The sequence below is a fragment of the Haliotis rubra genome, unplaced genomic scaffold, assembly GCF_003918875.1.
Source record: "Haliotis rubra isolate DU_JTF1 unplaced genomic scaffold, ASM391887v1 Scf1588, whole genome shotgun sequence".
Taxonomy (NCBI): domain Eukaryota; kingdom Metazoa; phylum Mollusca; class Gastropoda; order Lepetellida; family Haliotidae; genus Haliotis; species Haliotis rubra.
Genome location: NW_025765545.1, coordinates 4,986 through 77,074, shown reverse-complemented (window position 1 = coordinate 77,074; position 72,089 = coordinate 4,986). Strand labels below are relative to the sequence as shown.

General features: G+C 43.4%; 1 protein-coding gene across 1 annotated transcript; it reads right to left on the bottom strand.

The window, feature by feature from the left end:
* Positions 1–30,722: 30,722 nt before the first annotated feature.
* On the bottom strand, positions 30,723–63,761 carry LOC124271206 (ankyrin repeat domain-containing protein 50-like). The gene is made up of 4 exons (XM_046706288.1): positions 63,621–63,761; positions 63,155–63,255; positions 54,839–55,100; positions 30,723–31,964 (listed from the first exon to the last, which is right to left on the bottom strand). The coding sequence occupies exons 1-4, from the start codon at positions 63,759–63,761 to the stop codon at positions 30,723–30,725; spliced, it is 1,746 nt and encodes a 581-aa protein (XP_046562244.1).
* Between the last annotated feature and the right edge of the window lie 8,328 nt (positions 63,762–72,089).

Sequence of the window (72,089 nt, the reverse complement as noted above, 5' to 3'; positions counted from 1 at the left end):
CCCATCACTAACACAACAGACCAGCCACATACCCCATCACCAACACAACAGGACAGCCACATACCCCATCACTAACACAACAGAGCAGCCACATACCCCATCACCAACACAACAGACCAGCCACATACCCCATCACCAACACAACAGGACAGCCACATACCCCATCACCAACACAACAGACCAGCCACATACCCCATCACCAACACAACAGGACAGCCACATACCCCATCACTAACACAACAGACCAGCCACATACCCCATCACTAACACAACAGACCAGCCACATACCCCATCACCAACACAACAGGACAGCCACATACCCCATCACTAACACAACAGGACAGCCACATACCCCATCTCTAACACAACAGGCCAGCAACACACCCCATCACCAACACAACAGACCAGCCACATGTACCTTCAACAGCACAACAGGACAGCCACATACCCCATCACTTCCACAACAGGCCAGCAACACACCCAATCACCAACACAACAGACCAGCCACATGTACCGTCAACAGCACAACAGGACAGCCACATACCCCATCACTAACACAACAGACCAGCAACATACCCCATCACCAACACAACAGACCAGCCACATACCCCATCACCAACACAACAGGACAGCCACATACCCCATCACCAACACAACAGACCAGCCACATACCCCATCACTAACACAACAGACCAGCCACATACCCCATCACCAACACAAAGGACCAGCTACATACCCCATCACCAACACAACAGACCAGCCACACACCCCATCACCAACACAACAGGCCAGCCACATACCCCATCACCAACACAACAGGACAGCCACATACCCCATCACCAACACAACAGGACAGCCACATTCCCCATTACCAACACAATAGGCCAACCACATGCACCATCACCAACACAAAAGGCCAAACACACACCCCATCACCAACACAGCAGGCCAGACACACACCCCATCACCAACACAACAGGCCAGCCACATACTCCATCACCAACACAACAGACCAGCCACATACCCCATCACCAACACAACAGACCAGCCACATACCCATCACCAACACAACAGACCAGCCACATGCCCCATCACCAACACAACAGACCAGCCACATACCCCATCACCAACACAACAGGCCAGCCACATACCCCATCACCAACACAACAGGACAGCCACATATCCCATCACTAACACAACAGGACAGCCACACACCCCATCACCAACACAACAGACCAGCCACATGCACCGTCAACAGCACAACAGGACAGCAACATACCGCATCACTAACACCAGAGGCCAGCAACATACCGCATCACTAACACAACAGACCAGCCACATACCCCATCACCAACACAACAGGCCAGCCACATATCCCATCACCAACACAACAGGCCAGCCACATACCCCATCACTAACACAACAGGACAGCCACATACCCCATCACCAACACAACAGGACAGCCACATACCCCATCACCAACACAACAGGACAACCAAATACCCCATCACTAACACAACAGGACAGCCACATACCCCATCACTAACACAACAGGCCAGCCACATACCCCATCACCAACACAACAGGACAGCCACATACCCCATCACTAACACAACAGACCAGCCACATACCCCATCACCAACACAACAGGAAAGCCACATACCCCATCACTAACACAACAGACCAGCCACATACCCCATCACGAACACAACAGGCCAGCCACATACCCCATCACTAACACAACAGGCCAGCCACATACCCCATCACTAACAAAACAGGCCAGCAACACATCCCATCACCAACACAAAAGGCCAGCCACACACCCCATCACCAACACAACAGGCCAGCCAAAAAAAAACCATCACCAACACAACAGGCCAGCCACATGTCCCATTACCAACACAATAGGCCAGCCACATGCACCATCACCAACACAACAGGCCAGCCACATACCCCATCACCAACACAACAGGCCAGCCACACACCCCATCACCAACACAACAGACCAGCCACATACCCCATCACGAACACAACAGACCAGCCACATACCCCATCACCAACACAACAGGACAGCTACATACCCCATCACTAACACAACAGGCCAGCCACATACCCCATCTCCACAAAACAGGCCAGCAACACATCCCATCACAACAGCAAAACAGATCACGGCACAACAGGACCAGCCACATACCCCATCACCAACACAACAGGACAGCCACATACCCCATCACCAACACAACAGGCCAGACACATACCCCATCACCAACACAACAGACCAGCCACATGTACCCCATCACCAACACAACAGGACAGCCACATACCCCATCACTAACACAACAGGCCAGCAACATACCGTATCACCAACACAACAGACCTGCAACATATCCCATCACCAACACAACAGAACAGCCACATACCCCATGATCAACACAACAGACCAGCCACACGTCCCATCACTAACACAACAGGCCAGCCACATACCCCATCACCAACACAACAGGACAGCCAAAAAACCCCATCACCAACACAACAGACCAGCCACATACCCCATACACCAACACAACAGGACAGCCACATGCATCATCACCATCCCAAAAGGCCAGCCACATACCCCATCACCAACACAACAGACCAGCAACATACCCATCACCAACACAACAGGACAGCCACACATCCCATTACCAACACAACAGAACAGCCACATGCATCATCACCAAACACAACAGACCAGCCACATACCCCATCACTAACACAACAGGACAGCCACATACCCCATCACCAACACAACAGACCAGCCACATACCCCATCACCAACACAACAGACCAGCCACATGCTCCATCACCAACACAACAGACCAGCCACATACCACATCACCAACACAACAGACCAGCCTCATACCCCATCACCAACACAACAGGACAGCCACATACCCCATCACCAACACAACAGACCAGCCACATACCCCATCACCAAACACAACAGACCAGCCTCATACTCCATCACCAACACAACAGACCAGCCTCATACCACATCACCAACACAACAGACCAGCCTCATACTCCTTCACCAACACAACGTTCTCGTCACGATATGGCTGAAATATTGCCGATGTGACGTTAAATAATAACTCACTCACTCACTCACCAACACAACAGACCAGCCTCATACCCCATCACCAACACAACAGACCAGCCACATACCCCATCACCAACACAACAGGACAGCTACATACCTCATCACCAACACAACAGACCAGCCACATACCCCATCACCAACACAACAGGCCAGCCACATACCCCATCACCAACACAACAGGCCAGCCACATACCATCACCAACACAACAGACCAGCCACATGTCCCATCACCAACACAATAGGCCAGCCACATACCCCATCACCAACACAACAGGCCAGCTACATACCCCATCACCAACACAACAGGCCAGACCACATACCCCATCACCAACACAACAGGAAGCCACATACCCCATCACTAACACAACAGACCAGCAGCCACATACCCCATCACCAACACAACAGACCAGCCACATACCCCATCACCAACACAACAGGACAGCCACATACCCCATCACTAACACAACAGGCCAGCCACATACCCCATCTCTAACACAACAGGCCGGCACACATACCCATCACCAACAACACAACAGGGCCAGCCACATACCGTCACCAACACAACAGGACAGCCACATACCCCATCACTTCAACACAACAGGCCAGCCACACACCCAATCACCAACACAACAGACCAGCCACATGTACCGTCAATAACACAACAGGACAGCCACATACCCCATCACTAACACAACAGGACAGCCACATACCCCATCACCAACACAACAGACCAGCCACATACCCATCACCAACACAACAGGACAGCCACATACCCCATCACCAACACAACAGACCAGCCACATACCCCATCACTAACACAACAGACCAGCCACATACCCCATCACCAACACAACAGGGCGCTACATACCCATCACCAACACAACAGACCAGCCACATACCCCATCACCAACACAACAGACCAGCCACATACCCCATCACCAACACAACAGGACAGCCACATACCTCATCACCAACACAACAGGACAGCCACATACCCCATCACCAACACAACAGGCCAGCCACATACCCCATCACCAACACAACAGGACAGCCACATACCCCATCACCAACACAACAGGCCAGACACATACCCCATCACCAACACAACAGGACAGCCACATGCCCCATCACCAACACAACAGACCAGCCACATACCCCATCACCAACACAACAGACCAGCCACATACCCCATCACCAACACAACAGGACAGCCACATACCCCATCACCAACACAACAGGACAGCCACATATCCCATCACTAACACAACAGGACAGCCACATACCCCATCACCAACACAACAGACCAGCCACATACCCCATCAACGGCACAACAGGGACAGCCATACCGCCATCACTAACACAACAGGCCAGCAACATACCCCATCACTAACACAACAGAGCAGCCGAATACCCCATCACCAACACAACAGGCCAGCCACATACCCCATCACCAGCACAACAGGCCAGCCACATACCCCATCACTAACACAACAGGCCAGCCACATACCCCATCACCAACACAACAGGACAGCCACATACCCCATCAACAACACAACAGGACAACCACATACCCCATCACTAACACAACAGGACAGCCACATACCCCATCACTAACACAACAGGCCAGCCACATACCCCATCACCAACACAACAGGACAAGCCACATACCCCATCACTAACACAACAGGAGAGCCACATACCCCATCACCAACACAACAGGAAAGCCACATACCCCATCACCAACACAACAGACCAGCCACATACCCCATCACCAACACAACAGGACCAGCCACATACCCCATCACCAACACAACAGGACAGCTACATACCCCATCACTAACACAACAGGCCAGCCACATACCCCATCTCTCACAAAACAGGCCAGCAACACATCCCATCACCAACACAACAGACCAGCCTCATGTACCATCACCAACACAACAGGACAGCCACATACCCCATCACCAACACAACAGGCCAGCCACATACCCCATCACCAACACAACAGACCAGCCACATGTACCCATCACCAACACAACAGGACAGCCACATACCCCATCACCAACACAACAGGCCAGCACACATACCCCATCACCAACACAACAGACCAGCAACATACCCCATCACCAACACAACAGACCAGCCACATACCCCATCACCAACACAACAGACCAGCCACATACCCCATCACCAACACAACAGGCCAGCCACATACCCCATCACCAACACAACAGGACAGCCACATACCCCATCACCAACACAACAGACCAGCCACATACCCCATCACCAACACAACAGGACAGCCACATACCCCATCACCAAACACAACAGGCCAGCCACATACCCCATCACCAACACAACAGACCAGCAACATACCCCATCACCAACACAACAGGACAGCCACATACCCCATCACCAACACAACAGACAGCCACATACCCCATCACCAACACAACAGACCAGCCACATACCCCATCACCAACACAACAGGACAGCCACATACCCCATCACCAACACAACAGACCAGCCACATACCCCATCACCAACACAACAGACCAGCCACATACCCCATCACCAACACAACAGACCAGCCACATACCCCATCACCAACACAACAGACCAGCCACATACCCCATCACCAACACAACAGGCCAGCCACATACCCCATCACCAACACAACAGGACCAGCCACATACCCATCACCAACACAAACAGACAGCCAGCCACATCACCATCACTAGGACAGCATACAGGAACACAACAGACCAGCCACATCCCCATCCACCACACAACAGGACAGCCACATACCCCATCATCACCAACACAACAGACCAGCCACATACCCCATCACCAACACAACAGGACAGCCACATACCCATCACCAACACAACAGACCAGCCACATACCCCATCACCAACACAACAGACCAGCCACATACCCCATCACCAACACAACAGGACAGCCACATACCCCATCACCAACAAAACAGACCAGCCACATACCCCATCACCAACACAACAGGCCAGCCACATACCCCATCACCAACACAACAGGCCAGCCACATACCCATCACCAACACAACAGGCCAGCCACATACCCCATCACCAACACAACAGGACCAGCCACATGCCCCATCACCAACACAACAGGCCAGCCACATACCCCATCACCAACACAACAGGGCCAGCCACATACACAACATCAGCCACATACCCCATCACCAACACAACAGGCCAGCCACATACCCCATCACCAACACAACAGGACCAGCCACATACCCCATCACCAACACAACAGACCAGCCACATACCCCATCACCAACACAACAGGACAGCCACATACCCCATCACTAACACAACAGAGACCAGCCACATACCCCATCACCAACACAACAGGCCAGCCACATACCCCATCACCAACACAACAGGCCAGCCACATGCCCATCACCAACACAACAGGACCAGCCACATACCCCATCACCAACACAACAGACCAGCCACATACCCATCACCAACACAACAGACCAGCCACATACCCCATCACCAACACAACAGGACAGCCACATACCCCATCACCAACACAACAGGACCAGCCACATACCCCATCACCAACACAACAGACCAGCCACATACCCCATCACCAACACAACAGGACAGCCACATACCCCATCACCAACACAACAGACCAGCCACATACCCCATCACCAACACAACAGACCAGCCACATACCCCATCACCAACACAACAGACCAGCACATACATGCCCATCACCAACACAACAGGACAGCCACATACCCCATCACCAACACAACAGGCCAGCCACATACCCATCACCAACACAACAGGACAGCCACATACCCCATCACCAACACAACAGGACAGCCACATACCCCATCACCAACACAAACAGACCAGCCACATACCCCATCACCAACACAACAGACCAGCCACATACCCCATCACCAACACAACAGGACAGCCACATACCCCATCACCAACACAACAGACCAGCCACATACCCCATCACCAACACAACAGGCCAGCCACATACCCCATCACCAACACAACAGGCCAGCCACATACCCCATCACCAACACAACAGGGCCCAGCCACATACCCCATCACCAACACAACAGGACCAGCCACATACCCCATCACCAACACAAACAGGACCAGCCACATACCCCATCACCAACACAACAGGACCAGCCACATACCCCATCACCAACACAACAGGACAGCCACATACCCCATCACCAACACAACAGGACAGCCACATACCCCATCACCAACACAACAGGACAGCCACATACCCCATCACCAACACAACAACAGCATACAGGATCACCACATAACAGACATCACCAACACAACAGGACAGCCACATACCCCATCACCAACACAACAGGACAGCCACATACCCCATCACCAACACAACAGGACAGCCACATACCCCATCACCAACACAACAGGACAGCCACATACCCCATCACCAACACAACAGGACAGCCACATACCCCATCACCAACACAACAGGACCAGCCACATACCCCATCACCAACACAACAGGACAGCCACATACCCCATCACCAACACAACAGACCAGCCACATACCCCATCACCAACACAACAGGCCAGCCACATACCCCATCACCAACACAACAGGACAGCCACATACCCCATCACTAACACAACAGACCAGCCACATACCCCATCACCAACAACACAACAGGCCAGCCACATACCCCATCACCAACACAACAGGACCAGCCACATGCCCAACATCACAACACAACAGGGACAGCCACATACCCCATCACCAACACAACAGACCAGCCACATACCCCATCACCAACACAACAGACCAGCCACATGCCCCATCACCAACACAACAGGACAGCCACATACCCCATCACCAACACAACAGGCCAGCCACATACCCCATCACCAACACAACAGACCAGCACATATCCATCATCACCAACACAACAGGACAGCCACATACCCCATCACCAACACAACAGACCAGCCACATACCACCATCACCCATCAACAACAAACAGGACAGCCACATACCCCATCACCAACACAACAGGACCAGCCACATACCCCATCACCAACACAACAGACCAGCCACATACCCCATCACCAACACAACAGGACCAGCCACATGCCCCATCACCAACACCAACAACAGGCCAGCCACATACCCCATCACCAACACAACAGGGACAGCCACATACCCCATCACCAACACAACAGGACAGCCACATACCCCATCACCAACACAACAGGACAGCCACATACCCCATCACCAACACAACAGACCAGCCACATACCCATCACCAACACAACAGGACAGCCACATACCCCATCACCAACACAACAGGACCAGCACACATGCAGACATCCCATCACCAACACAACAGACCAGCCACATACCCCATCACCAACAAACAGACCAGCCACATACCATCATCACCAACACAACAGACCAGCCACATACCCCATCACCAACACAACAGGACAGCCACATACCCCATCACCAACACAACAGACCAGCCACATACCCCATCACCAACACAACAGACCAGCCACATACCCCATCACCAACACAACAGACCAGCCACATACCCCATCACCAACACAACAGACCAGCCACATACCCCATCACCAACACAACAGGCCAGCAACATACCATCATACACCAACACCAATACAACACAACCCCATAACCACATACCCATCACCAACACAACAGGACAGCCACATACCCCATCACCAACACAACAGACCAGCCACATACCCCATCACCAACACAACAGGACCAGCCACATACCCCATCACCAACACAACAACTACAACCATCACCAACACAACAGACCACCATACCCATCACCAACACAACAGGCCAGCCACATACCCCATCACCAACACAACAGGCCAGCCACATACCCCATCACCAACACAACAGGACCAGCCCACATACCCCATCACCAACACAACAGGCCAGCCACATACCCCATCACCAACACAACAGGACCACATACCCATCACCAACACAACAGGCCAGCCACACCCCATCACCAACACAACAGGACAGCCACATACCCCATCACCAACACAACAGACCAGCCACATACCCATCACCAACACAACAGGACCAGCCACATACCCCATCACCAACACAACAGGACCAGCCACATACCCCATCACCAACACAACAGACCAGCCACATACCCCATCACCAACACAAACAGGACAGCCACATACCCCATCAACCAACACAACAGACCAGCCACATACCAGCCATCACCAACACAACAGGACAGCCACATACCCCATCACCAACACAACAGGCCAGCCACATACCCCATCACCAACACAACAGACCAGCCACATGCCCCATCACCAACACAACAGGACAGCCACATACCCCATCACTAACACAACAGGACCAGCCACATACCCCATCACCAACACAACAGACCAGCACATACCCCATCACCAACACAACAGGACAGCCACATACCCCATCACCAACACAACAGACCAGCCACATACCCCATCACTAACACAACAGGCCAGCCACATACCCCATCACCAACACAACAGGACAGCCACATACCCCATCACCAACACAACAGACCAGCCACATACCCCATCACCAACACAACAGGACAGCCACATACCCCATCACCAACACAACAGGACAGCCACATACCCCATCACCAACACAACAGACCAGCACCACATACCCCATCACCAACACAACAGGACAGCCACATACCCCATCACCAACACAACAGACCAGCCACATGCCCCATCACCATCACACAACAGACCAGCCACATACCCCATCACCAACACAACAGGACAGCCACACATCCCATCACCAACACAACAGACCAGCCACATACCCCATCACCAACACAACAGACCAGCCACATACCCCATCACCAACACAACAGGACCACCATACCCCATCACCCATCACAACACAACAGACCAGCCACATACCCCATCACCAACACAACAGGACAGCCACATACCCCATCACCAACACAACAGGACAGCCACATACACCATCACCAACTCAACAGACCAGCCACATACTCCATCACCAACACAACAGTCCAGCCACATACCCCATCACCAACACAACAGGACAGCCACATACCCCATCACCAACACAACAGGACAGCCACATACCCCATCACCAACACAACAGGACCACCACATACCCCATCACCAACACAACAGACCAGCCACATACCCCATCACCAACACAACAGGACCAGCCACATACCCCATCACCAACACAACAGGACAGCCACATACCCCATCACCAACACAACAGGACCAGCCACATACCCCATCACCAACACAAACAGGCCAGCCACATACACCCCATCACCAACACAACAGGACAGCCACATACCCCATCACCAACACAACAGGCCAGCCACATGCCCCATCACCAACACAACAGGGACAGCCACATGCCCCATCACCAACACAACAGGCCAGCCACACCCCCCATCACCAACACAACAGGCCAGCCACATACCCCATCACCAACACAACAGGACAGCCACATACCCCATCACCAACACAACAGACCAGCCACATACCCATCACCAACACAACAGGACAGCCACATACCCCATCACCAACACAACAGGACAGCCACATACCCATCACCAACACAACAGACCCACATACCCCATCACCAACACAACAGGACAGCCACATACCCCATCACCAACACAACAGGCCAGCCACATACCCCATCACCAACACAACAGGCCAGCCACATACCCCATCACCAACACAACAGGACAGCCACATACCCCATCACCATCACAACAGGCCAGCCACATACCCCACAACAGACCAGCCACATACCCCATCACCAACACAACAGACCAGCCACACATACCCCATCACCAACACAACAGGCCAGCCACATACCCCATCACCAACACAACAGGACAGCCACATACCCCATCACCAACACAACAGGCCAGCCAGCCACATACCCCATCACCAACACAACAGACCAGCCACATACCCCATCACCAACACAACAGGACAGCCACATACCCCATCACCAACACAACAGACCAGCCACATACCCCATCACCAACACAACAGGCCAGCCACATACCCCATCACCAACACAACAGGACAGCCACATACCCCATCACCAACACAACAGGACAGCCACATACCCCATCACCAACACAACAGGACAGCCACATACCCCATCACCAACACAACAGGACAGCCACATACCCCATCACCAACACAACAGGACAGCCACATACCCCATCACCAACACAACAGGACAGCCACATACCCCATCACCAACACAACAGGACAGCCACATACCCCATCACCAACACAACAGGACCAGCCACATGCCCCATCACCAACACAACAGACCAGCCACATACCCCATCACCAACACAACAGGCCACATACCCCATCACTAACACAACAGACCAGCCACATACCCCATCACACCAACACATCACCAACACAACAGGACACATACCCCATCACCAACACAACAGGACAGCCACATACCCCATCACCAACACAACAGGACAGCCACATACCCCATCACAACACAACAGGCCAGCCACATGCCCCATCACCAGCACAACAGGACAGCCACATACCCCATCACCAACACAACAGGCCAGCCACATACCCCATCACCAACACAACAGACCAGCCATACCCCATCACCAACACAACAGGACAGCCACATACCCCATCACCAACACAACAGGACAGCCACATACCCCATCACCAACACAACAGACCAGCCACATGCCGCATCACCAACACAACAGACCAGCAGCATACCCATCACCAACACAACAGGACAGCCACATACCCCATCACCAACACAACAGACCAGCCACATACCCCATCACCAACACAACAGGCCAGCCACATACCCCATCACCAACACAACAGGACAGCCACATACCCCATCACCAACACAACAGACCAGCCACATACCCCATCACACCAACACAACAGGACCAGCCACATGCCCCATCACCATCCCAAAAGGCCAGGCACATACCCCATCACCAACACAACAGACCAGCAACATACCCATCACCAACACAACAGGACAGCTACACATCCCATTACCAACACAACAGACCAGCCACATGCATCATCACCAAACACAACAGACCAGCCTCATACCCCATCACGAACACAACAGACCAGCCACATACCCCATCACCAACACAACAGGACAGCTACATACCCCATCACTAACACAACAGGACAGCCACATACCCCATCTCTAACAAAACAGGCCAGCAACACACCCCATCACAAGCAAAACAGACCGGCCTCATGTACCTTCAACAGCACAACAGGACAGCCACATACCCCATCTCTAACACAACAGGCCAGCAACACACCCCATCACCAACACAACAGACCAGCCACATGTACCTTCAACAGCACAACAGGACAGCCACATACCCCATCACTAACACCAGAGGCCTGCAACATACCGCATCACCAACACAACAGACCTGCAACATATCCCATCACCAACACAACAGGACAGCCACATACCCCATGATCAACACAACAGACCAGCCACATGCCCCATCACTAACACAACAGGCCAGCCACATACCCCATCACCAACACAACAGGACAGCCACATGTCCCATCACCAACACAACAGACCAGCCACATACCCCATACACCAACACAACAGGACAGCCACATGCATCATCACCATCCCAAAAGGCCAGGCACATACCCCATCACCAACACAACAGACCAGCAACATACCCATCACCAACACAACAGGACAGCTACACATCCCATTACCAACACAACAGACCAGCCACATGCATCATCACCAAACACAACAGACCAGCCTCATACCACATCACCAACACAACAGACCAACCACCAGCCACCCCCATCACCAACACAACAGGACAGCCACATACCCCATCGCCAACACAACAGGACAGCCACATACCCCATCACCAACACAACAGGACAGCTACATAACTCATCACCAACAAACACAGCCACACACCATCACCAACACAGCCATATACCCATCACCAACACAACAGGACAGCCACATACCCCATCACCAACACAGCAGGCCAGCCACACACCCCATCACCAACACAAAAGGCCAGCCTCATACTCCTTCACCAACACAACAGACCAGCCTCATACCACATCACCAACACAACAGACCAGCCACACACCCCATCACCAACACAACAGGACAGCCATAACCCCATCGCCAACAAACAGACCAGCCACATGCCCCATCACCAACACAACAGACCAGCAACATGCACCATCACCAACAAAACAGACCAGCCACACACCCCATCACCAAAACAAAAGGCCAGCCACACACCCCATAACCAACACAACAGGCCAGCCACACACCCCATCACCAACACAACAGGCCAGCCACATGCCCCATTACCAAGACAACAGGCCAGCCACACACATCACCAACACAAAAGGCCAGCCACACACCCCATCAGCAACACGACAGGCCAGACACACACCCTATCACCAACACAACAGGCCAGCCTCATACTCCATCAACAACACAACAGACCAGCCACATGCCCCATCACGAACACAACAGACCAGCCACATGCACCATCACCAACACAACAGACCTGGAATGTGTTACCAACTAGTGGCATCACCATCATCGTCATCATCAGCAATAGTCAGTTGTTGGCTCTCTATAGCCTATTTTTATATTGTGTTGTCCCCTAAAGTTACAATGTTTTAGATTTAGTTACTAGTTTTACATGTATATCTGTGATATTCTAGTCGTTTTACTGTCCTTCGTCGGCAGGTTTTTATAATATCAATATATATATTCAATTTTAATGTCAAATGTTCTCGTCACGATATGGCTGAAATATTGCCGATGTGAAGTTAAATATTACCTCACTCACTCACTCATCATCAATAGCTACGTCACTTTGTTCAAATGCAGTGGGGGCAGGGGGGAGCCTGCCTGATTATGTTGCATGTGTGTAGTATCTGTAAAACCAAATTAGATTATGCTATAGTTTTCGTACATTATCATCAATTTTATATGGCAAGTAATAATAAAAGTATGAAACTCAGTGCCGTGTAACGCCAATTCTGTGGAACCTGAATAATTCAGACAGCTTATTTACATCTAATATGCAGACTTGGTTAGTCCTGAGTGAATGTAGCTGATTGAATGTCATACAATTCCTTAATGTTGGCATACTGACATTTATGTATGAGTGAGTTTGTGAATGAGTTGGTTAAAATTTAATATCATCTCGGCAATAATTCAGCCATTTAGTGACGAGAAAGGTTTTGCATACACAATAATTACAACTTGTTAAATAATTAGTCATCGAAGGACTGTAAAATAACTGGACTATCACAGATGTTGTCTAAAACTAGCATGGAAATCTAAAACTTTTTATTTACGAAGACAATACATTATAAAAATTGGTCGCCAACAACTGATCACCATGCTAGGGACCATGGGGACTTACAGTGGTGTTGATACCTGCATGGACCCTAACTGGATTTACACGATCCCTTCAGCTGCTGGCAATAGTAGGAAAACTGAGCCATAATTAAAATTAAGAAGTATCCAAAAGCTTGGTAGACCTAAATTGGCTTTGAATGTTTGGCAACGTATGTACCCTTTCAGGGAGACACGAAATTACTTTGACCCCCTTTGAGGATACAGCCACTAACAATCGCAGTTGCTAATTTATACTACCAGTTATAAAATACCATTCATACTGCTTGACCGTCATTTCTTTATCACAAGGGATGCAAAACGGAGGATCCTCACCTTTCAATAAGTATTCGTGTGTACACCGCGTATGGTCAATGCGACATCGTCTCATAATCACCTCTTCAAATCTCGACTGACAACACATGTGGGAGTAACCAATATAGGGTTTTATTTGATGTAACCTACTTGGATGTCCCACTTCTTCTGCATCAGATCATGGATGTTTGATGTAATCAGAGCTTTGTAATGGAATAACTAACAATGGGAGACACCGCCCAAATTTTCTCGCTAGGTGGCGCGAGTGTACTAGAGGTTATAGCGGGAAACCGGAAGTCAGCTTTGAAAATGGTTCGTATCGGTGATTAGGTCCACAGTGGTGCGAATATGCCGAGATACTGCTCTGTTCCGGGTTGCAAAAGTAACATTGGGGGACTCAAAAACCCCTCAGATCCTGACCTGCGACAGAAATAGCGCGTTGCCCTAAGAAGAGTTGATATGTCCACAAAGAATCTATGGAAACCAGGGACTGCTGTCGTCTGTCGGACCCACTCACCGATGGTGATTGCGTGGATACATTATTAGGTACGTATAACTTGCGGTGTTTTGTTTGTTAAGAATGACACACTATTGGATTATGCATGATTTTCTAACTATAGTCTTGTATTTTACCAAAAACAAAGTTGATAAATATGCTTTTCTTCGAATATTTTTGTTATGTAAACATGTTAGTTCAGCTGAGAATAATTATGAAAGAGTTACAGAAATAGATTATAAAGGAATGATATTTGAATGTGATATCTTGAACATTATTGTCATCTGTAGATTATGATTCAAAAATGGGTGGATATCGCTATCTGAACGTAATTTCTGTAACTCAAAGTAGCATGTTTATAGAAGCATGTTTCACCTGTGTTTTCAGTGTTTCAAATTCAGAAAAATGGTATCAAGATTATGTTCTCAAAAGCAAATTACACACAAAAATACACAGAATCTTAGACAATGAATATTGAAAATGGAACTATGATTGTGTCTACAAACATTGTTGATTTATTCCATGTTCTCAAATAAATTTCATTATGATTATTGCATGGTTGTTTGTTTAATGTTTGTTCTTGTTGCTTTGTGTTTTATTGATCTTTTTAGGACCAATAACAACGATGACAAGCCTGAAGCTTTCGACTGAAGAATCCCTTAAGGAAACCTCGGAAACTAAGTTTTGTATGGTTTTATATTATTAGTAAACTCTAGAAGTAATGTTCAGATAAATTTGTGTTACATCTACATAAAATCACCAATTACATCAATTTTACTTTAGTATCAATGCCTTTTGATATAAGTGGTAAGATTATAGTTAATACTACCGGTAAGTACAAATTATAGCTTCCTACTGATTCTGTAGAGTTTAAAATCAATGCCATTTGTGTTTTTAAATCAGATAAAATTGTTACCTTTCATGTTTTGGTATCTTATGTTAAAATCAGGTGAACGAAGTCGTCTCCGAACAGGTGCGGTTCCTTCGATCTTCCCCCCATACATCGTGCATGTCAACGTTACCATCTCGACCAAAAGAGAGCACATCAACTCTAGGAAGAAGAAGCTGACCAAGCTATATTGGATGTACCCGGTAATTGGTAGCAGAGAGGATATTGATATGATCAGCACGGCTCACTTGGAAGAGCCTATAGAAATATGCCAAAGTAACTCTCAGTCTGCTCAGTGCACTTTGTTAGGATCTTCTTCAATAGAGGCATATATCAATAATCCCAAAGCTGTCTTGTATGATCACTTTATGTTTTCCTCTCACTCGCTTGGTCCAGCAGTTTTTGAACTGAATTATCAGTGTGAAATGTTGCATCCCAAAAGGCCAGTTATTTCTTACATTAATGAGATTAAGACAGGCTAAAGAAGATGTTGAATTAAGCTATATGTTTGGCATATCATCATCCACTGTTTCACAGATCGTGATAATATGGATCAATTTCTTATATTTCCAACTGAAAGAATTACAGATATGGCCAACAAGAGCAACAGTTTATGATCACATGCCAACAGACTTCGGTAAGAAATTCACAAACACTAGAGTCATTTTGGATGCAACAGAGATTCCTATCAAAAAGCCACCGCATGTAGATGCTCAGAGCATGACATGGTCCAGCTACAAACATCAGAACACATTAAAAACCATGATTGGCTGCACACCCAGAGGGGCAGTTTCATTTATTAGTGAATCATATGGGGGGTCAGAAAGTGACAGGCAGATAGTGGAGCAGTCTCCTTTGCTTAACCCATCACATGGTATGTTTGAGAAACAGGATAGCATTATGGGCAACAGGGGTTAATGAATTATGGTTCAAGATTTATTTGCAGCCCAAGATGTTCACGTGAACAATACTCCAACTTTATTAAAATTTATTTTATTATTTTTGGAAATCACAATTAGAACCAGAGGATGTTGTGAAGGACAGTAGAATTGCTTCAAAAAGTATCCATGTTGAACGAATAATTGGTCTAAGTAAGAGTTTCAAAATTTTGAAGAAACATCTTCAACCCAGTAAAGTGGTACTTGGAGCACGGATTGTTTATAAGCTTTGCTTTATATACTATTTCAAATTTTAAAATAAAAGCTGCATTGTTAATGAATTTGCATGAATCTCTTCTTCACAACATCTTACAGAATTTCATGTATTGATAAAATGTGATGTTCAGCATATATTGACATGTGTAGACCCAATGCAGATGTTATTTGTCATTGAATCTCCCAACTCAACGGGGCTCCTTTACTGTAATTTTGTTCTATGTAAATCACCACTGTGATATGATTCACACTCTGTTGAAAATTACTTCATTATTACAACAACTTTGTTTCAAAAGTAAACTTAATGATTTCAGTAAACCATTTGATATCATCAATCTGCAAACAAAACAGTTTTTTCCATAGTGAATATGGGTGCAAAATGAATCTATACTATGACTATAGATACAGGTTTCTGGATAAGTAATGCATTGGTATACTTCACTATTTGAACTGCGTTATAACCAGGAAAGTCATATCTATCGGCTATAACCTTCCCAAACATCAATTAATCAAATATCAGAAAGCAGTGAGTTTTCAACAATCATCTTGACTTATGTCAGTCAGGTATAAAGGCATTCTTAGTGAGAATTCCATAGGAATAACTATTGAGAAGCTGCACCAATGATATAAAGACTTGCTTCACTCTGTACACACACTAAGTATTATATCTTCATAAATACTAACTGTACACTGTCAAAGTAAATAAAGTATAACAGTTTATATGTATGCCATTGTCAGTGACACAATTTTCATATCGATAATCATTACAATATTTCAGATTATCGATCTATTCAGTCAACTCTAGTTTATTCATGGCAACAAGGTTACATGCTAATAGCTTGACTCACTGATAACAGTGATAAGGTATGCATGTTCCTTCCAAATAAAACTACATGATGTGTGTACATGGCAATAGTTTGTATTGAATGTGACATGCCAGACAAAATACTATTTGGTTGACATGAAAACCTCTCTGGAATAATATTTTTTCTTAAGTAAAGATAGAGTTACACACAGGTGTAAAGTTACTTACAGTGTGTAGAGAAATTGTTAGACATCTGATATATGCCTTTATACATCTCTATTAATGTAATAGCCTGCTCTTATTGACACAGAAAGACTTGATCTTTTTCACCGTAACAGTTATTAGATACTGTTCTGAGATAAATTGTTGTTGAACTGAGAATGGGTATATGTTGTTTATAGACAGTGGCAGTCTGTTACATACCCAAGCACAATACATTTGGGGTAGGCGACTGAACCACAATTATGTATTCATCAGCATAGAGATGACCTTTTCATTACATTTGTATTATCCATAACACGTACTACTTGTCAGTTCCCTCTAGCACTGTCATAATGTTAGTGTGATTGAATGAGTTTCTTTTTACACCGCTTTTAGCAATATTACAGCAATATCACGGCGGGGGACACCAGAAATGGGTCTCACACATTGCACCCATGTGGGAATCGTCTAAATCCGTATAATTTGGCTCCGATTTGGCCCCCGGCTGGTTTTCAGAGTTTTTCTCCAAACTTCATTCTGATCCCTACATATAGTAAACAGTACAGGATAGGCATCAACACTTACTCATGTGCAGATTCTAGATATTTCTTTCAGCTCTAAATATCTAGTAAGTGATATTCCAAGGTAAGTATTACCTGTTTATATGCTTCTTCCTGTGTCGATTCTTAAGAAGCTGATTTGACGTAAGAAGTCTAATGACTCAAAGAAAGTACAATATTGTCATCAAAAAGGGTCAGCAAATATTTCTAATACATTTTGTTATATCTTTTTCAGAATCTGAATTATTTTCAAGCAGTTCATTTCGGAAAGAAATGGATAATGGACTTAGAAATGTTAATCCACAAGTTTGATAGATACCAAAGTGCAATTCAACATACCAATAATGTTATTACCATTGGAGCACACACAAGCTCATGACTGACACAAACTGACTAATAGTACTAAGTGGCCATCTTATGAATTACAATGTATGGTCTTAGATATTTGGTATAGAACAGTTCAAGTTTTTAAACCAATGAGTATTGACACAAATCCTTATCAATACTGGTCATTTCTACAAATATGTCACAGAATGTGTAAACAACAAAATAGCAAAACTGACGCTTTGCTATGTACATTTGTCCCTCAACCTGACAGTAGTAGTGACTAGTTTGATTCAAACAAATATAATTAAGGTATGGAAAATTTTTACCAGGTTGATGTAATATTCCTTCCTGTATATGGGCATTTCACCTCCACCAGGCTGTCCTCATCAATAATGGCATCTGGTGTAGCGCCCAGAAAGGGTTCCGAAGAAAAAACAAACAGACCTGCTTTTTTTGGTTTTGATGTTGTACACTGACTCAAATGTAGAAATGTTTTTTTTCTCATATTGCTTTCCATGAATGACAGGCTTACATGATAATATTCTAGTTGACACAATTGATTTACATAACTTCTCTTTATTTCTTCTGTTGGTCAATTTGGTCACTCCACCAAACCTTGAGGCTGTGATGCGCCACTTTCTTTCCCTGTGCCACACTGGGCTCTTACTCTGGTCCCGTGTTGCTGCCTCAACATCTCTTGCAGATTCTTCAGTAAACTGGAAAACACGAAAATAGAGACATTAAAGAGCTGTTTAAAACTATGATGCTTGAAATATTTTCCTTTATTAAATATCGGTTTTCTGAGAAGTAGAGTAAATCAAAATTCGTTTTTCACAACGATGGAATCAATCTACTTAATCATGTTCATTAGCATGATTATTCCCTTCCAATGCATTTTACAATTGACTGATTAATACACAACATGAAACTATGACATGTTGCATATGGTTTTCCTTACAAACTTTGGTTTCAAGTGTGTACTGCTGAGATAACAAATATGAATGACTCTCCTGATGTTCAATATACATATAGGTAAATATCTACTTATTATTATCAAACCAGAATTTGAAGTATTGTGTACCTTTAGTGCACTGTCAACCATGTACTCCGTAAGTGGCTTTTTCAGATAGTCATGATCATCAGCCGCTGTCTGTAAATCACCCTTTGGGTGCAGATATTTGAAGGCATTATCATGCGATGCTGAGGCACATCAACCACCATCTTGCGTACACGGGCATTATATCCACTCATCTGGCTGTATTTCTGTGGTCTAGGATCTTCCAGCATGTGGTGGGACCATTTTCCTTTTGATGGTATTGATTGAGCTGTTACTGGTGATCCTGAATGAAAAATGATCATAAATTGCAATCATGATTGTATTCAAACTTACTTGCTCAATACATGAAAATACACAATGCCATTTTAGAAAGTGGTCAAATGTAACATATGTTAAGTTATATTTGGGATTACACCCGTATGGGACACAACCCAAAAAGTACTAGAATTTGCTCAGTACATTAAAATACAAACTTTTAAAATCTCAGAGCTGCTCTATCCAGTTCCATATCCAGCACAAGTGTTTCCTAAAATATTGTTTCTTTTCATATCAATTCATACATCAGCTAACAGAGACATTGGTGCGACATTTCCTTTGGCTCTAGTGTTTAACACAGACATACCTTTGTAAGTTTTTTGGATTTGTGGAACAACTGCAAGTTTTCTTTTGCGCTCTTCCCAACTTGCACACTGCCAGTAGAGATGAAATGCTCTAACATTAAGAGCACTGCCGCAATGTGTTTGCAGGTGGAATGCGGACCCTTCCCTGCTGGACCCTCACAGTGAGAATTGACTGGCTCCCCGGTCTTTTCCACCTTTAGTCTGTAGTTGTATGTGACCTAGGACAGAGTGAGTGAACATAATTTCACACTTCTCTTAGCTATAACATAATAAGGGACACCAGAATTTGACTTCACCCATTGTGCACAACAAGAGAACCAGGCCTTCAGCATAACTAACTAACACCTTAATCACTTAGCTACCCAGCCAACCATAGGTTTGTGGGCACGCATTATATTTTATATTTAAACAAATTAAATTCAATGTCGTCTTTCAATTTATCATTTCTTGTAATTTTAAAAGGTTTAAGAATTTGTTTTGAATTTCTGAATTTATATTATACCTTGTTTTTCATTGATGCACTGACAATGCCGCTGAAGTAGACATCAGTAGATGACATGTGAACACTGCATGCCAGCACCCTGTCCTCTTCAAACATCAGTGTACCTTTATGTATGGCCTTGACATCTTGTGTGGATTGCAGGTCTCCTGCCAGGCGGAAGATGGAGTAGCCTTCTATCGTTTCTTTAGAAATTGGAGGCAGCAATCCACGATGGGAAGGTGTCAGCTGTAAATATCCTGACACTGGCCATATTGTGTCTACTGGACATGAAATGGAGACACACGGCCCGACAAAATCATCGTTTCGGTCATATGATTCAAGTCTGAAATGAAATATTTCAATACATGGAATTTGTGCAACTAATATTTGAGAATTTGCATTAGCGCCTAATATCATATGTGAAAATAATTCACATTACCATAATCAGTTTGACTACAAGATATGTCATGATATTTATGCAATGAAACATATGAATGAAGTATATGCTGTCATAATGTGTTATATTCTTTACACTTTGACATTCCATGATTTCCTATAATTATGACAACGACAAAATTAAGTTAATTTAATCTGTAGAACATGACACTGAATGTCACATATAAGTAATACATGTATTATAAATATCTGGTATGCATTATCTTCCTGTAGGCTAAATTATCTTATTAACTTATTTTCAACCAAACCGATTGTTCCTATGATATGAGAAAAGAGAAATGCACTATAACTCGACTGTTTCGTTCGTTAAAGGAATAATTTTAAAAAGACAAGTGCCAAACGCCCAAACACATCAGGTGGTCGAAAACCGGACAGGAATCGCAGTTCGACGAAAGATTCCAGACGAGGAAAAGCAAATCAAATTTATCAAATATTTTTTTCTACTGAACATAGCTTATTTCTGCTGTGGAAGACGGCATCTACCGGTATGAACACGGACTTTTATCCCCCCATCCCGCGAAATTGCAGAAATGGTGTCATTGGCGTTTCGGAAAAAGTAAAATTGCTGATAAGCGAAAATATAAAGTAAAGTCGGGAGCCATCGAGAGTGCTTTGGTTATTGGTACCTAATATATCACAGGAGGTCATGGCTTCATAGACTACAACAACTGATTTAGTCACTGACAGTAGTTAGTACACAACACCGTGACAGAAACAGTGCGGTTTTGTCAGGTTGGAAAAAAGGGCTGGTGGCGAGCAGAAACTGCAGTGACTATAGAAGATTATGAATGAAAGTCTTCTTGATAAATAAAAAAATAGGTTACATTCCTCTCGATCAGTGCAAGTTTCCTTCCTGCTGTCGAAGCTTTTCTTTGGCGAAGCTCATATTTCAGCTTTGGTACAGACCTGAGACTTTACTGGCTTGCCATGTTTAGGTAAATTTGGTAGCGGCTCTATTTGAAATTCGCGGGAAATAATTCGCAGCGCATTCGACTTGCGGAACCATCACAGGGCATAACCTCTAGTACACGCACGCCCCTGGCGGATTAGTACGGCGGTACGCCCCATTGCAGTTGCCAATTTATACTACCATGTTTAAAATATCATTTGGCACCCGTGAAGAGCCACCTCCTCGTGGTGGATGCTGGGTAACGTTAAAGCGCTCTTCAACCCCCGTTGTGGACCCGGGGGTATATTTGGTCCAACAACCCGTTTGCCGTGGGTTGCGCCCTGTGTCGGTGGAGGACGGGAGTCTGGTGGTTGAGGGCACTGGGTGCCTGGAACCGTGTTCCTTTTGCCCAACACACCACTTCGCCCCTTACTTCAGCTAGACGGGTGGTAGAACTGGCCCGGTTCTATCAATCGGCTGGTCACGCCATGCCCTGTGCATAGAAAGTATTTTTGCACATTTGAATTATTGGGTATTGGTAATTTTGATTGTCTAGTATACAAATTATTGTTAAATTTATTGCCTAGAGTCCTATGCCAGAAGGCGGTGGCTCATGGGCCAATCTGGTGATTATGACCACTAAATTCTGTATGTCTCCAAGTTTTGTTTAGAGCCGCTAAACCAGCCTGACATTATATTTGGTAGACAGATATAGCTATTTATGTCGTATTTACTGGAGTATATCACCCTTGTATCCCTGGTGTTTGCATGCTGGATATCCGATGCTATTAGACATTGTCCGTGTTGACACTCTGTGGTGGGTGGGGAGCAGGGGTGCTGATTCACATTCCTTTCATCATGTCACAACAACAAGCTGGTTCATCTCGCCATGAAAAGAAACGGCGTATTGACGACATAGATCAATCAAGTGACCAAACAAATATAAGTGTTGATTCTTACATGCAATAAAACAAACCATCGGTTACACCTACTTGGGTTGTCAGTCCAGATTTGAAGATGTCATCATACGACGATGTCGTATTGGTCACACAAGATATACTCATGCATACCTTTTGAAAGGTGAGGATCCTCCGTTTTGTATCCCTTGTGATGAGAGGAACCACAGTCAAGCAGGACATGCTTGACTGTGTTGAATATTCCATCACAAGGGATAACTATTTCAAATCACGAACTATGAAGGATCTTTTTAATAATGTCAGTTCTTATTTAATTCTTTAATTTTTAAAAGAATTAAATTTGTTAAGTGATTTTTTGAGTTAAAATTTAACGTCACCTCGGCAATGTTTCAGCCATATTGTGACGAGAAATGTTGGGCATACACAATAAATACAAGTAGGTAAATAACCAGACATCGACGGACTGTAAAATAACTAGAGCATCACAGATATGGATATAAAATTAGCATGGAAAACTAAAACATTTTAATTTGAACCGGTGAGTGATAACTGGATGAAGATAAGTGGCCGGATCATCACTGAAAAAAAATATTATCGCAAATAAATTCCTCAAGGATTTTACAATTATTTTTCGTATGTTCACTTCCCCAAGTGTCCGTTCAGGTCACCCATGATAACACATAGCTTTGGAAGCTAATCATAGAGATCTTGAAGATCCAATTGTCGAATATTAAACGGAGGAGGACGATGCAAGCTGCACAGAGTCAATGCAATGTTAAGAGTTAAACGAACAGCAACAGTCTGAAGATGGGATAGGCCTATGTATGCCATCCTGACTCACCCAAATTGAAGCGACACCTCTTGTTCTATCTCCTGGAGGAGAGAAGGTGTGGTACTGTACTGTCATAAATCACAGTTATCAGTATTTTTAGACATGTCTCTTGGAGATATGATGCTGACAGGAAATCTTGAATTAGCGACTGAATTTCGTTGATGTCCTCTGCAGTTCCACTGAACTATATTTGAGCGAGTGAGTGAGTTACAATTTGAAGTCACATCGGAAGTATACGAGCAATAACAAATGTGACCTCTGCAAAACTGACATTGAATCAATAATACATCTCTTTTGCGAATGTACAAAAGTTAGCCATATCTGGAGAGAACTAGAAGATTGGATCGAGGAGAAAACAGGAATAAAACTAGATTTTACCAAACAACATATCCTATTTGGCTATCATGAAAAGCGAAATGATGTTGTAAATCTCATCATATAAAGAACTAAATTCAACATTTATAAAAGCAAACTTTCGAAACGACCACCACATTTCCAATATATCAAAAGAGATATAACCAATGCATATCACATAGAGATATATATCTCATCCTTAACTTCTGATGACACCAAACTATGAAATACCATCAGCTACTAAATTATCAGACCCATTTTGATTAGATATTATGTGTATTGAACTATGAACTATCCATTTGCTGTAAAACATGTACCGGTGAAAAGAAATAACATCATAATTTTTTTTTTCTTGAAACGTGGTATGTCTGTGGTTTAATTTATGGCTAAATTCGACTACAATCGCCAACGACTGAATATGATATAAATCCAGCTAGGGTCCATGCAGGTAGCAAAAGCACTACTGTAAGTCCCAATGGTCCCTAGTATGGTGATCTGGTGTTTTATATTGTATTGTCCTCTTTAATTACAATGTCTTAGTTTTACATGCTAGTTTTATATTCGTATCTATGATTCTCTAATAGTTAACTGTCCATCGTCGACAGGTTTGAATCTTCAAAATGTTTTAACTTTGTATTGTGTATCATGTTTTCGTCATGATATGGCATTGGCAATACATAGCCTGTTTTGTTTGTTTGCATTATATTGTCTTTGTAAATATAACAGTTTGAGATAAATTGCTAGTTGTAAACACCAACTGTGATACTCTTGTTGTATTACAGCCCTTTGGTGATTGGTTATTTAACTACTTGTATTCATTGTGTATTTCTCTTTAGCTCTCTCCTCCCTCCCTCCCTCAGTCCCTCCCTCCCTCCCTCATATCCAAAAGCTCCTCTCCGTGCAGGGTCTCCTCTCAATCCCTGGTTTTATATTGTATAGTTAAAGTTTGTCTCTCTTTTAACAGATTTTGAAATGTTTAACGTAAATGACATGACATTTTTTTCATCTAGGAGACAATATCAATTTCCAACATACAAGACATACAAGACAAAGTCTATCTAGGTCGCTCCCTATGAAAATGGAACGCGTGTCTGGAATTCTTGAGGAGTCAGTCTAGGATCCAAGGACTGTGGCACTGGCAACTTGTCCATGATCATTGGATCTGTCTGTAAAATGGATCTATGCCTGTCATACTTGGAACATAAATGGTTGTATTCCCTATTCAGCACATGTGAAACCCTAACTTTTTGTTATCACAATATACTTAAAGATGCTAAATACTTTTTATGCACACAGATTGAATCCGCCCAAGACGAATACATCGCTCCAAGCAAAAAGGCCGCCCTCGCATCGACACAGCCACAACACTGATGCCGGAACTGCGTGAATGTTTCGCTCAAGCCATCGATGAGTCACTGGAGGACTGAATAACAGAGACTGCTATGGTGCGATGGGATTTCATCCATGTACAAGACTGCCTCCGACACACTTTCGGGAAGAGAGCAAGGAAGAGTTAGGACTGGTTCGATGCAAAGATCGAGGAGATTGAGCCTTCCATCACCATCAAGCATGCCACGCACCTGGAGTACAAAATACAGCCCTCCGAGTCAACACTAGCTGCCTTTAGGGAAGCCTGCAACAGCACCAAGAGGATCGCCCGCAAGTGCGCCAATGACTACTGGCTGAAGCTATGCAGTGATATCCACTCCCTGCGGACTGCAAGCAGATGGAGAGATGGGCTGAGCATTACCAGTAGCTGTACTCGCGAGAAACTGCCGTCATCAACACCTTTGCCCACCACCAAGGAGCTCAGGAAGGCCATCGACTCTCTCTCCCCGTGGATAAGCACCAGGCAGCGATGGAATTCCACCAGAGATTGTAAAAGCCCGAGTCGTCCTCAACCGCTTCCAGCTGCTCGCCGACCAAGTGGACCCTGAGTCGCAATGTGGGTTTCAAGCAAAACGGTCGACAATTGACATGGTGTTCTCATTCAGGCAGCTACAGGAGAAATGCCGTGAACAGAGACGCCCCTTGTTCCTAATTTGACCAAGGCCTTTGACCTGGTCAGTCGAACAGGCATCTTCATCCTCCTATACAGGATTGGATGTCCCCCTAAGCTCCTGAAGATTATCACATCGTTCCATAACGACATGGCAGGCACAGTCCAGTACGACGGATCATGCTCGACCCATTCCCAATCATGAGCGGTGTGAAACAAGGGTGTGTCCTGGCCCCGACACTCTTTGGCGTGTTCTTCTCCCTACTCTTGCTTTACGCCTTCCGCAAGTCTGAAGATGGCATCTTCCTCCATACGAGGAGTGATGGAAACCTCTTCAACCTCACCCACCTCAGAGCAAAGACAAAGGCTCGCAGGGTTCTCATACGAGAGATGCTATTTGCAGATGATGCCACCCTCAGTGCACACTCCGAGGTGACCCTCCAGTGACTCATCACATGCTCCCCAGGGGCAGGCACAGAGTTCGGCCTCACCATCAGCCTCGAGAAGACCAACATCATGGGCCAAGCTGGCAGGATCGAGCCACAAACGCAAGCCCCAGACCGGCATACCAAGCATGCGCTACAGGGACGCCTGCAAGCGTGACTTGAAGGCTTGCACTAAGGTTACTGCACTAAGGTTACCTTAGTGACTTACGATCAACTAAGTGTTTTGTGAAAGACAAAAGATATAGTTGACAGGAGGTCGGTTGCCTGTTGTCTCTTACTGCATTCAACGAGTAGAGAACCTGTCCGCAAACGTTTACCGTTTCTTACATCTCCTGCAATGCCTTGTATGCCTTTTGAAACGGCAAAAGGGTTCACCTTTAAAAGAGTCTTGACAACGGTCTCAAGCACTATAAAACGTGGCCAGTATTCAATAGATGTGGACGGTCGTTGGTCATTAACATCAGGATCTGTGTCAAGAAGACGGGTTTTTTTCGTAATACGGGTTTCGTAGGCCATGGTTAGTGTGTAAATGTTCATCATCCGAGCTCCCGTCCTTCACCGACAAAGGAACGCAACCCACTGCAAACAGGTTGCCCAATTCGCCCTAAGGCCAGCAATGGGGTGCTGTGGACCAAATATACCCCCGGGTCCTCCGGGTTGAAGAGCTCTTAGCGTTACCCAGCACGGGTAAATGTCTAATGTCTAAAATAATTACCGATTTTGAATGAAATGAATCCACAAAGACGGTGATAATTTCTTCATCCCATCATTCCAATTTTAGGAAATCCAGTTACATGTACCATAAGTCTAGTTTGTTGCACAAGATCAGGTTTCATCCGTTTCTGTGAAAGGGAAAAGGTTTCATGCGTTAACATGGTCAATTATCAGAATCGTAATGATAGACAGAGAACAATATTATGTTAATATTATGACATACTGATATTTTATAATATTGTCCCATGTCAGAAAATTATTCGAAAACCATCCACCGCAAAATCTATTACAACTTCGGAAAGGTGAAAAAATGATTATACGCACCGGCAGCAATATTGTGGAAAAGTTGACGACTACAGTTAGATAACAGCTAACAGCAACCAATTGAAGGTGATTAAAAGTTAATAATTATGACACTATATATTTTGATTTTATGGGAATTTGAATCAATTTTAAAACTGTGTCCATGGTAGTTTTCCATCTCGTGCATGTTTTACCTCCATGTGTGCGATGCTGTACGTGCTTCCAGTTTCATCAAGGGTGGATAAAATTACAAATATTGTGATTATTTTTCATGATCTGTATTATTTAGGTATTGATTCGTTTTGTTTTAAATGCATATAAGTACGGATTCTGCTTATGAACACTATCTTTCAAACAACCTTCGTGTCTTGTCACCTAAAATAAACACGTGTTTGGCCATGCCCAATGTCAATGTCGGAAGGTTTATCAAACAAAATCAATATAAACCCGATAAATATCATAATGCCAGCGTTTGACTCAGATGACGGCTGAGCTGTAATGGCCGTGTTTGTTGTAGGGAGAGTAGACTATACCTGATACCTGCAGACGATAGTTTGGTGTAAATAGCAATGGTGAGGAGATAATGCTTTTTACACATTGATTCCAGCGACAATAGTTGGATCTATCAAAAGTATGACGCAATTGTGGGGATCATTCCTATTCTTTCAATCGGTGGTCTATCATTGAGATTGGTTTTGTTTATGACAAAATAAACCGAACGTTACTAACTTGTAGAAAACGGGGAACACAAATATTGATCAAATTATATAGAAAGAAAACGTTTAATTGTGAAGAACATATTAGACAGAGTACCACTCTGCATGATGTTCCTGGAGTCAACGATGGCCGTTATTTGTGGCTGTGTGCTGAGAAATTTAGAAAATACATTTACAGGTAAATAATTATGGCAAGTTTTATTTGAGGATGCCGTTATGCTGCTCTTCCGCCGAATGACCTGCTGAAAACGTTTGCCAAACCTACTGCGTCTTCATTTTCCTTTTTTTATATATGAGACCACAGAATCTGAACATTACGTGTGATTACACGTTATATGTGTGATTGCTAAGGTGGTGTGTACAGCATGTACTAAACACGCAGATAACACTGTACCATATATGGGAAGTAGCAGCTTGTGTACAACGTGTCTGAATCTTGATCTTATTAGGAATCTCCTCAGATTTACATTGTTCGCTGATTGTGTCAGGGTGTTATGTTCAGGAGGTGGCTGTGCATTAGCGGATTCGCCCTGCTCCTTTCACTGCTGCTAACACTAGTACTGTTGCTGTAATACTCTCGCATCATATATGTTCAATGGCAATAGCGTTTTAGCGGTACACCTTTTTCATAGCACTTAAGAGTTGCCTCCCTTGGCTGGCTTTATTTTCTTTTGACTTCCTGTCGTATGTTCAACAAAATCCTGCATGGTTCTGAGAGAATAATGAGGGAGACGAGCTTTGCTAGAATGCTCGCGAACTGTGTAAGAGCTATATAAGATCTTTTCACATGACTGGATTTATGCGCAACTGTTCTCACCGTAGATGTCAAGACTGGTTAAATTAATATTCTATATTTGTGACCCAACATTTTAGATTTGTGACTCAATTGCATTGTATTAGAAATCTGTATTGTCATTTTTTGTAGCTTGCTCATTGTTTGTTCAATATATTATTGACTATTTTGGACTTTTCTCAGGCATATTATTAACCGTAACACCACTACTACAACTACTACTACTACCAATACCACTACTACTACTACCACTACTACTACTACTACTACTCCAGCTGCTGCTACTACTACTACTACTACTACTACTACTACTACTACTACTACTACTACTACTACTACTACTACTACCACTACTACTACTACAACTTCTACTACAACTACTACCACTACTACCACTACTACTACTACTACTACTACTACTACCACTATTATTATTACTGCTGCCGCTGTGGAAACTGGTACATTGCTTCTGCTACTGCTACTGCCTTGACAGTTTCCTTTATTTCCATTATAGTCAGTCATTACATCCTGATGCAATCTATTATACATGTAAGCACCCCATGACACAAGAAGGTCCGAAGGGTAAAGTTCTTGTCGACTCGTTTTCCTGGCTCCTGACTCTCTCTCTCTCTCTCTCTTTGGTTCTCAGCATTGATGGTTCACAATTCACAGTGACATGACATATTGCACCACCTCCAAATGTCCTCCTTCACGGGCCAAGTTCAATAACATTTTTACCGTTGCTATCTCTGAGTGAGAGATCAGCTTCATTCTTTACCAATAGTTCCACCACTTCCTTATGCCCGTGTGCTGCTGCTATCATCACTGGTGTCCTCTTCTTGATTCCCCTGGTGTTTATGTCCACTGTGTTCAGTGAGAGGACATATTTCACTACTTCTATTTTTCCACCGCGACAGGCCAAGTTAAGGATATTTCCTCCCAATGGTGCACGGTGTGACAGATCAGCTCCATGTTTTACAAGTAATTCCACAATTTTTTTTTTACCCCTTTCTCCTGCTGTCATCACTGGTGTCCTCTTGTTGTATCCCCTGCGGTTTATGTCCACCGAGTTAAGTGAGAGGAGATATTTCACAACATCAAATTGTCCGCTTTTACAGGCAATGTGAAGGATATCATCTCGTCCTTTTACACTGAGTGACAGATCAGCTCCATGTGTTACCAGTAATTCCACCACTTCCTTATGTCCGTGTTCTGCTGCTGCCATCACTGGTGTCCTCTTCTTGTATCCCCTGCTGTTTATGTCCACCGAGTTAAGTGAGAGGAGATATTTCACAACATCAAATTGTCCGCGGTTACAGGCAATGTGAAGGATATCATCTCGTCCTTTTACACTGAGTGACAGATCAGCTCCATGTGTTACCAGTAATTCCACCACTTCCTTATGTCCGTGTTCTGCTGCTACCATCAGTGGCGTCTTCTTCCGAGGCCCATAACTGTTGACGTCAACCATTTTCTGTGAGAGGATGTACTTCACCGCCTCCATATCTCCCCTCCTACAGGCGCAGTGAAGGATGTTGTTACCTGTCTCATCCACGAATGACACTGTAGCGCCTTTGTCCACAAACATCTCCACCACGTCCTTGTGTCCGTTTGCTGCTGCCAGCATCACAGCTGTTCTCCCACACCGTACTCTACCATTGATGTCCACCATGTTCTGTGAGAGGACATACTTCACCACCTCTACATCTCCTCCAAGACAGGCCGAGTGAAGAATGTTGATGCCGAATCTATCGACGAGTGACACATTAGCTCCTGTACTCACAAGTAACTCCACCACTTCTCTATGCCCCCCCACTGGCTGCCCACATCGCTGGTGTTCTACCAATCCACTCTTGACAATTAATGTCCCTCCGTCCCTGTGACAGTATGATTTGCACCCTTGACAGGTCCCCGGTCTTTGAGGCGGTATGGAGATCACACAGTGGAGGGGCTGTAACACAAAGTAAAACTCTATACAAATCTTCGACGACAGTTTGGAAGGTACAATATTAAAGATGTAGGACATCGTATTATATCCGGGAACCGACGGCATGAGTGTTTCATTAGGATGGCTCAGCGTTTATGTGACAAATATGATGAATAAACCTAACTGAAAAAGTTTCACTTGACATCTGAAATTTCTACATAGCTTGAGAGCAGGTGGGTATATCAAGTTATTCAATGTTATCCTGACAGCTAAAATATCTGAATAGCTGGAGGGCAGTATCAGCAGTTGGGTATACCAAGTTATTCAATGTTATCCTACCTAAGAGCTGTAATTTCACTTGACAGCAGAAATATCTGGATAGCTGGAGGGCAGTATCAGCAGTTGTGTATATCAAGTTATTCAATGTTAGCCTACCTAAGAGCTGTAATTTCACTTGACGGCAGAAATATCTGATAGAGGGCTGCAGTATCAAGTTATTCAATGTTTCCTAACTGGTGGTAATTTCACGGCAGAAATATCTGGATAGCTGGAGGGCAGTATCAGCAGTTGGGTATACCAAGTTATTCAATGTTATCCTACCTAACTGCGGTAATTTCACTTGACAGCTGAAATATCTGGATAGCTGGAGGGCAGTATCAGCAGATGGGTATATCAAGTTATTCAATGTTATCCTGACAGCTGAAATATCTGAAAAGCTGGAGGACAGTATCAGCAGTTTGGTATATCAAGTTATTCAATGTTATCCTACCTAACTGCGGTAATTTCACTTGACAGCAGAAATATCTGGATAGCTGGAGGGCAGTATCAGCAGTTGGGTATACCAAGTTATTCAATGTTATCCTACCTAAGAGCTGCAATTTCACTTGACAGCAGAAATATCTGAAAAGCTTAAGGGCACTATCAGCAGTTGGGTATATCAAGTTATTCAATGTTATCCTACCAAACTGACGCATGGCCTGTTGGAACAACCCTGACATTCAATGGAAGTCTTGATCTGTCTGAATAGACTTAGGCAAACTAAACATACTGAAGACTTCATCAAATCCCTAATAATGAGCCATATCTTTCTGAAAAGGAACAGCCTCTGGAAACCTTGTCGAAGTACACATGACATTAATCATGTCCTGATTGCCAAGCTTAGTGTTTGACAATGCACCAACACATGATGCTCCTCCAGAGAGGCTCTTCAAAAGCTGGAAGCTCAAAAACTTGCTTTTGATATGAATGTGGAAGAAAAATCTGATGAAAACTTTCCCTTCGTTTGCAACAGGTACATCTGGTGTGAATGTGTATCGTCTTTTGAGGATGGCACATCACAATACCCTTTGAAAACAACTCATGACTACTTTAAGATATACGGTGGGATGCAAAACTAGACCGTCAGTTAAATGGTATGAGTTGGAGATCAGAACTAGTTCGGTAGTCACCGACCAAAGTCCACACGCATCTGCAAAATTAATGTTGGTTGCTGTGCTTCTCCGAGGAAACCAGATGAAACAATCGAATGTGACTGGTCAAGTTGTCAAGATTATCTTCCATCTTCATTCCTGCTTTTACTCCAATCGTTACAGCGGTGCATTGTACATTGTACATGAAACGATAGATCGAAGTACATGGCGGCCATGTAGTGACCCAGGCATAGAGAGAGTTAATTGGTCAGGGAATCGGATCGTGGAACGTCAGATGCATGCACTGGCCTTTGTTATACCCACAATAGTAAATGTGTGGAGTGTGACAAAAACAGTCAATCGTAATGTGGGGCTTTGAACAGGGTATGATTTTGTATTATTAATTTCACGTGTCTCTTTATTCAATTAAATCACTCGTGATTCTGTTCCCACTGCTTTGAAGGGTATATAGAACTATACATAATACCCTGACTAATTGTATGAAAACATTTACATTATTTATTGTGCCTGTATCACGCAGTTCAGACGTACCCGGCAAGGGAGGAAGCATTTCCTTGACTTGCTATTTCATGGTCAGAGTTCAAGGTGATTTCAAATGGACGAGTCCTTCAGAACTTCTCCGTGATCTTACTTTCAGTTGCTGACGATTCATAGCCCGATTTTATATTGTGTTTTTTTTTAAATGATTTAACTTTTTACACTGAACTCAAACTAGTTTTAAATTATTTGTTACTGCTGATGTGGCTTTATGTTTTAATTCACTCATTCAATTTAATTATTTTGTGATAATCTAGTCATTATACTGTCCTTCGCTGACAGGTTTTAAATAAGTGTAAATATATATATTCTTTGAACATAACTTTTTGTTGTCACCATATGGTTAAAACATTGCCGATGTGACGTTGAGTCTTCTCTTAACCAACGCCGTTTCAGATTATCCTTGCAGTTTATGACAAAATCATATTCTAACCAATCTAACCCTGCATTTAACTGTGTTTTAATCCTCAAGTCGCCTCTAATTCAACCTCTAGTATTAAGAATCAAACCGTTCGTTCCTGCTGGTGGCATTCAGCTAAATATTATATCCCCCTTCCCTTATTTCTTCTTCTCCTTGGCAATTTATACAATCAGAAACTCACTCACTACAATATAAAGAAGAATATAATCAATTAAAAAGTAAATATAATGCATATAAATCCTTATTTACCGATGGGGCCATTATTGTGGTGCAGTGGCTTGTGCCACTGTGATTGGACCCAGGACAATACGGATTTAGAGGCGACTTTTCGTTGAGGATTAAAACACAGTTAAATGCAGGGTTAGATTGGTTAGAAACAAAAATGTTTTAATAGTCTGAACGTCCGAAAGAGATTCTGAAAGATGATATATTGTGTTTTTTATGTTATTTGATTTTATGGATAGATTTATCTATACTCGCTGACATCTGAAGGGATGGTGTAAATGCAACTAGGGTCCATGCAGGTAGCAAAGGCGCTGTAAGTCCCGATGGTCCCAAGTATGGTGATCTACCTTCAGTTGTTGGCGATCTCTAGCCAATCTTTAGGATGTATTGTCCCAATTAAAAAAAAAAATTAGAGAGAGATGATTGTTCTATCCCTTGATACTTTTATATTCTAGTTGGTTTTACGGTCCTTTGTTGACAGTTTTTTTACAAATAATTTACAAGTATTTATTGTGAATTTAAACCTTGCTTTAGTTACGATATGGCTGGAATATTGCCAATGTGACAGCAAATCTTAACTCACTCACTCAAATGGACGAATGCATTGCTTCCAACGTGATAGCGTACGTGATCTTGGATTGGGACAATCATTTCAGGCTTCTTCAATGGGGTACTAGATAGTAAAACAAACGTTGATCCAACGTAAACACACTCTTTGGTGTGAGAGTTGACGAAACGCTGGTCCGGCAGCGATAAATACAGTTTACCCTCCGCCAAGACTACTTTGGACCAAGGTGTGACTGCTGGCTGTGATGCTGTATAATCTGCATCAGCCCAGACCATCCTGATGTCAGCAGTTCAAGATCCCAGAAGACGTCAGAGAGGAGATCACGTTTCCATCTAAAGTCCTCTGCTAATAGTACATAGAAAAAAAAACAACAACTGTGGTTTGAAAAAAATGAATATGTCAGATAATCAGCTGTTGCAGAGGTTCTTGGAGCTTGCCTCCTATGATTTGTTCCTTTTTTGACTTCAGTAGCAAGGTTGACAATATTGAGAATTAAACGCTTGGGTTACCAATATAGGGATGAGGCTGACATATGCTATCCGTGCGAGGGTGGCTACTCCAGGTTCTGACAGGGTCTTCTGTGGTGGTTCATAAACTCACTATTTGAGAACTGTGTTGCAGTCAGATTGGTGGCGTAGTCATGGTGACCATACTTTCCGACATTGACGATGTTCATGTTTTCTATATTCCTCTCAGACCGCATGCATTAACAGTTTACTGTTACCAATATTTTATACCAGCTTTGTTTTTGGTTTTAATCAGAATAGTAAATGTTACAGCTGCCTCTGCAGAATTTGGATTTGGATTTCTAAGGATATCATTCAACATGCGTTTTTGTGATTTCATGTAAAAGTGAATGGTGTTTCTTAATGCTATATTCCAGTTATTTCATATTCAGTGATGTTCAGCATGTTAAACCAGGCTTGTATGAGTGTGTTGTACCGTGGCCTAGTGGTTAACACACTTAACTTGAAATCCAAAGTGCTAGGGTTAAAATCTAGCATAATGACAAAAACTTCTGCAAATTTAATCAGTAAATATATAGCCTCACTTCATTTCTGATGATCACATGACCTAACTCTTGCACAAAATATTCATGCAAAGTCTGGTTACTGTGATATTCACATGGTCACTTGGCTGTCCGCAATCCTCTCTGTATAGCAACACAAATGTGAGTATTAATGATATGTTGTGCGCTTTACATGATATTTGAATAGTGTATGTTGTAAGATTATCATTTGTAATATTTTGATCATTACTATTGTGTAATTTTAATCGAAAGCTGGTACTGAAGCACGTTATTGAACTGCATTGTCTCACAACAATTTTCAAATGCTTTATTTGATACTCTTGAAATCCAATATTTTAGAATTCAGGAAAGATATATTAAAATGCTATAATTTTGAAATGCTTTGTTTGATAATCTTGAAATCTCATATTTGAGAATTCAGGAAAGATATATTGAAATGCTATAATTAATGCATCATCTAAAAAAATGTTGTGTTTATTTTAGTTTCTTAAACCTCATCGATGGATAGTGTCATGTCAATGTTAATATGGCAGTGACGTGGCAACGTTCATACACCAGTGACGAAAAATGTAACTTTAATAAATCCCTGTCAATGCGAGTTTTGGAGTTTAATTGATGCTCATGTGTACATATGTACATGACACAAACAGACACATATTTGGTACATCATGGAGGGCAAATAGTATTTATATTACAGAAATAATACTACTAATCCGTTTTTGTGTTGGCAACCGTGCTGCCAATTTCAACATGGCTTTGTATCCAACAAAACACGATGTCGTACTGGCTAGTACCGAGAACATTATATAATTCAATAATTGCAATTAAAAGTGGATAGTTGCAAGATTGATTTGTCTTTGCCCGAAGACAAGAAGTAGTAGATACAATAGCGGTCCGAGACCAAGTCCAACAAAAGCCTCTGCAAAGCTTTATTTCACAAATAAAGCTTTTGTCAGGCCCTTAGATCTCGCCCCCTATTGTCTACTACTTTTGAACCCCCAGTTAACTTCCCGACCCCACGTGGTACAATAGTGTCGCACGTGGCACTACTGTGCCGCTATGACGTTTTGACAGGAGGTAACATTGTACCATACGGTATGATCAATAATTCCTCTCTAACGAAACCTTTCCCTGGCCCATCTCTCAAGTAGTACAAGTTTGGCTCGTCGGCTTTGATGTCCACTTTATCTATGTTGTAAGTTTTGACTGACCATATAGGATCGGTGGCTCGTTTCCGAGTGTCCCCTTCGTGTTCCCCCAGCTGGTAGAAGTACCTCACGAGGGCCCTATCGGGTATCTGTTTCTCCTTCCCATGCAATGGTGCAGCCGACTCAGCCACTATTGATTTTAGTTTGATAGCGTCGGCTGGTTTCTTGCCGTTGAGCCGAGTGGTTTCGTGGCTGATGGCCGACACCACCTGAGGTAGCCACGCTACCCATTCAGTCGATCATTTCCCCGGGTTGGCCATCTCTCTCGCATACTGATGCCCGAATAAGCGCTCAGCCAAAGTCCTATTGAATCTCTCGACTATGGATTGGCTGCGATGAGACCCGGCCGTGCCACGCCTGACTTTGGTATTGTGTTTGTCCAGCAGGTGTGACACGGCACCCATGAACTCCCGCCCGGGGTCGACTTGCAGCTCTGTGGGCCACGTCAGCGGACTGCGTTTGTACATGCGTTCGAATCCGCGGGTTACCTGGGCCGAGTCTTTCGCGGTCAAGGGTTCGGCTTCCTTGTAGCGACTGGCCACGTCCACGGTGGTTAGGGCATACTTGTACCTCTTGTCGTGGGGTAGGAACAGGAGGTCGGCCTGGTGAACGCTATTGGGTATGTTAATACCGAACATCCTTCTAGGCACGTAGCGTGGTGCCGATAAATAGATCTGTCACAGGGCTTGTTTTTCAAGCCACGCTTTGGCCTCATTCAGGGGTACTCGCGCCATTTTAGCTAGCTTATGAATGGCGCTAGCTCCTTTCCAGTATCCATGCGGGCTGTAGTAAATAGCCTAAAACTTTCTTTGGTTCCGTGACAATGTTGTCACAGGGTATCGTGTATATATATACACCTATGTTCTTGGTTCAATTTTCTCATGCCCGTACACGTACGTGTTGATCCCATCAATAGCTATCCAACGTTTAGTGTCCATCGGCGAGAGGGACGTCTTGTTTATCGTCAGTCCGTATATCCTATGCCCATCACTTCTAAGCATGTTCATTTTATGCCTGAAGGTACGGGTCTTGAACAGGGCTTCCTTGAATCTGGCGTGTTTGATGTGTTGTTTCACCACGTACTTCTTAACACCCTTCGCCTTTCGGATCTCACCATTGTCGGCCTTCAGGATGGAGTACATCTTAGGTCTCAAGCCTATGTACTCAGCTATGGGCGTGCCAGCACACTCGTCCTTCATCTTACCTAGGACCTTTTTTATTTACCGTGCTGTGTATGGCATGGTCCTTGGGGTAGTCGCTGGTGTCATACAAATCGAGGCGTTTCTTCATATCCTCATACACGTCCTCGGTTCGAATCTCCATCAGCAGGGGAATCCGTGTCAGTGTACAGCACTTCACACCTGTCGCCGTACTGTTTTTTCAGTTCGTTGTAGTAAAAGTCGTACATCAGGTGTTTGGATAAATCGAGGATGCTCATCCCCACGTAAACAGGCCGGTTGAATTTGATGTGGCTTTTCTTTATGTGTAGGGCAACCAGATCGTCGGTGAATATCTTGCTCCGGTTGAATGCCGGACTGGCTATCAGTCTCCTGAGTTTGTCATCCTCTTTCGACTGAACCAGCTTCACGGTCACGTGTTTCTTCAGGTTCTCCATAGTCTTACCGAACACCGAGTTGTTCCTGAGCTTGTAGAGGTTTTTCTCAAAGTCACTGGTGGCCAGCTTTCGCAGGTCCATGTTCATTCTGATGTAGGGCTCCATCCAAGGAACACGAGAACCCTGTGTATTTTGGTCAGCCTCATACCCAACGCCAGGTACAGCTGTAGGTTGCGATAGTGAACGATGTACTTGGTCTTATTCATTAAGTTGGGCACGAGTTTTTCGACGTCTGCCACCCGCCCACCTAACAAGTTATGTTGGTACTCAGACATCCAGTCTGGGTTAACCCTCATACGTTCGGGGGGCCAGGGGGTAGCTGTTGTATGATGTGTGTAATGCCTTGGGGTATTCCAAATCCACCTCGAGGATATAGCCTTTGTTCGAATCCGGCGCGATGCTCATAACATCGATCTCGTGCGATGCCCATTCGAATCCCCCTGTGGGTAGATACTGGCTCATGGCCCAGCCGTACAGGTTGTTGGCGTCGAGGTAGAGAATGTGATTGGTTGGCTTGCTCGGGTCGTAGCCCTTCACGTATTGATTATTTGCTTTCGCATATCGTTTGGTAGCCATGGAAATCCCACCTCGCAAGCCTTTCTCAATGAATAGGTGCATGTCGTAATCGGTGAGCAATTCCAACTTAACTCCGGTCTTTTTCAACAATGCATCCCACGACAGACCTGGGCTGGTGTAGTACCATGCGGGGGTCAAGTTGGTACTGATTAAAACACGTCCGCCTAAACGTCTCAAACACGTCGGCTAGCAGGAGTACATCTGTCCTCAAGTACAGGTCGTGGTAGTCACCCAGATTCTTACAGCCCACTTTATTCCATACGTTAATCGTGTCCGAGTAATCGTCTTGGGATATTGTCCAGTCGGTCAGGTTGCTGTAAAATCGGTTGATAGGAGGCAGTAGGGTCTCAGCGAACTTGGCCCAGCCATCCATGTACTCGTAGGGGTACACACCCTTCCTCATCAGCAGGGGTCGAGTCTCGGCGTCGGTGTATCGGTCGGTGATGGGGAAGGTATTGTTGGCCTTCACCAGACTGTCGAGTGACGACAGGAGGAACTGAACCGAGTCGATTAACCTCAGGCCATTCAAGCTGAAGGAGATGTATCTCTCCATGTAGTTGGGGATGCATGTCAGGTTGCTGTCGACTTTCGCGATGGCCTGCATGATCAAGTGAGAGTCGTACCCTCTCAAGTTGTGGAAGACCATGGGGATGTTTATTGTCTTGGGGGTGATTCTAAGCTTGAGGTTACACATGCTGTGAGCGGCCCCTTTATACTTACCGGTGACGTGGCAGTGATCTCTAACCGAATCACCGTTCTCCGGTTTATCACACACGTGACAGAGAGTGCTGCAGCCGTGAGCTAGCCAGTCCGCTTGAGTCATACGCATGGAAGCGACTGTGTATAGTGCATTCCTAATACTTTCCTCTTCCTCCTGCGTTTTTTTGTGTGTTGGGGGTACCCGCAGCATCAACGGGTTTGACCAAGGCTTCAAAGTCGGAGTAGATGATATAAGGCACGGACATCTGATTCTTGTGGTTGTCGAATTTTAAGATATTGTCACCTTCCTTAGGCATGTCGACTCGTATGACCGTCTGCCCCACACCTTGGCAATCACCCCGGTGGGATTCTAATAAATCAGCTCGTGTGAAGCCGTGCAGGCATCGTACACAAAAGTGTTTTTTCCCGTCGTATTTCGACTGGTCGTGCAACAGCCTGCTGAGGTGTTTTATCCACGTGTAGTGATACTTATCACCTCGCTTGATCATGAATATAGTGATAACGCGGCGACCCTCCTGCCCCCCCCCCACTGGGCTGATCCTGTGCACGATCGTTTTGTTGCCTTCGTGCCCTAAGACATTATAAGCTATATTATTCTGTTTTTCTACTTTAGTGATCTGGGATATGGGGGGTGGGTTCATCTATACCATCCCAGTTAAGCCCATCGTCTTGGGGATAGTTAGAAAGCCTGTCCGAATGAGTGTCAGCTGGAAACAAGGGTGACCTGGTAGCTACCCTCAGGCAATCGTCTCCTCTATTCCTGACGTTGACCATGGCCTGTTTTGCTTTGTAGTAGGGAGGCAAGTCTAGGTACGACCCGCCTCTGAATGGCACGTAGTTAGCTATGTCTAGATAGACATTATAAATTTTATCCACGACCCACCCGGAACCCATGTGTGTGTAGCGTTCTAGGTATTCTCATATCTGCTGAAAACTGGTATCGATTGACTCTTCTAGTCTCGGTATGAGTCACGACTTCTTCTTTACCTCGGAAGTAAGGCTGAATGTATTTAATGACCCCATCCCCCCACATTCTGCTGTTTATCGAGTGACATTTTCACTGTGATTTGAAACTTTATACTTCCCAAATCGTTTAGTTCCTCATTGACTTTATCAGCGATTAGAGTCTTGATATCGGCGATGTCTATGTTCCTATCAACATGCATGCGCCAGCCTCTCAGATAGTTACCTACAGCGAGCTCAGTGCGCATGAACTGTAGGTCAATAGCTCTATTCTGCCGTAATTGTTCTACAAGCTGTGGCTTCCTCATACGGGAATAACCTATTAACCCCAACTGGCGGGCCTCCTGATTGAGTTGTTTCACAGTGTGGGGCTTTGCTAGGGGGTCGTTTAATAATGTGACTAACCCGGCTCTCCCCAGGTGGGAATAACCCATCAACCCTAGCTCTTTTGCTCGGAGTTTTAGTTGTTTTAACGTGGGAGGGGGTTGTATGCTAAGTAATCTCAACAACGCTGGTTTGCTCATTCGAGAGTAACCAATTACACCTCGCCGCCTTGCAATCTGCTTGGGCTCCCGAGTAGTAGACATTGTTATACCAAAGCGTATACATTCTCTAATTGGGCCACCGGCAAGGGAGCTAACTCATCCAACCCTCAAAAAATAATAAGGTGCCCATAAAATCCTTTAGTAAATATCTAGATAGACCTCATCGATTATACCCTCCCCGGAACATGCGAGGATGTTTTCCATTATTTCCAACGAGGTGTCAACAAACTCCTTTATATCCCCGAGTTGATACACATTTCCTTTCCCACCATCAAAGTAATTACAAGTCCCTGCTTTCACCATGATTGAAACTGCGAAGCCCTCCTCCTCCAGTGCCTTATAGAGTTCACCAACAATAATAGGTCTGAGGACACTGATATCTATACTTCTACCTATAGCCATCTGCCAGCTTCTCAGGCAACGACTTTCCCTTGGCTCAACTTCCACGAACATCATTATACCTAGGTGTACACAGTATCTAATTGGGTCACTACACCTCCATGCTAAGGAGGCGTCTACATTCGTTTATGTTGTCTTTTTTCTTCTCGTAGATAAGCTGGTGCCTGACTACATTTGCCCCGTGGTCTTTACATAAACAGTAGTGACATCTCACTCCAATACCCCACACTGAACACGTGTAGTTCACAAAACATTTTCTATGAAAACAGCAATACCCCTCCATCCTACATTTCCTCATCTTAGGTATACTTAAATGAGTACTAAGTCTAATTGTTTTGCAACCAAAGCAGTCGCTGCTAGACCCAGCGCGATAAAGACCAGTTCCCGGTCCTTTTGCCCCGGGGATGGTGTGTAGTACTGAGCGAGTGTGGGCTTATGGAGTGGTTCTAGCTGTTTACCTGTTAGTAGGTAGTATTCTCTCGCGGCGTCGTCGACATCATGAAATGTTTTAACGGCATGGTTCTCACGCCTGAGTTGTTCGTTAATGTAATCGATCCTCTGTACACGTTTCTTCGCGTACTCGGGCTTGCGCTGCTTGTAATCGTTCCACGGCCAGGTCGTGGCGCTTCCGTTCCGCGCCCGACCCCGTAGGTTCGAGAAGAGGAAATTACTCCCGGAAAATGCCAGGGCGTTTACAAACGCCCTGCCGACCATCATGGCGATCGTTGCCATCCTATATATAGTTACATTTACTTCAAAATATTTTCCGGTAGGATCCCTTGTTTTACTAGGATGTCCTTGGTGGCCATCGCCATACCTAGGTTCATTATGAGCATACCCATATCCTGCAGGTTGAAATCCAGCTTGATAGTCGGTTGTTTAAGCACCATTTTGGTCAACCGAGCGTACCCTACAGCTAGACTGGCGACCACAGTGGCGTGGTATGCATCGTTGACGAACGTTTTCCCCTCAGACATTATGTATATGATATCAAAATATATATTTATAACATGATATGTGGGTTGACCTCTAATTATGGGGGCTCCTCCCCGGGGCTCCCTGGGTGGTTGTTTATTATATAACCATGAGAGAGCCACGGCAGCAGTTGCGCCTCCAATCAACAGGAGTGGAGCCCGGCTCAAAGTGTAGTTACTCTTATGTTGGTTAGACCACCTTTTTTAACCGGCAGCTACTCTTTTAGGGTTCTTCTGCCTGGTGACTGTAGGAGTTACCTCGGGGGGGTTCACCTCCTGTTGGGGAGGGGTTTCCTCTGGAGGGTTCACCTCAAGTGTCATTTCTTGGGCAGCGTCCATCTTGTATACTATTATTATTATTTTCCCCCTCATTAAATTGGCAATGCTTTGCCGTGATAATCGCCGCCGTCACCGGGGCTAAAAACATACCATATTTGTGGTACCGGACGCAGCTGATAGAGCTCAAGGCGTGTTCAATAAAAGGGTCTTCCTCAAGGTTCTCCCATAGGTAAAGTCGGCGTTCCTGGGAAATGGGAAGGAAGTACTACGCAATACCAGTGTATATCTGGATCATAGCCGATCCTATAGTCTTTGTCATCTCGGCCCCGAGTCTAGCCTCGTATCTCGCGTACAGCTTATCGATTTCTTCGGCTGACATTTTGTGAATTTTATCGGGAGTGCAGTCCCCAAAGTAATGTTTGGCTTTACCACCGACTGCCAGCGCCACCAGTCTCCCAGTCTTGTCGTCACTCACCTGTGGCGACAGTTGATCCTGTGGCACCAACAGTTGTTCTAGCAATTCATCACACTCCATCTTATAATGTAATAAGCAAGTTTTAGTTTTACTAATATAATACCCGATGCAGGTGAAACACAGCGAAATGAAGGTTAAGTTACACACGACTAGCACTTCAAAAACAACCATCGTATAGAACTGTAACAATTAATTGCTAAGCTTTGCTAAGCATTGCTAAGCATTGCTAAGCTAAAACACCCTATAGGCCACGGGTTTGTCGGTCTTGAGCACGAGCTTAGCATGTTTAGTTTCAGTGAGCTGTTTCTTCACCGATTCCCTATCATGTTTATTCATCACATCGTCCTCTCTCATACACTCCTCGAACGAATCCCTGTCCTTGCAGTGGAATAAGGCCACCCATCGTGTCTGCTCCCTGAGGTCTTTCAACACCGAGTTGAACTTCTGCGTGAGCACCCAAACGCTGTGCTTTGCATGCCGGCCGGAGAAGGCCAGGTACGATAGCATGTCTCTCTTTTTTGTTATCTCACGATTAGCGCTGCAGTCGTCCAGGATAAACAGCGTCGACTCCCCCTTGAATTTGTTGTGAAAAGCCTTCAACCAGTCCTGCAGACGTGTTCCCGGGTCGACTCTGTGTACGTCCGGGTCCGTCATCACCCAAGGTCTTTCCGTGTACGTTCTATTCATGTGAAGAGTAGGGCACATGATAACGATATTGTCGAACACATCCCGGTAGTACCCCTCCAACATATCCAGCACGAAAACGGTCTTCCCACAGCCCGTCTGCCAGCACACTATGGCGCAGTGTGGGTCGCGGGGCAAATCAATAGATGGCTTGCTCGAATCTCCCATTGTCTATATTAAGTTTTGCGTATCATAATCACATACAGATATAATTTGAACTTGCCCGCGGGTTGAGCCTTCTTGGTAATCTGGATTGTTATCCCCTCGTCGCCATTGTCGATGCGGCGACCGCTGCCGTGCAGTTTATCATCATCCGTGGATCGCATGTCCAACCACAGCGCGTACTTGGTGGTCAGGTATTCACCGATCTGCACGGAGGATAGGTCCAGGTCTTTGGTTATGTATGGGTGTTGTTTGATAGCCGGTAGCTTTTTTATCTCATCCCACTGCTGGTATGCCCTCATACCATGACTGAACAGCTGGTTGGGCACGCCCTCGATGGTCACTTCCACCTTTTCAAGAACTTCTCACTGTCCCATCGGAACGTACGGCGTACGTACGACTTTGCTGTAGGCGTTAAACGTGAGCTCGTATTCAAGCCTATCACCCAGCGCGACCTGGTAAAACAGTGCGTGTCCCGTGAGCAACTCGAAGTCAAGCGGCACGCAGAACCTGTTACCGTACGCTTGGGCGATGGCCTTTTCACCGTCCGTGATCTGGTCTAGCTGGTCTGCCGTGAAGCCGTACCCCACGTGCAAACGAGTCGATTTGCTGATGCCTTGGTACACGTCATTGACGCGTTCTCCCTCACTTTTCCAGAGGTCCCCGTAGCAGTGAAACACGTCGCTGTCATCGATGCTCAGCACCTCGTTACCGCTGATCTTGATGGTGGCTCGACCTACGTTCCGACTAGCTCGCGTTTATCGTTGTCGGAGGTCAACGTGAGGTTGAACGTCAGTCGAACCGTGCCTGGTACGATAAGGTCATTCTCAGCCAGGTTTGGGAATCTAACCAGCAGCGTTTGGTTCTGGTCTTGCTGGGATTGTTGGTGATTGTTGGTGATGGTCACCGACTGGCGCACGGCTCTGACGCCTAGAGGCTCTCTTGATCTTCGGAAAGGATCTAGTTTCCTGCCATACATTGTTATATAGATAAAATATAAAAGTTTAATATAAATAATGGCTGAAGGCGGTCATGAGGACATCCCGATGGATGATATGCGGGATGATAGTGCCCAGACGTTCGGGGAGGATGACACCACATTCACGAACAACCCCTTAAGTGCTGAACTTGTACAGCCGGCTGTCGACGATTATTACTCTGCAGTTGAAAAGAGAGACAACATCAAGTCGCCCAGTCGCCCTGGTGGGAGTCAACTGATCCGTGCTGAACTAGACTTCATAGATTACGGTGGTGCATGGCCTAAGCTTCCCCCGAAGGTCATCCAAGATCTGCAGGCAGCCAGGGCCGAACTCAGTGGTGAAGGTGATATGCCCCAACGTGCTAAAGAAACATCAGACAGTCTCGAAAAAATATTGGCCACGTACCATGCCAACCCCTTGCCGGGTCTCGAATTTACCCTGAGGGAACTGCGAGGCCTAGACGAAGCCTTGAAACGTATACGCGGAGAACTCGTGAACAACATGGGGAAACTGAATGAAGTCGACAAGCACATCGCTCGCGAGAAAATAAAACTCACCGAAACGGGGGACGATGATATGTAACGTCGTATCGAGGAGAGAATAAAAAAGACGAGAGACGGACTCGTTTGGAATCCGCTTCCTCGAACTGGGAAGGCCTCCGGTCCCACATCAGTCGTGTACGGGAAACCATCAATCGACTCCTAAATGACGACACCACGTTGGCCAACAGGATCCGAATCCTCTTCCGAGAGCAAGGGATTACTATCACCAGCATTCTGACTGCATTGGGCTTCATCATATCAACCCTAGTCTTGTCTTTGACAGGGGGTACCCCCACACCCACCCCACCAACACCACCAAGTGGTTGGGGCGTCAGAGACTGGATAAAAAACACCTGAAATCCCTCGGGGAGGCCCTGGCTAAACTGGCTGGTAAGGCCGCCGAAGCCCTGCCTGGCATCCTGGGTAGCATCGTCTCGTGGCTGCTCAGCACGCTGGCTAAAACTGTCGAGTGGCTCGGTCAAAACTTGTGGGCAGCTATCGTTGCCGTGGCGGGTCTGGTGTACGTAGCGGCTAAGGAATTTCTAACCAAATGAGACCCAATCCGTCCGCGACCCCGCCAACTACCAGCGCTGTTTTACGGTCGATGTGCTGCTGATTGGACGCCTGCACGTGTGGGGTTTGGGGTTGTGGGGGTGTGGGTTGAACCCTGGGCTACGTGGGTGGTACGACTATACCCGTTTCACCCGTGGAAGGTGGTACGTGGGGGGGCGTTGATGCCTACATTGACCCGCAACGTCTGGTCGGCCGTGGCTATGACTATTTCGTTGTTGTAGCCCACCACTTTTTTTACTCTCAGTTGCATATCACTCGGAGCCATGTACAATTGCACGTCAAAGACGTAGTCGACTTTCGACCGGGTGTATTCCAACATGTCTTCGTAGTGTCAGATAGCACTCGGGAGATCAACTGGAGCATTGATAGCATTCTCGACGTTAGCAACGAACTGTTTCTGCGCGTCGTAAGCAGTCCCCTTACCAAGGATGTTGGAATGCGTTTGTGTCTGCGCACCCAACAGCGCCCACACGTACGTTCGAACCGAGTCGTTCAAGCGTTCGGTGCCGGCACAAGTAAACCCTTTCGACGTGTCCAGCATAAATACTTTCAAACTGTCTTCAACCTAAGGGGATTGCTCGACCTTTTTGATGGTGAAACCAACGTCGCCTGTAAAGTCCATACGATCACCTCGCCATTCGTTACTTGACAGAGCAAATTCTGGCCGAAGTAAACCTTGTTTCAGTAGATCATCGCTGGCTTCTTTCACCGGGTTTGATCCACTGTGTATGGGTTTAGGAACGAGGTTGGAGAATGCATGGAAGAAATTACCCGTACTAAACATATTGTGCTTCATAAAGTTTACCACTGTATCTTTTCGCGTAATGCTTTTACGGAGAGCCCAACACTGTACGGATTACCCAACCCGTGGTTCACTCTTCCTGGTTTACCCAATCCGTTTTAGGATCGATTCCGAATTCACCACAAATCGGTTCGTAAGCACGCCGATCGTGGGGATTGTTTGATGCATTCCACGCTTTGCCCTGTGGAAGTGGGGAGCTGATCTCTTTGAGGATACGTCTGACCTGGTAGTACACGTGAAACGTGAACACAGACCTACTCAGAGGTCTCCGCCGAGTGTCGGTCAATGTCACACCACACCCCCGTTGTAGCGCACCACATGGCGAAGTTGAGTTGATTCTGCCAGAACTGCATCGGGTTGTTGAACCAAGCGTGGACTGCCTTGACGTTAGTCACTGAAAGCTTATACCAGTCTAACACATCTATAAACTGGGCGCTGAAATACAGCCCAGCAGCGTCTACCACAATCTTCATGTGTGGGAAATCTATGTCCAGTTTAGGGTAAAACACTCCCGGGGAGTAAATCACTCCTTGGGAGGATGCTCCTCCTTGTTTGTCCATTTTTAAAGTATTATATAATTGGTATATATACTCTAACATGTACGTAACACTTCCAGAAATAACGAGCGGCGAGGCCGTTCAGCTGATGCATGCGATCGATAACACGTCGAGTCAACTCGAAGTCGCACTCTGCGATATCACCTACCTACCGCGATGGACTAACATCAACGTCAACAACAACCAGATAACTGACGGCTACTACAGCGTGTGCTCACTAAGTGATTAGGTCTTCAAGCCCTTGGGGTCCGAACTCAAACGGCACAGTGGTGTTAATCAAAAACGAAATACACCCCTTGAGGCTTGGCCGACCATTGGCGAGGACACTCGGGATGCCGCCGGACGAGATAAAACCAACAACTACCGTCACAGGCACGAAGTTACCCGAGCTTGTACCGTACTGAGAGCTGTGCATTCATCTCGGTCAGTTGAGCACAATGGACAACATTCAAGGAGGTCACCCTTCTACGATACCGGTGAAAACGGAGAAATACAACGACGGCAGAACAGAGTCGTTTTCACCGCAGCAGTATAAGAGGTTAACTCGGGGCAACATCCCTGAGCTGGTAATATCGGTGTTAGATATAAATCATAATCCTGTGAATATAGGATACCTCAGCATAACGCTGCACATAAAATGACTAGCGCACAAGGTCCCGGAATGAGGTTGAAAAAATGCATCAATGCGGGGATCTCCGACCTCGGGGACACACGCGGATTCGACGACACCGGAGTAGATGGTAAATTGTATGCCTTACAACTGAAAAACAACATTTACAAACGCGTTGAAGTCCCCTCCGGTAGAACCCTAGGTGATATAGTAGATACCTCAGGAGCGACCGTCAACACTCAACCTAGTCCGCACTGGTGATGATAAATGGATGGTATACCCATCGTTCGGGGCAAACTGTTCGACATAGAAGATATTGAGAGAACGACCATCGCCAGAAACAAGCCATATACACTTGTCTTCACCGACGATGACAAGTGGGTGTTGTTACCCGCTAAAGTCGACTGGATTCTCAATATTAGGCTCGGCTTCCCCTACGCGTTCACGGATAACAAAGACAACTACCTAAACAAAGTCGTGAACAATGGAACCCTGCTCGTGGCTTACGTCCCAGCTCAGAGACGTAGCGTAGTCATCAGCCCAGTCGCCAGTATGGCAGCCCACATGCTATCGAGTAAACCCGGGATGCAAAACGTGACATTGCAGTTGGTGTCTGAATTCGAGGGTGTGGTGAACATCCTGGCGAGCCTACCAGCGAACTCCACACTGGTCATCAAAGTCTACCTAGGGGAACCATCGCAGGACGAAGTCGAAATCGTGAAGGGGGTCAAACTCGGGTGGGTGAAACGGCACCAGTATCAGGTTTGCACTGTTTACGTGCGGGTGGGTGTCGACTCCCACACCAGTCTGCAGGGGGTCACTGTGACTGTGGAAGCCACGATATCACTTACCAAGATCTTCCTACCTGACAACATACACTTCATGGGGTTGAAGTGCACCCCTGAACTATTATCAGAAAAACAATTGGAAACTATCTCGTAATGGTATTATAGCAATGTCCAATCGTCATCGGCCCAACGCCACGCTTAACGATCTAGGGGACACGGAGGGATTCGATCATCCTGGCGAGGAAGACACCTTGTATGTCCTACACCTAAAAGATAACGTGTATAGGCGGGCGGCAATGGCCGATCATCTACCTAAACCCACACTCGGGGACCTAGGAGGCATAGAGGGATTCGATCAGTCTGGTGGGGGAAACGCCTCGTACGTCCTACGCTTTAAAAACGGTGTGTACATACGGCAGTCCCTGATAGACTTAAAAGAACCCAAATGATTGATCAACAAGACCCTCACCGCACCTTATATCTCCTTAGACAAAGATGGCTCTGTCTCCGAAATTAGGAACAACAGTATCTTGTTCACGTCTTTCATTTCATGTGGCCCCAGGCTCCACACTCATCATAGAAGTCGCTTGCAAGGGTAAGTTTGATGACTTAGACCTGAACCCATCCCCAAACCTGCGACTTTTACCTGGGGTGACAATACGTTGGGATGACCCGATAATACCAACCCCCCTACCTTGCCGTATCGTTATACGATTGGGGGACCTCCCACTGGGATTACTACCCCCCTTAATAAACTGCTCACATGTTAGTATATACCAGACGTTACCTATTGATCCTTCGCGTGTCTCAACATACGAGAATCCAAGCCTTGTAAGCCTTAAGTACGTTGATCGGCTATTAACTGAAGCTCAATTAAAAAATATCCCATAAGATATATTATATGCACACAGGATGGGTTTATACCCAGTCGTAGAGGAAGTCGCGAAGACCCTGCAAACCGTAGACGGGTTCCGCTTGAGACAGTTATGTGATGTAAAACGCCAACTAGAACAAGACCGCGACACCCGGAAAGCTTTATATAAGAACTACCATAGAGCTTTCAATATCGTGGACGGGGACTGATACTGCCCTTATGGCAACCAGCATGGGACTAGGGGCGGCAGGTGTTGGGTTGTTAGCGACCATCGTGGCCGCACCTATAGTGCTAGGCATTGAAATAACAGCTGGGGTTGGTGTTTAAGTTTGTATCCCACAGACTGCATCATAAAGCGTTGAAACACGACGAGATCAGGGTTCTGGCCGAAGCAAAGCTGAACACGGTAAGTGAGCGTATTTCCACAGCACTCACTGACAGTAAGATCTCAGAGGAGGAATTTCGTTCAATCCTCTCTGAACTCGACAAGTACCCTAAGATGAAACAAGAAATCCGGTCCAAGTCTCGTAAGTCTGCTATCAGCGAAGACGAGAAAAAAAAGTACATAGAACAGGTGGTACGAAAGGCCCAACAAGCCTTTATTACAAACACCAAAGAGATCATAGGTGATTCACATTGAACTGTTTCATCGAGGTCAACACGTCATAGCGACACTATTGTGCCACGTGTGGCAGGGAAGTTAACTGGAGGTTCAAAAGTAGTAGATATACTGGGGCGAGATCTAAGGGCCTGACAAAAGCTTTATTTGTGAAATAAAGCTTTACAGAGGCTTTTGTTGGACTTGATCTCGGACTGTCATTATATCTACTACTCAAGATAAAGAGGGTGAGAATATAACAAATTGTTAATATTTGGATTGTTCATTTCCTGTAATGCTGTTAATATTGCTTTTGATTCAGTCGCGGAAATAGATTGGTTATCTGGTAGTCTGGTAGATATAACCCTGGATAAGATGCTGGTGACGCTGGATAAGGTGTCACCATCATTGGATCTATCTGTAAATGTAGTGTTGCAAGTAGCATTTTTATTTCCGAATATATTCGTGTTGATAAATGAATTATTTTAGCAGCGGAAATGTGTGATTGTATCCATATTCCAAAGTGTGGAGTAGCGAATGCTCTTTATTTTTTTTTTAAAGGCACAGACATAGGCTGTATTGGGTTAAAGGGAACGTAATGTAGAAATATGCTATAGGGATAACTATATTCGACGTGGTTAGAGGGAAGGTTCGTCTGCCTCCACATGTAAATGTGTTGATTTGTTTCCCACTTCCTAAAATTTAGTTCTGTTAAATCCATGTCTGACTTCACTAACTGTCATGGTGGTGAGAACAAAAGTTGGGTAGGGGCTATATTATCCAATCGCCTACGCAGAGCTCCATGCGGCCAGCCAGCATAGTATCTCTGCCACAGGCCACAAAAATGTGACGATTCGTCACATCTTGAAATGTCCATTTAATATAATGTACAGATTTCTTTCACTCTTTTATTTTTGACGAGTTTACACATCTAACCAAACATCTTTAATAGAATGGTTTAGTTTCACTGAGAAAATATCCAAAAACATCTAACAATATTTCGATTGAAGCGATCCGTTGTTTACATAGGGTTGTAATGGCTCCACGTGCTGTCATCGGGCCGATTGGAGAGCAAACGATGCAGCCAGTTTGATATCTTAATATGTACTGTCATAGACCTAACTGTCGCAGTTGTGGAAGAATATATATGTAACAATGTAAAACATTATGAAGAGAGCGCCGAAAAGCTTTCGTGAGTCCAGTCTCTTCTTATTACGAATATGCGCGTTTGATTACAAACAAGAGAAAAGTCCGGTCACGTGATATGCAAATTAGCCTGTTGCAATGATGTTATGTTAAGTCATCGCTGTGCCGGAGTGTGTATATTATCCTGATTTATTTTAGCAGCGGAAATGTGTGATTGTATTCGTATTCCAAGGTGTTGAGTAACGAATGCTCTCATTTTTTCTTCTTTAAACGCACAGACATAGGGTGTATTGGGTTAAAGGGAACGTAATGTAGAAATATGTTGTGAGGATAACTATATTCGACGTGGTTAAAGGGAAGGTTGGTTAGCCTACACATGTAAACTGAAAGTTTGGAAGGCAAAAGCCTCAGACCTTGATGGTGAATAGAATTATGTTGTTGTTTTTTTAAATTGTGTTTACAATCTCCGCCATAAATGATGGAGCCGTAAACAAGATTAGTGTTATAGAGTTGGGGAGGGTTTTTCTGATCACCTCACGAATTGATGCAAACGGCCCCGTAAACCAAAATCATGTAAATCTTTTAAAATACCATGTTTCCAGACCCTATATTGGTTACATCTACGTGGGTTGTCAGTCCAGATTTGATGAGGTCATCATGCGACGATAATCGATGTCGTATTGGCTATACCATATATATTCATAAATACATGTTAAAAGGTGAGGATCTTCCCTTCTGTATCCCTTGTAATGCTAGAATCACGGTCAAGCATCTCCTGCTTGAATGTATTGATTTTTCCATCACAAGGAATAAATATTTCAATTTCAAAACAGTGAAGGATCTTTTTAATGCTAATTATCATTTAATTACTTTTTAAAGAAATTGAACAAATTGATAAATTTTGTTGATATGTTTTGTAAATAGATATATATTTTATTATGGGTAGCTTAAAATTAGCAACAGTTACTTGGGTTGTTGGTGGCTCTACGACTTTATACTTACTAGATTTTTTAAACGTGTTATTTGTGATATTTTAAATTATGACTATATTTGGCTACAATCGCCAGCGGCTGAAGAATTGAGTAACTCCAACTAGGATCCATGCAGGTAGCAAAAGCACTGTCAGTTCCTATAAACCTTAGTATGGTGATCTACCTTCAGTTGTTGGCGAACTTTAACCTGTGCTAATATTGTATTGTCTTCGTAAACTAAAAAGTATTACATTTACATGCTAGTTTTAAACACCATCTGTGATACTCTAGTTATTTTAGAAACCTTCGATGACAGGTTATTTATTATATTTGTTGTGCATGGAAAACCCTTCTCGTCACTATATGGATGAAATATTGCCGGGTGACGTTTAGTTTCATCACACTCACACATCATGTTTTAAATCGAAAAAGACACACACTGCATGTTATTTATTAATTTTGGCATTTTTGACAAGAGATTCCAAACGCACTAAATGATCAATTTTTTCACGGAAACCACATTGTATGTCAATATGTAGATTATTGGTTTCCTAGTACCAAATTAATCGATTTATGACTATGCTTTTCATGGGTTTGCAAACGCCACTAGTTCTAGTTCTTCGATGATTTGAAGGTTTAGTATGGTCACGTCCAAGTTTAGAAATTGGAACAATTATAGCGTCACGTCATGAAGAAGGAAATTCCCCTGATGTCCAAATACCATACAAAATATTTGAAGGGTCTCCAAACATGACTCTGGTAAGTGCTTCAATAGCTGCAGTGTCACCTCGAGAAAGTCTATGTCTCCAGAAAGTTTGTGTTTGCCACAATAAACCAGAATAGTTTCATCGTTGGCACAAACTAGTTTGCAAATATATCATAATTCAAGAACATTTGATGTTAAGACGTTATGTGAAAGGATATTATGTTGGGAACACAGAACATCATATCTCAGATAGCATGACTGATCTGTGAGTTCACAAGCTTGAAAGAGACATATTAAGATGAGAATCGTGTACTCCTCTGCTTGATACACTTACCTTCCATACAGACCTTTTTACATCCTTTATCCACACATTGGGAAGTCTCATTGCAGACCTCAGATCCACAGGATGCAGTAGGGACCTTTAGAGAGAAATAATATATCTCTCTACTATCAATATAATGTCAAGAGTTCGATATATGTTAATACAGAACTTTTGTTGAAGATAACTTCAGGTCTACAATAGGCCTTTACTCTACAAAAAAACGTCAGGTTTACCAATGACTCTATCTATGTATGTGTCGATGCATAACTTTTGTTGTCAATTATATCATGGGGTTTATTTAATTTTTGGTCAGTATCGAATTGTTTACCTCAAGCATACCATGCGCCTTACCTCAATACATGTAAGTATAGACCATTCTACATCCGGCATAGCATGGGCCTTATCTAAATATATGTCGACATACAACATTTACATTACATATCCCAAAGGAATTAATGACAACATATTTCAATATTCATTTTCTTTACGAAAGGTGAAGCGACAGACGACACACTGTACACAGATAAAAAAACATCTACACACGCTTGCACTTACATTACACACATCAACACACGCGCACACACATACACGCATATATATGACATAAACATCACTTACACTGGAATGAGTCTCTGGATGGATACTGGATCTGCTCGTCTTCTCAGTCTTCTTGGATTCCTCACTTGATCGACGACAGGATGCAAATATGTAGGAATCTTCAATACATTCAGCCTGGCACAACTTCATGTTAACATTTCTAAAAAAGACAGATCTGCTCTTCATCTTCTCTGTCAACTGAAGTCCACATTCCTTTGTGCTGCGCGTGGAAAGCACAACTGTGAAGTACACAGCTGATGTTAAAGCAGCCTGCAGACCGTTACTTGAACACAGCAGCAACATCATGAAGTGTGCACAGTAGACTACAGACTCCACACACTGAGTTGAGGACTACTGGAGACAGCTGCACAACTGGTAGGTGCTTAGCTCATAACAGAATGAATATTGATATGAATCAGTTTTTCTGGGCTCACGGGAGATTTCCCACGTAACTGTTGAGTGGGCAGCAATCAATAAAGTAAGATCAGCAATACTACGAGGCTAACTGATCAGCTTAAAGGTTTATGACAACGAACAGACCAGTCACATACTAATCCGTTTCACAATAGACCAGCCACATACCCCATCACCATCCCAATAGGCCAACCACATACCCCATCACCAACACAATAGACCAGCAACATACCCCATCACCAACACAACAGGCCAGCCACATACCCCATCACCAACACAACAGGACAGCCACATAACCCATCACCAACACAACAGACCAGCACCAACACAACAGGACAGCCACATGCATCATCACCAAACACAACAGACCAGCCTCATACCCCATCACCAACACAACAGGACAGCCACATACCCCATTACCAACACAATAGACCAGCCACATGCATCATTACTAAACACAACAGACCAGCCTCATACTCCATCACCAACACAACAGACCAGCCACATACCACATCGCCAACACAACAGGACAGCCACATACCCCATCGCCAACACAACAGACCAGCCACACACCCCATCACTAACACAACAGACCAGCCACATGCCCCATCACCAACACAACAGACCTGGAATGTGTCACTAACCAGTGGTCTCATCATCATCATCGTCATCATCATCAAGAGCTACATCACTTGTATCAAATGCAGTAGGGGAAGGGGGGAGCCTGCTTGATTATGTTGCATGTTTGTAGTATCTGTAAAACCAAATTAGGTTATGCTGTCGTTTCCGTACATATTATCAATTTTATATGGCAATTAATAACACAAGTATGAAACTTGTATTGGGGTGCTTAATTAAGTTCTATGTGTATATTGTCTGTATAAGAAAATGAGATTATGCTCTGGTTGCGTAGACATCATCTATATTACACGGCAAGGAATAATAAAGTATTGAACTCAGCGACGTGTAACAACAATTCTGTGGGACCTGAATAATTCAGACAGCTTATTTACATCTAATATGCAGATTTGGTTAGTCCTGAGTGAATGTAGCTGATTGAATGTCACACAATTCCTTAATGTTGGCATATTGACATTCATGTATGAGTGAGTTTCTGAATGAGTGGGTTAAAATTTAATATCATCTCGGCAATAATTCAGCCATTTAGTGACGAGAAAGGTTTTGCATACACAATAATTACAACTTGTTAAATAATTAGCCATCGAAGGACTGTAAAATAACTGGACTATCACAGATGTTGTCTAAAACTAGCATGGAAATCTAAAACTTTTTTATTTACGAAGACAATACATTATGAAAATTGGTCGCCAACAACTGATCACCATGCTAGGGACCATGGGGACTTACAGTGGTTTTGATACCTGCATGGACCCTAACTGGATTTACACTATCCCTTCAGCTGCTGGCGATAGTAGGAAAACTGAGCCATAATTAAAATTAAGAAGTATTAAAAGCTTGGTAGACCTAAATTGGCTTTGAATGTTTGGCAACGTATGTACCCTTTCAGGGAGACACGAAATTACTTTGACCCCCTTTGAGGATACAGCCACTAACAATCGCAGTTGCTAATTTATACTACCAGTTATAAAATACCATTCATACTGCTTGACCGTGATTCCTTCATCACAAGGGATGCAAAATAATAAGTATTCGTGTGTACACTGCGTGTGGTCAATGCGACATCGTCGCATAATCACCTCCTCAAATCTGGACTGACAACCCATGTAGGAGTAACCAATATAGGGTTTTATTTGATGTAACCTACTTGGATGTCTCACTTCTTCTGCATCAGATCACGGATGTATGATGTAATCAGAGCTTTGTAATCAGAGTATGGAATAACTAACAATGGGATACACCGCCCAAATTTTCTCGCTAGGTGGCGCGAGTGTACTAGAGGTTATAGCGGGAAACCGAAAGTCAGCTTGATGTGTCCACAAAGAATCTATGGAAACCAGGGACAAGCGATGTCGTCTGTCGGGCCCACTTTACCGATGGCGATTACGTGGATACATTATTAGTTACGTAAAACACGGTGTTTTTGTTTGTTAGGGATGACACACTATTTGATTATGCATGATTTTTTAACTACAGTCTTGTATTTTACCAAAAACAAAGTTGAGAAATATGCTTTTCTTCGAATATTTTTATGTAAACATGTTAGTTCAGCTGAGAATAATTATGAAAGAGTTACAGAAATAGATTATAAAGGAATGATATTTGAATGTGATATCTTGAACATTATTGTCATCTGTAGATTATGATTCAAAAATAGGTGTATATCTCTATCTGAACGTAATTACTGTATATTAAAGTAGCATTTTTATAGAAGCATGTTTCACCAGTGTTTTCATTGATTTCAAATTAAGAAAAATGGTATCAAGATTCTGTTCTCAATTTTAAAACAAATTACACACAAAGCATACACAGACTCTTAGACAATGAATATTGATTTATTCCATGTTCTCAAATTAATTTCATTATGATTATTGCATGGTTGTTTGTTTAATGTTTGTTCGTGTTGCTTTGTGTTTTAAGGACCAATAACAACCATGACAAGCCTGAAGCTTCCGACTGAAGAATCCCCCAAGGAAACCTCGGAAACTAAGTTTTGTATGGTTTTATATTATTAGTAAACTCTAGAAGTAATGTTCAGATAAATTTGTGTTTCATCTACATAAAATCACAAATTACATCAATTTTACTTTAGTATCAATGCCTTTTAAGTACAATTTATAGCTTCCTACTGATTCTGTAGAGTTTAAAATCAATGCCATTTGTGTGTTTAAATCAGATAAAATTGTTACCTTTCATGTTTTGGTATCTTATGTTAAAATCAGGTAAAAGAAGTCGTCTCCGGACAGGTGCGGTTCCTTCGATCTTCCCCATACATCGTGCATGTCAACGTTACCATCTCGACCAAAGAGAGCACATCAACTCAAGGAAGAAGAAGCTGACCAAGCTATATTGGATGTATCCGAAGAGGTGGTAATTGGTAGCAGAGAGGATATTGATATGATCAGCACAGCTAACTTGGATGAGCCTGTAGAAATATGCCAAAGTAACTCTCAGTCTGCTCAGTGCACTTCGTTAGGATCTTATATCAATAATCCCAAAGCTGTATTGTACTACTCTGGTTTCCGTGATTATGATCACTTTATGTTTTTCTTTCACTCGCTTGGTCCAGCAGTTTTGAACTGAATTATCAGTGTGAAATGTTGCATCCAAAAGACAAGTTATTTCTTACATTAATGCACTGTCATTGGATCCAAAACAATATCTTCTCGACTACCAAATAACAGCTCTATTTTCACAACAGAAGCAAACGCCATCTTAATAGCTCTTAAATATATTAATAAACATCGTAAATATAAACAATATATCATCTTTTCAGATTCTCTTTCGTGTCTTCAGGCTATTAAAAATCTTTCTTGCAAACATCCACTTTTATTAGAAATTATTGAATTGTACAATGAACTTGCTACTGGCCAATGCGACATCGTCTTTTGTTGGTTACCCAGCCTCGTTGGCATTTCTGGGAATACAATGGCCGATCTTGCTGCTAAGGCAGCACTCAACAAATCTGTGACACCACTTCTAATTCCATACTCTGATTACAAAGCTTGCATTAGAACATACATCCGCGATCTAATGCAGAAGAAGTCAGGACACCCAAGTAGGTATTAATAAATTACATGGAATAAAACCCTACATTGGTTACACCTACGTGGGTTGTCAGTCCAGATTTGAAGAGGTCATTATGCGGCGATGTCGCATTGGCCATACTAGATATACCCATGAATATTTGCTTAAAGGCGAAGATCCTCCGTTTTGCATCCCTTGTGATGAAAGAATCACAGTCAAGCATGTCTTGCTTGACTGCATTGAATACTCCATCACAAGGGATATCTATTTCAAATCCAAATCTCTGAAGGATCTTTTTAATAATGTCAGTTCTCATTTAATTATTGCATTTTTAAAAAAAATAGATTTGTTGAGTGATTTGTAAATAGATATATATTTTATTATTGGTAGTTTAGATTAGCAACTGAGATTGTTAGTGGCTGTATCCTCAAAGGGGGTTGAAGTATTGTAAAATTATTGTCCTCCTGAGAGGGTACGTAAGTCCCAAAAATTTAGTCAATCTAAGTGTACCTGCTTCTTAATCGTAGAATAAGTGTGTTTTTTAATTTATGGCTCGATTTCTCTTCTGTCGCCAATGGCTGAAGGGATGGTGTAAATCCAACTAGGGTCCATGCAGGTAGCAAAGTAATGTAAGTCCCCATGGTTCCTAGTATGGTGATCTACCTTCAGTTGTTGGCGATATATAGCCCGTTTTTATATTGTATTGTCTACGTAAATAAAATAGTTTTACATGTTCATGCTAGTTTTAGACTCCATCTGTGATGCTCTAGTTATTTTACAGTCCTTCGCTGACTGATTCTTTAGCAACTTGAATTTATTATTTATATAAAACATTTCTCGTCACGATATGGCTGCAATATTGCCGATGTGACGTTAAATACTAACTCACTCACTCACTCTTACATTAATGAAATTAAGACAGGCCAAAGACGATGTTGAATTAAGCTTCATGTTTGGCATATCATCATCCACTGTTTCTCAGATCGTGATAACATGGATCAATTTCTTATATTTCCAACTGAAAGAACTACAGATATGGCCAACAAGAGCAACAGTTGATGATCACATGCCAACAGACTTCAGTAAGAAATTCACAAACACTAGAGTCATTTTGGGTGCAACAGAGATTCCTATCAAAAAGCCACCGCATGTAGATGCTGAGAGCATGACATGGTCCAGCTTCAAACATCAGAACACATTAAAAACCATGATTGGCTGCACACCCAGAGGGGCAGTTTCATTTATTAGTGAATCATATGGGGGTTCAGAAAGTGACAGGCAGATAGTGGAGCAGTCTCCTTTGCTTAACCCATCACATGGTATGTTTGAGAAACAGGATAGCATTATGGGCGACAGGGGCATTATGGTTCAACATTTATTTGCAGCCCAAGATATTCAAGTGAACACTCCAACTTTATTAAAAGGCAAATAACAATTAGAACCAGAGGATGTTGTGAAGGACAGAAGAATTGCTTCAAATAGGGTCCATGTTGAACGAATGATTGGTCTAAGTAAGACTTTCAAAATTTTGAAGAAACATCTTCCACCCAGTAAAGTGGTACTTGGAGCACGGATTGTTTATGTTTGTTTTGCTATTTAAAATTTTAGAAACTGCATTGTTAGTGAATTTGCATGAATCTCTTCTTCACAACATCTTACAGAATTTCATGAATTGATAAAATGTGATGTTCAGCATATATTGACCTGACATGTGTAGACTCAATGCAGATGTTATTTGTCATTGAATCTCCCAACTCCTTTACTGTAATTTTGTTCTATGTAAATCACCACTGTGATATGATTCCCACTCTGTTGAAAATTACTTCATTATTACACCAACTTTGTTTCAAAAGTAAACTTAATGATTTCAGTAACCATTTGATATCATCCATCTGCAAACAAAACAGTTTTTCCATAGTGAATATGGGTGCACATGATTCTATACTATGACTATATATACAGGTTTCTGGATAAGTAATGCATTGGTATACTTCACTATTTGAACAGCATTATAACCAGGAAAGTCATATCTTTCGGCTATAACCTTCCCAAACATCAATTAATCAGATATCAGAAAGCAGTGAGTTTTCAACAATCATCTTGACTTATGTCAGTCAGGTATAAAGGCATTCTTAGTGAGAATTCCATAGGAATAGCTATTGAGAAGCTGCACCAATGATATAAAGACTTGCTTCCCTTTGTACACACACTAAGTATTAGATCTTCATAAATATTCAACTGTACACTGTCAAAGTAAATTAAGTATAACAATTTATACGTATGTTATTGTCAATGACACAATTTTCATATCGATAATCATTACAATATTACAGATTATCGATCTATTCAGTCAACTCTAGTTTATTCATGGCAACAAGGTTACATGCTAATAGCTTGACACACTGATAACAGCGGTAAGGTATGCATGTTCCCCTCCAAATAAAACTACATGATGTGTGTATATGGCAATATTTTGTATTGAATGTGACATGCCAGACAAAATACTTTTTGGTTGACATGAAAACCTCTCTGGAATAATATGTTTTCTTAAGTAAAGATAGAGTTACACACAAGTGTAAGGCTACTTACAGTGTGTGTAGAGATATTGTTAGACATCTGATATATGCCTTTATACATCTCTATTAATGTAATAACCTGCTCTTATTGACATAGAAAGACTTGATCTTTTTTCAATGTAACAGATGTTAGATGCTGTTCTGACATAAAAGGTTGTTGAACTGAGAATGGGTATATGTTGTTTATAGACAGTGGCAGTCTGTTACATACCCAAGCACAATTCATCTGGGGTAGGCGACTGAACCACAATTATGTATTCATCAGCATAGAGATGACCTTTTCATTACATTTGTATTATCCATAACACCTACTACTTGCCAGATCCCTCTAGCATTGTCATAATGTTAGTGTGATTGAATGAGTTTCTTTTACACCGCTTTTAGCAATATTACAACAATATCAAAGCTCCGCTTTGGTCCCCGGCTGGTTTTCAGAGTTTTTCTCAAAACTTCATTCTCATCCCTGCATATAGTAAACAGTACAGGACTGGCATCAACACTTACTCATATGCAGATTCTAGATATTTCTTTCAGCTCTAAAGATCTAGTAAGTGATATTCCAAGGTAAGTATTACCTGTTTATATGCTTCATCCTATGTCGATTCTTAAGAAGCTGATTTGGCATAAGAAGTCTAATGACTCAAAGAAAGTACAATATTGTCATCAAAAAAGGTCAGCAAATATTTATAATACATCTTGATATATCATTTTCAGAATCTGAATTATTTTCAAGCTGTTCATTTCGGAAAGAAATGGATAATGGACTTAATAATGTTAATCCACAAGTTTGATAGATACCAAAGTGTAATTCAACGTACCAATCAGGTTATTACCATTGGAGCACACACAAGCTCGTGACTGACCCAAACTGACTAATAGTACTAAGAGTTGTTGGTGATCTATAGCCCATTTTTATATTGTGTTGTCCCCTGTGGTTAAAATGTTTTAGACTCTATTACTAGTTTTATCTGTATATGTGATATTCTAGTTGTTTTACTGCCCTTCGTTGGCAGGTTTTTTATAATATACATATTTTTCACTTCAATATCAAATGTTCTCGTCACGATATGGCTGAAATATTGCCGATGTGACGTTAAATATTAACTCACTCACTCACTAATAGTACTAAGTGGCCATCTTATGATTTACAATGTAGAAGCAATGTATGGTCTTAGATATTTCATATAGAACAGTTCAAGTTTTTTGAACCAATGAGTATTGATACAAATCCTTATCAATACTGATCATTTCTACAAATATGTCACAGAATGTGTTAACAACAAAATAACAAAATTGACGCTTTGCTATGTACATTTGTCCCTGAACCTGACAGTAGTAGTGACTAGTTTGATTCAAACAAATTTGATTGTTGACATTATAATGAAGGTATGGACATTTTTTACCAGGTTTGATGTAATCATTCCTTTCTGTATATGGGCATTTCACCTCCAGGAGGCTGTCCTCATCAATAATGACATCTGGTGTAGCGCCCAGAAAGGGTTCCGAAGAAGAAACAAACAGACCTGCTTTTTTGGTTTTGATGTTGTACACTGACTCAAATGTAGAAATGGCTTTTTTTCTCATATTGCTTTCCATGAATGACAGGCTTACATGATAATATTTTTGTTGACACAACTTCTCTTTATTTCTTCTGTTGGTCAATTTGGTCACTCCACCAAACCTTGAGGCTGTGATGCGCCACTTTCTTTCCCTGTGCCACACTGGGCTCTTACTCTGGTCCCGTGTTGCTGCCTCAACATCTCTTGCAGATTCTTCAGTAAACTGGAAAACACGAATATAGAGACATTAAAGAGCTGTTTAAAACTATGATGCTTGAAATATTTGCCTTTATTAAATATCGGTTTTCTGAGAAGTAGAGTAAATCAAAATTCGTTTTTTACAACGATGGAATCAATCTACTTAATCATGTTCATTAGCATGATTATTCCCTTCCAATGTATTTTACAATTGACTCATTAATACACAACATGAAACTATGAGATGTTGTATATGGTTTGCCTTACAAACTTTGGTTTCAAGTGTGTACTGCAGAGATAACAAATATGAATGACTCTCCTCATGTTCAATATACATATAGGTAAATATCTACTTATTATTATCAAACCAGAATTTGAAGTATTGTGTACCTTTAGTGCACTGTCAACCATGTACTCCTTAAGTGGCTTTTTCAGATAGTCATGATCATCAGCCGCTGTCTGTAAAATCAGCCTTTGGGTGCAGATATTTGAAGGCATTATCATGCGATGCTGAGGCACAGCAACCACCATCTTGCGTACACGGGCATTATATCCACTCATCTGGCTGTATTTCTGTGGTCTAGGATCTTCCAGCATGTGGTGGGACCATTTTCCTTTTGATGGTATTGATTGAGCTGTTACTGGTGATCCTGAATGAAAAATGATCATAAATTGCAATCATGATTGTATTCAAACTTACTTGCTCAATACATGAAAATACACAATGCCATTTTAGAAAGTGGTCAAATGTAACATATGTTAAGTTATATTTGGGATTACACCCGTATGGGACACAACCCAAAAGTACTAGGAAATTTGCTCAGTACATTAAAATACAAACTTTTAAAATCTCAGAGCTGCTCTATCAGTTCCATATCCAGCACAAGTGTTTCCTAAAATATTGTTTCTTTTCATATCAATTCATACATCAGCTAACAGAGACATTGGTGTGACATTTCCTTTGGCTCTAGTGTTTAACACAGACATACCTTTGTAAGGTTTTTGGATTTGTGGAACAACTGCAAGTTTTCTTTTGCGCTCTTCCCAACTTGCACACTGCCAGTAGAGATGAAATGCTCTAACATTAAGAGCACTGCCGCAATGTGTTTGCAGGTGGAATGCGGACCCTTCCCTGCTGGACCCTCACAGTGAGAATTGACTGGCTCCCCGGTCTTTTCCACCTTTAGTCTGTAGTTGTATGTGACCTAGGACAGAGTGAGTGAACATAATTTCACACTTCTCTTAGCTATAACATAATAAGGGACACCAGAATTTGACTTCACCCATTGTGCACAACAAGAGAGAACCAGGCCTTCAGCATAACTAACTAACACCTTAATCCTTAGCTACCCAGCCAACCATAGGTTTGTGGGCACGCATTATATTTTATATTTAAACAAATTAAATTCAATGTCGTCTTTCAATTTATCATTTCTTGTAATTTTAAAAGGTTTAAGAATTTGTTTTGAATTTCTGAATTTATATTATACCTTGTTTTTCATTGATGCACTGACAATGCCGCTGAAGTAGACATCAGTAGATGACATGTGAACACTGCATGCCAGCACCCTGTCCTCTTCAAACATCAGTGTACCTTTATGTATGGCCTTGACATCTTGTGTGGATTGCAGGTCTCCTGCCAGGCGGAAGATGGAGTAGCCTTCTATCGTTTCTTTAGAAATTGGAGGCAGTCATTCCACGATGGGAAGGTGTCAGCTGTAAATATCCTGACACTGGCCATATTGTGTCTACTGGACATGAAATGGAGACACACGGCCCGACAAAATCATCGTTTCGGTCATATGATTCAAGTCTGAAATGAAATATTTCAATACATGGAATTTGTGCAACTAATATTTGAGAATTTGCATTAGCGCCTAATATCATATGTGAAAATAATTCACATTACCATAATCAGTTTGACTACAAGATATGTCATGATATTTATCCAATGAAACATATGAATGAAGTATATGCTGTCATAATGTGTTATATTCTTTACACTTTGACATTCCATGATTTCCTATAATTATGACAACGACAAAAATTAAGTTAATTTAATCTGTAGAACATGACACTGAATGTCACATATAAGTAATACATGTATTATAAATATCTGGTATGCATTATCTTCCTGTAGGCTAAATTATCTTATTAACTTATTTTCAACCAAACCGATTGTTCCTATGATATGAGAAAACGAAATGCACTATAACTCGACTGTTTCGTTCGTTAAAGGAATAATTTTAAAAGACAAGTGCCAAACGCCCAAACACATCAGGTGGTCGAAAACCGGACAGGAATCGCAGTTCGACGAAAAGATTCCAGACGAGGAAAAAGCAAATCAAATTTATCAAATATTTTTTTCTACTGAACATAGCTTATTTCTGCTGTGGAAGACGGCATCTACCGGTATGAACACGGACTTTTATCCCCCCATCCCGCGAAATTGCAGAAATGGTGTCATTGGCGTTTCGGAAAAAGTAAAATTGCTGATAAGCGAAAATATAAAGTAAAGTCGGGAGCCATCGAGAGTGCTTTGGTTATTGGTACCTAATATATCACAGGAGGTCATGGCTTCATAGACTACAACAACTGATTTAGTCACTGACAGTAGTTAGTACACAACACCGTGACAGAAACAGTGCGGTTTTGTCAGGTTGGAAAAAAGGGCTGGTGGCGAGCAGAAACTGCAGTGACTATAGAAGATTATGAATGAAAGTCTTCTTGATAAATAAAAAAATAGGTTACATTCCTCTCGATCAGTGCAAGTTTCCTTCCTGCTGTCGAAGCTTTTCTTTGGCGAAGCTCATATTTCAACTTTGGTACAGACCTGAGACTTTACTGGCTTGCCATGTTTAGAGTAAATTTGGTAGCGGCTCTATTTGAAATTCGCGGGAATAATTCGCGGCGCATTCGACTTGCGGAACCATCACAGGGCATAACCTCTAGTACACGCACGCCCCTGGCGAGATTAGTACGGCGGTACGCCCATTGCAGTTGCCAATTTATACTACCATGTTTAAAATATCATTTTGGCACCCGTGAAGAGCCACCTCCTCGTGGTGGATGCTGGGTAACGTTAAGCTCTTCAACCCCGTTGTGGACCGGGGTATATTTGGTCCAACAACCCGTTTGCCGTGGGTTTGCGCCCTGTCGGTGGAGGGCGGGGAGTCTGGTGGTTGAGGGCACTGTGTGCCTGGAACCGTGTTCCTTTGCCCAACACACCACTTCGCCCCTTACTTCCAGCTAGACGGGTGGTAGAACTGGCCCGGTTCTATCAATCGGCTGGTCACGCCATGCCCTGTGCATAGAAAGTATTTTGCACATTTGAATTATTGGGTATTGGTAATTTTGATTGTCTAGTATACAAATTATTGTTAAATTTATTGCCTAGAGTCCTATGCCAGAAGGCGGTGGCTCATGGGCCAATCTGGTGATTATGACCACTAAATTCTGTATGTCTCAAGTTTTTGTTTAGAGCCGAACCAGCCTGACATTATATTTGGTAGACAGTTATAGCTATTTATGTCGTATTTACTGGAGTATATCACCCTTGTATCCCTGGTGTTTGCATGCTGGATATCCGATGCTATTAGACATTGTCCGTGTTGACACTCTGTGGTGGGTGGGGAGCAGGGGTGCTGATTCACATTCCTTTCATCATGTCACAACAACAAGCTGGTTCATCTCGCCATGAAAGAAACGGCGTATTGACGACATAGATCAATCAAGTGACCAAACAAATATAAGTGTTGATTCTTACATGCAATAAAACAAACCATCAGGTTACACCTACTTGGAGTTGTCAGTCCAGATTTGAAGATGTCATCATACGACGATGTCGTATTGGTCACCTAAGATATACTCATGCATACCTTTTGAAAGGTGAGGATCCTCCGTTTTGTATCCTTGTGGTGAGAGAACCACAGTCAAGCAGGACATGCTTGACTGTGTTAATATCCATCACAAGGGATAACTATTTCAAATCACGAACTATGAAGGATCTTTTTAATAATGTCAGTTCTTATTTAATTCTTTAATTTTTTAAAAGAATTAAATTTGTTAAAATGATTTTTGAGTTAAAATTTAACGTCACCTCGGCAATGTTTCAGCCATATTGTGACGAAAATGTTGGGCATACACAATAAATACAAGTAGGTAAATAACCAGACATCGACGGACTGTAAAATAACTAGAGCATCACAGATATGGATATAAAATTAGCATGGAAAAGCTAAAACATTTTAATTTGAACCGGTGGTGATAACTGGATGAAGATAAGTGGCCGGATCATCACTGAAAAAATATATTATACATAAATAAATTCCTCAAAGTTTTACAATTATTTTCGTATGTTCACTTCCCAAGTGTCCGTTCAGGTCACCCATGATAACACATAGCTTTGGAAGCTAATCATAGAGATCTTGAAGATCCAATTGTCGAATATTAAACGGAGGAGGACGATGCAAGCTGCACAGAGTCAATGCAATGTTAAGAGTTAAACGAACAGCAACAGTCTGAAGATGGGATAGGCCTATGTATGCCATCCTGACTCACCCAAATTGAAGCGACACCTCTTGTTCTATCTCCTGGAGGAGAGAAAGGTGTGGTACTGTACTGTCATAAATCCCACAGTTATCAGTATTTTTAGACATGTCTCTTGGAGATATGATGCTGACAGGAAATCTTGAATTAGCGACTGAATTTCGTTGATGTCCTCTGCAGTTCCACTGAACTATATTTGAGCGAGTGAGTGAGTTACAATTTGAAGTCACATCGGAAGTATACGAGCAATAACAAATGTGACCTCTACCAAAACTGACATTGAATCAATAATACATCTCTTTTGCGAATGTACAAAAAGTTAGCCATATCTGGAGAGAACTAGAAGATTGGATCGAGGAGAAAACAGGAATAAAACTAGATTTTACCAAACAACATATCCTATTTGGCTATCATGAAAAGCGAAATGATGTTGTAAAATCTCATCATATAAAGAACTAAATTCAACATTTATAAAGCAAACTTTCAGAAACGACCACCACATTTCAATATATCAAAGAGATATAACCAATGCATATCACATAGAGATATATATCTCATCCTTAACTTCTGATGACACCAAACTATGAAATACCATCAGCTACTAAATTATCAGACCCATTTTGATTAGATATTATGTGTATTGAACTATAGACTATCCATTTGCTGTAAAACATGTACCGGTGAAAAGAAATAACATCATAATTTTTTTTTTTCTTGAAACGTGGTATGTCTGTGGTTTAATTTATGGCTAAATTCGACTACAATCGCCAACGACTGAATATGATATAAATCCAGCTAGGGTCCATGCAGGTAGCAAAAGCACTACTGTAAGTCCCAATGGTCCCTAGTATGAGTGATCTGGTGTTTTATATTGTATTGTCCTCTTTAATTACAATGTCTTAGTTTTACATGCTAGTTTTATATTCATTATCTATGATTCTCTAATAGTTAACTGTCCACCGTCGACAGGTTTGAATCTTCAAAATGTTTTAACTTTGTATTGTGTATCATGTTTTTCGTCATGATATGGCATTAGCAATACATAGCCTGTTTTGTTTGTTTGCATTATATTGTCTTTGTAAATATAACAGTTTGAGATAAATTGCTAGTTGTAAACACCAACTGTGATACTCTTGTTGTATTACAGCCCCTTGGTGATTGGTTATTTAACTACTTGTATTCATTGTGTATTTCTCTTTGCTCCCTCCCTCCTCCTCCCTCCCTCCGTCTCTCCCTCCCTCCCTCCGTCTCTCCCTCTCTCCCTCTCTCCCCTCTCTCTCTCTTTTAACAGATTTTGAAATGTTTAACGTAAATGACATGACATTTTTTTCATCTAGGAGACAATATCAATTTCCAACATACAAGACAAACAAGATAAAGTCTATCTAGGTCGCTCCCTATGAAAATGGAACAGCGTGTCTGGAATTCTTGAGGAGTCAGTCTAGGATCCAAGGACTGTGGCACTGGCAACTTGTCCATGATCATTGGATCTGTCTGTAAAATGGATCTATGCCTGTTATACTTGGAACATAAATGGTTGTATTCCCTATTCAGCACATGTGAAACCCTAACTTTTGTTATCACAATATACCTAAAGATGCTAAATACTTTTATGCACACAGATTGAATCCGCCCTAGACGAATACATCGCTCCAAGCAAAAGGGCCGCCCTCGCATCGACACAGCCACAACACTGATGCTGGAACTGCGTGAATGTTTCGCTCAAGCCATCGATGAGTCACTGGAGGACTGAATAACAGAGAGTGCTATGGTGCGATGGGATTTCATCCATGTACAAGACTGCCTCCGACACCTTCGGGAAGAGAGCAAGGAAGAGTTAGGACTGGTTCGATGCAAAGATCGAGGAGATGGAGCCTTCCATCACCATCAAGCATGCCACGCACCTGGAGTACAAAATACAGCCCTCCGAGTCAACACTAGCTGCCTTTAGGGAAGCCTGCAACAGCACCAAGAGGATCGCCCGCAAGTGCGCCAATGACTACTGGCTGAAGCTATGCAGTGATATCCACTCCCTGCGGACTGCAAGCAGATGGAGAGATGGGCTGAGCATTACCAGTAGCTGTACTCGCGAGAAACTGCCGTCATCAACACCTTTGCCCACCACCAAGGAGCTCAGGAAGGCCATCGACTCTCTCTCCGTGGATAAGCACCAGGCAGCGATGGAATTCCACCAGAGATTGTAAAGCCCCGAGTCGTCCTCAACGCTTCCAGCTGCTCGCCGACCAAGTGGACCCTGAGTCGCAATGTGGGTTTCAAGCAAAACGGTCGACAATTGACATGGTGTTCTCATTCAGGCAGCTACAGGAGAAATGGCGTGAACAGAGACGCCCTTGTTCCTAATTTGACCAAGGCCTTTGACCTGGTCAGTCGAACAGGCATCTTCATCCTCCTATACAGGATTGGATGTCCCCCTAAGCTCCTGAAGATTATCACATCGTTCCATAACGACATGGCAGGCACAGTCCAGTACGACGGATCATGCTCGGACCCATTCCCAATCATGAGCGGTGTGAAACAAGGGTGTGTCCTGGCCCCGACACTCTTTGGCGTGTTCTTCTCCCTACTCTTGCTTTACGCCTTCCGCAAGTCTGAAGATGGCATCTTCCTCCATACGAGGAGTGATGGAAACCTCTTCAACCTCACCCACCTCAGAGCAAAGACAAAGGCTCGCAGGGTTCTCATACGAGAGATGCTATTTGCAGATGATGCCACCCTCAGTGCACACTCCGAGGTGACCCTCCAGTGACTCATCACATGCTCCCCAGGGGCAGGCACAGAGTTCGGCCTCACCATCAGCCTCGAGAAGACCAACATCATGGGCCAAGCTGGCAGGATCGAGCCACAAACGCAAGCCCCAGACCGGCATACCAAGCATGCGCTACAGGGACGCCTGCAAGCGTGACTTGAAGGCTTGCACTAAGGTTACTGCACTAAGGTTACCTTAGTGACTTACGATCAACTAAGTGTTTTGTGAAAGACAAAAGATATAGTTGACAGGAGGTCGGTTGCCTGTTGTCTCTTACTGCATTCAACGAGTAGAGAACCTGTCCGCAAACGTTTACCGTTTCTTACATCTCCTGCAATGCCTTGTATGCCTTTTGAAACGGCAAAAGGGTTCACCTTTAAAGAGTCTTGACAACGGTCTCAAGCACTATAAAACGTGGCCAGTATTCAATAGATGTGGACGGTCGTTGGTCATTAACATCAGGATCTGTGTCAAAGAAGACGGGTTTTTCGTAATACGGGTTTCGTAGGCCATGGTTAGTGTGTAAATGTTCATCATCCGAGCTCCGTCCTTCACCGACAAAGGAACGCAACCCACTGCAAACAGGTTGCCCAATTCGCCCTAAGGCCAGCAATGGGGTGCTGTGGACCAAATATACCCCCGGGTCCTCCGGGTTGAAGAGCTCTTAGCGTTACCCAGCACGGGTAAATGTCTAATGTCTAAAATAATTACCGATTTTTGAATGAAATGAATCCACAAAGACGGTGATAATTTCTTCATCCCATCATTCCAATTTTAGGAAATCCAGTTACATGTACCATAAGTCTAGTTTGTTGCACAAGATCAGGTTTCATCCGTTTCTGTGAAAGGGAAAGGTTTCATGCGTTAACATGGTCAATTATCAGAATCGTAATGATAGACAGAGAACAATATTATGTTAATATTATGACATACTGATATTTTATAATATTGTCCCATGTCAGAAAATTATTCGAAAACCATCCACCGCAAAATCTATTACAACTTCGGAAAGGTGAAAAAATGATTATACGCACCGGCAGCAATATTGTGGAAAAGTTGACGACTACAGTTAGATAACAGCTAACAGCAACCAATTGAAGGTGATTAAAAGTTAATAATTATGACACTATATATTTTGATTTTATGGGAATTTGAATCAATTTTAAAACTGTGTCCATGGTAGTTTTCCATCTCGTGCATGTTTTACCTCCATGTGTGCGATGCTGTACGTGCTTCCAGTTTCATCAAGGGTGGATAAAATTACAAATATTGTGATTATTTTTCATGATCTGTATTATTTAGGTATTGATTCGTTTTGTTTTAAATGCATATAAGTACGGATTCTGGCTATGAACACTATCTTTCAAACAACCTTCGTGTCTTGTCACCTAAAATAAACACGTGTTTGGCCATGCCCAATGTCAATGTCGGAAGGTTTATCAAACAAAATCAATATAAACCCGATAAATATCATAATGCCAGCGTTTGACTCAGATGACGGCTGAGCTGTAATGGCCGTGTTTGTTGTAGGGAGAGTAGACTAT

Coding starts and splice junctions, on each gene's coding strand:
- LOC124271206 (XM_046706288.1), bottom strand. CDS start 63,761: ATGGTGGTTGCTGTGCCTCAGCATCGCATGATAATGCCTTCAAATATC. Junction 63,256..63,620: donor TGGTTGACAGTGCACTAAAG/GTACACAATACT, acceptor CGTGTTTTCCAG/TTTACTGAAGAATCTGCAAG. Junction 55,101..63,154: donor TGGCGCATCACAGCCTCAAG/GTTTGGTGGAGT, acceptor GCTGTGTTCAAG/TAACGGTCTGCAGGCTGCTT.